The sequence below is a fragment of the Dipodomys spectabilis genome, unplaced genomic scaffold, assembly GCF_019054845.1.
Source record: "Dipodomys spectabilis isolate Male_0828 unplaced genomic scaffold, ASM1905484v1 ptg000294l, whole genome shotgun sequence".
Taxonomy (NCBI): domain Eukaryota; kingdom Metazoa; phylum Chordata; class Mammalia; order Rodentia; family Heteromyidae; genus Dipodomys; species Dipodomys spectabilis.
Window position 1 is genome coordinate 2234236 of NW_024870971.1, and position 72089 is coordinate 2306324.

The following is a 72089-nucleotide window of genomic DNA, read 5'->3' on the forward strand; positions in this document are numbered from 1 at the left end:
TGTCTACAACTCCCACCTTGAGCACACTTACCAATGCATTTTGCTACTGCCTCAGGGGAAGCTTTCTATTCAAATATCCTTGTAGATGTGGTAATAATAATGAATTTTGTTATATTTTTAAGAGAAGCAACTGGTTTTCCTATCATAATAATATTTATTCATGTGACATTCCCTAACAAGTAGATTCCCAATGAGTTCTCTTTTTATTCACTCTGAATTTCTTTATTCTTTTGTAGTCTGTTTTTTTTTTTTAATTACTATTCATTGCTTCACTCCTCATTTTTTCCCTTCTTGAGGCATTCTGGTCATCACTATATATTAGGAGTTCTGATGAGACAATTTCATAACACCAGTGCTTGCCACATTCTGGTATTTCAAATATATTTATGAAAGTTTGTGGATAACAGTGTAAAATAGCTATCTGAGATCTCAGCTCATGATTTTCATACTCGATTCTTCTCCCTTTTCTGTACTTAAAACTTTGCTGAATCATGTAACTGCAGAAAAATCCCTACTGGTACTCTGCCACTTACAGTAAACCCTGTTCCTTAAAGTCAATAAATGATATGACATTTATAGTCCTTAGCATGACAATCCATTATATATGATCTGCTCTGATACAGATTACAGTCCTTTTTAGACCAACCAGACTACTGATAATTTAAGTTGTAAAATCTTCCAATTTATTTTCTCAGGTGTGTCACAGAGTCATCTCCTCCAAAAGCCTTTCCAGGGCTTCGGTGGAAATGTCTTTTCCTAATGTTGTATAAATTTTCTTACATGTGTTTTATATACTTGACCAAGGCCACAGGTTTTTGTAGGTAAAATCTCTCTCCAACATTCAGAGCTCCTTTAATTCTCATATTTTTATGTGCAACTCTTAGGATTAGGTATAGAGTTGTGCAAGAAACAAATTCTCCATATATGTGTTAATATCAGTTAAAATGTGCTTCTTTCAGTCATTCGCTCATTTCTGATCACTGATTTATATTCTCAGAAAATGTCTTTGAAATCTGCAAAAAAAAAAAACTAACCACCTACTCAAACTTCACCTTTACATGAAACAGAAATATTTCATTTATTGCTATATAGGATTATACTTCAGGGACTAAACATAGTTTCAATAACCACTAGAGTCTGGAACAATAGAACTCACCCGACATACCAGCATTTGGGAAATAGAGGTGGGAAAATCATGGCTCCAGACCAGCATACTATGTAGCAACATACTGTCTCCAAAAAGGAAAAAAAGAACAATCTGTACCAATTAGAAGTAATAGTAGCAATGATAATTAGTAGTAGTAATAATAATGACTATAAAAATAACTTACAAAACTTAAATGAATAAATAAAATAAGCTTGAAATGAAAGATTGAGAAAAATATATTGTATTAGAAATGAAGATTTTACTTGTTACATTATTTAAAAGTAATAAAAGTGTAAAGTAAACTAGTTTATTAATACAGACCTATTGGAACTACAAAAATATTACTTGGATTTTAACATTCTCATGGCTTTTTTACTCCATGTATGTGTGTATATAATAATAAAATATATTATAATCATCATGATGATGTGTATATATATATATATGCATATATATATATATATGACTGCACGTGCAGTTTAATTTTACATGCTTACTTCATTGCTTTAACTGTTGGGGAAGAGGATTTTAATGGATTTTATTATACATACAATTGTATCTTTGGGTAGCCTCTTCAAGAATACATAACCATATTACAAAATTTCACAGGTTCTTCCAGACTTACTAAAATACAAGACGAATCTTTTGCTTCTAACACCTTTCTCCCCTTTATGTATGCCCTTTACAACACAATGTAATAATTGTATAGAATGCGGAACTGGACATAGCCTATTTTCAACGTAAATCTTTGCGAGCAATATTCTTCTTACCTGTTACAAAACATCATGTATGCAATTGAATTCTTCAAAGTTCCTAAAATAATATTAATCTCTTTCAATTGGTGATTATTTATAGCTACCAAATATAAGAGTAGATGGATATAGCTAACTGACCATTGGCTTTTGAGGTTGGCAATATGTAGCCAAGGTTCATCTTTCATTGGGGATTTAATTACTACTTTACTAAACACTCCCATTAGTAAATCACAACCTACACTGTTGACAATTATAGCAAGGATCATCAGAAAATTGCAGAAAATTAGGGTCACTCTGGTCTTGGACAGTATATGAAGTAAAGTGTCTTCTGTGAGTTCCATGCAATCAAACTTGCTACTTCAGGGAAAAATGATGGACAGTACATCATTTGTTCTAAATAGGAAACACTTTGACTTGAAAATGGAAGGACACACTGTACCTAGAGGACATAGAGATTTATTATTAATTCTAGCATGAAGAATTAGTTATAAGGAAAATTATTTTATCTCCCAGTTTATCCTTCGATGAGATGATTTTTGAAGTTTCAAACACACTGAACATGAACACAATTATAAATTAATGCATTGTATACAGTGATTAATGTTGGCAGACTTAACATTTTGCCATATTCCTTTAAGTTGTGTTAAAAATAAAATGCTTAGTAGAAACACTTTGTAATACTCTCAATTTTCAAAAATTAAATTATAACCCAACATTGTTATTAACTGTTTACATTCATTTTCTTAGTTTTACATGTAAAGATGTATCTATGAAAAAATATACAGTTGATATTTACTTGTTTATTTAACTATAGAATTGGTATTGAAGTTTCCTCTTTCCAATATTAATTGTATTATAATCATTATCAATAGTGACAAAATGCCTTTAGTTCATTCATTTTAAGGACTTTGCATTTACATTGCATGAGGAGATGGCTGATTTGTTCATCTGTGCTGATCAGATGTCTGATCTGTTTCCAATTCGTGTTATTACAAATGATAAGTTAAATGATTGCACTGGTAAACAGCTCTAACTGAATGTGCTATTGAGTAACTATTACATTATAAAAATGAAAACAGGCCAGGTGCTCATACTTGTAATTATAGCTACTCAGAAGACTAAATTCTAAAGTTCCAAATTTGAAGCCAGACCAGACAAACAAGGTGAAGAAATTGTTATCTCTGATTAATAAAGAAACTGGAAGTGAAGATGGGACTCAAAACATAGCTCACCAATATTGAGCAAAAAAGCCAATGAAGAGAAGGAAGAGCTAAATTTAAACCTCAGTGTCAGTACAAAAATGAAATATATAAAAGAAAACCAATCCCCTTCTTTACTAGATGTTTCCAATTTAACCTCAGAAGCTATTTACAATGTTTTTCTTAGCCTATCAATGTTACTTTCAAATGACAGAGTTTATTTCACTACTTTTTTTATTTAAATATTAAAACATACTAACTGAAAAAAATTGTGGATTTTCATAATGAGAATATCGTGAATTGTTCATGTCTATCCCTCTTCTAGCACTCTTTCCTCGATCTTTAATCTCTCTTTCCAGAACTTTCTTAGTAATCTGTTACCTACATTCAGGTTATATATTTTTTGTTTTTAACTTTCTTAAATTAGAGAAAACAGATTATGTTTCCTTTTCTTTTTCTTGTTTATTTTACCTAACAGGAAGATTTCTAATCACATTCACTTTAGTGTAAATGACAGATTTTCATCTTCTTTAAGGAAGAAAAATTCTCCATTGTCTGTATATACAAAATCTTCTTTATTTATTCATTTGTTGAAATATACCTATGCTGTTTCTGTACCTTAATTTGTGTTACTAATACTGAAGTAAACATAATCGTGAAGAAATCTTTGGTTGTAGGTTTACTTCATTGTTCTATTGCCTTAAACTTTATTTATTGTTCTTATAGTTATGATTGTTTTGGTATCAATGCTGAAGACTGATACTCAGGATATCACACTCTTGTTTGGCTTTTCACTTGGCTAATACTGTACCTTTTGAGCCAGATGTCCATTTGGACAGTTTGCTGGTTAACTGGAGATGAGAATTGACTAGGACCCATTTGAAACCATATCCTCATATCTTAGCCTCCTGAATAGCTAAAATTGCAAGCATAATCCATGGTCACCCAGCTGCCTTTAGCTCTTATTTTTAGTCTTTAAGAAATCTCCAGGAGTTCCAGGAAGATGGCAGAGAAGCTGGAGGCTAAACAAGCTCACTCATAGAAAGCAGTTTTAGTGCTCTAGTGAAAAGTCCTAAGCCAGAGAATTATACCAAGTGTGCAATCACAGTACAGAGAGTTAGGCCAGAGAAGGAAAATTCAGGAAAGGAGACAGATCTGAGCATTTGTCAGCAGGTGTGGCTGCGGCGGCAGCAGCGGCAGTGGCAGCTATAGCTGCCATACCTGCAACACAGAGAGTCCAGGACAAAGGCGCCAGACACAGCAGGCGAGCAGATTCTACTCAACACCATCAAGAACTGACAAGGAGCAGATATCCTTATCCTGCAGTTCACAGACCAGAGACGTCCCAGGAACCAAGACTCCGGTGTGAGTAGAAGCCTGACATCCTCACTCCTTCCCAGGGAGGAGAGGAGGGAAGGCCACTCCCCCCCCCACTACCGGAGATCTCCATCTTTGATACTGACAAAGGCCCAGCAGAGCAGCTAGCTCCAACTCAGGCCTTGGAAGAAAACAAGAGTCATTTAGCAGGTCACAGGAACCTAATCTGACCTGCTAGGCTCACCCAGGAAAAAGTCACCCAGCCCAGGCCGCCAGCCACAGGAGTGTCTTTCTTCACTGGGTAAACAGAGCCAGAGGTTGCACCTCCCTACAGCAGCCTAGACAATCAATTGAAATGCAGTAAACATAAACCCTGAGAATGGCTCCAGGCTGGGCTCTGTGAGTTTCTCACAAGCTAGCTCCTCAGGGAAAAGCTGCTGTTCGCTGAAAGGCCTCAATGCTACCCAGAACCTAGCCTCATCACAGCATCTCCAAACTAGAGGAAACAGCCATCTCCCTCTTTTGTGATACTCAAAACAGATCTCCCTCCCATTGAACTAACTTGGGAGGAGGATCACAAAATCTTGGGTAAAGCAGAGCATGTTTCTGCCTGCTCAAACAAACTGACTTAAGAAACCAACCAAGCCACAGGAAAATCAAACACCACAAGCAGACCAGAGACTACAACACGAGACTGGTTACTGACACAAGGGAGATACAGGATCTTCCTATCCCCCCGCCAAAAAAAAAAAAAAAAAAATCAAAGAACTTTTTTTTTGTACCTTTTATAAAAAAATTTTTTTCTAAAACTTTTTTAATTTTTAACTTTAAAAAACTTTTGTGTTCTATTAACTTTTTTTTCTTCCTCTCATAATTTTTATTTTAGGGGTGTATGTGTGGGTACTTTTTTTTCTTTTTTCTTTAAAATTTTTTTTTGTTTAGCACTACTGACCATCTCATTCTCTTTTTTCTTTCCTTCTCATTCTTTTCACTTTTTCTTCTCTTTCATTCTTTGTGTGACTTAATTACTGTTCTGCTCATCCTCAGATATACCCGTAGTTGATTATTAGACCTTAGGCCACATTTGTGTACACATTTAATCCAGAAATTTATTACTCAATTCAAAACCTCTTAGACTTAAATTCCTTAGTAGCAGTACTACCTCTTTATACCTATACAATATTTTAAGCATTTTTATTTTTAAGTTTTTCACATCTCCTTTCTATCCCTCCCCTTCTCTTATTCTATCCACGTTCTTCTCTGAAAATTACATTTTCAAATTTACATAATTGCACTTTTTAATTTTTAATTTTTCTTTTTCTATTTTATCTTGTCTTTTTTTTCTTTCTCTCTCTTCTTTTTTTGTTTCTACTACCATTCTATCCAACCCATTTCCTGTCTTGAGATTAGGATTTAGTTAACTCTCCCACTGCCTTTCCACATCCCTCTATGCCTATTTTTGCCCACATCTCTCCCTAAGCCTAATAATTTCTGTTTGCCAAATTCTTCTTTGCAGTTTGTAGCCGAATAATACATAGTTGTTTGATGTTGAGTAGATATATCTGTTGAACTAGAGTGTATATGCAGACTTTTGATGGTGCAACTACAGACTTTGGTTGGTGCATGCCTTAAAATAGTGTTCTAGCACAAAACTGTTGTTACTTTCATCCCAAATGGGCAAAGCAACCCAGAAAAACACAAGAAAAATGGCAAGTCCGGGTATCTCAACTCCCACTCATGATAATCAAGGGACAGAAAAGATAATGAATAATCCAGAGGAGAGTTCCCAAAAAGCTGTACAAATACTATTGGTAAACATGGTAAATGAAAAGATTGAAAACCTGCAAAGGACTCTGTATGAACGTGATAAGGAGAGAGAGGAGGCAAACCAAAGGTTAATACAGGAATATCATGAGCGTGAGGAAGCTACTCAAAGATTGATATAGGAATTGCATGAGCAGCTTGAGAACACTCAAAGAGAAATAAAGGAATGGCATGAGCAGGTTAAGATCAGTCAAAGAGAAAGTCAGGAATGGTGTGAGTAGAATGAGAACACTCAAAGAGAACTACAGGAATTGTGTGATCATGAAGAAGCTAATCAAAGAGTAATATAGGAATTGAGAGAGCGGGATGAGAATACAGAACACTAAGGGCATTCATGGAATCCATAAAAAGAGAGCTGAAAGAAGTCAGGGAGTCCACAAAGGGAATGCTGAATGGAGCCCAACAGAAGGAATGGGAGTCCAAGGAAACCATAACCAATCAACTAAGTAATTTGAGAATAAACACTGAACACCAAATTAAGGAAATAAAGAAGTTAATACAAGATCTAAAAAAAAAGTTCCAACAAAGAATTTGAAACCATCAAAGCCAACCAACTAGAAGGAAAATAAGTAAAAAACAAAGTAGAATGTCTTGATAGTAGGTAATACCATGCAGAAGATCGAATTTCGCAGATTGAAGACAGCCTAGATATTATAGAGAAAGAACATACAACAATCCAAGACAAATTCAAGAAATGTGATAGATCTATTCAACACTTGGACGACACCATCAGAAGGCCTAATCTGAGGATAATGGATGTAGAGGAGCACCTAGAGACAGGTCTAGGAAATTTGTTTAACAGGATCCTAGCAGAGAACTTCTCAAACATGCAAAAAGATAGGCCTATTCAGACACAAGAAGCTTTTAGAATGCCAAACAGACCAGACCAGAATAGGATATCCCACCATCACATTATAATCCATACAGGATCAATTCAGAACAAGGAAAAGATCCTTAAGCTGTCAAGGAGAAAAGCTCAATCACCTATAAAGGGAAAACAATTAGAATCACCTCAGATTTCTCAGCGGAGACAATCAAAGGTAGAAGAGCCTGGAATGAAGTATGCCATGTCCTAAAGACAAATAACTATCAACCAAGAATACTGTACCCAGCGAAACTCTCCTTCATAACTGAAGGTCAAACAAAAGCCTTCCATAGCAAAGAAAAACTGAAACAATATATCTCCACCAAACCAGCCCTACAAAAGATTCTTAAAGATGTCCTACACATAGAAAACCAACAAGACCACAATAAAGGCCAAGAAACCGCACCCAAACTGAGAACCATAGGAAAAACCCAGTTGACCCAGCCCCCAAGAAGGTGGATAAAATGGCAGGAACTCCCAAATACCTCTCAGTCCTATCTCTCAACATTAATGGAATTAACTCTCCAATTAAGCGACATAGACTGTCTAGTTGGATTAAAAAACAAGATCCTTCTATCTGCTGCCTTCAGGAGTCACATCTTGTACATAAAAACAAACACATTTTCAATGGGAAAGGCTGGAACAAAATCTACCAAGCAAATGACCCCCATAAACAAGCGGCAGTTGCCATCCTAATATCAGATAAAATACACTGCAAATAAAAATTAGTGAGAAGAGATAAAGAAGGTTGCTACATACTAATTAAGGGATCTCTCCTTTAGGAGGATATTACAATTCTATCTATTGGCCAAACAACGGAGCACCCAAATTTATCCAAGAAACACTACTTTCCCTCAAATCCCACATAGATCCAAAGGCATTAATTGTTGGGGACTTTAACACACCACTTTCCCCACTAGATAGATGAACTCGGCAAAAACTCAGCAGAGAAAATGCAATATTTTACTTCCTCTTTCCTATCTGGATCCCCTTTATGTTTGCATCTTATCTTATTGCTGTAGCTAGGCATTCTAATACTAGGTTGAAGAGAAGTGGAGAGAGTGGACACCCTTGTCTTGTTCATGAATTTAGAGGAAATGCCTTTAACTTTTCACCATTAAGTGTAATGCTGGCTGTAGGCTTGTCATACACTGCCCTGACAATATTGATGAATGTTCCATGGATTCCTAGTTTTTCCAGAGCCTTCATCATATAGGGATGTTAGATCTTTTCAAGTGCTTTTTCTGCATCTATTGAGATAACCATGTGGTTCTTGTCCTTGCTCTTGTTGATGTGATGAATTATATTAATTGATTTGCATATATTGAACCAGCTTTGCAACCCCGAAATTAATCTTGTTTGATTGTGGTATATGATTTTTTTATGAGTTATTGAAGTCGATTGGCCAGAATTTTGTAGAGGAGTTTTCGTCGATGTTCATCAAAGAAATGGTTCTCTTTCTTTCATGAGTCCTTGCCTAGTTTGGGATGAGGGTTATGCTGGATTCATAGAAAGTGTTTGGTGGTGAACTTTCACTTTCAATTTCATTGAAGAGTTGGAGGAGTATTGATGTGAACTCTGCTTTGAAGGCCCTGTAGAATTCAGCTGTAAATCCATCTGGTCCTGGGCTTTCCTTGCTTTGGAAGTCTCTTATTTCTGTTTCTATTTCGATGCTTGCTATTGGTCTGTTAAGTTGGTTTAAATCACCTTGGTTTAGTTTGGGTTTGTCAGTATTTGCTAGAAATTCATCCATATATATCAGATTCTCAAGCTTATTAGCATAAAGGTTTGAGAAGCATCCCTTTATTATATTCTGAATCTTGGCTGTTTCTGTAGTGATGTTTCCATCCTCATCTCTGAGTTTGTTTAATTGGGTGTGTTGTATTTTTTATAAGATTTACTAAGGGTCTGTCGATTTTATTAATTTTTTCGAAGAACCAACTCTTTGTTTTGTTGATTCTTTCAATACCTTTTTTGTACTATAATTCATTTAATTCTGTTTTAATTTTAATTATTTGTTTTTCTCCTTTCCTTCTTGCTGGTCTTTCTTAATGGTGGCCAGTTCTATATTAAGGTTATCTTTTAAGTCTTGAATAGATTTATAGATTTTCTTACCTCCTGGAGTTGGTTTTCAGACTTCTTTTTCCACTCCTTTATCTGGGTTTCTATCTTTTCATTAGATTCTTTCTCCCTCTGCTGGAATTCCTTTATCCATTTATTTGTAGAGGCCATGAAGTCATCTATTAGCTTCTGGTTAGGCTGGTCACATTCTCTTATAACTCTATGCAGGGTGTCCAATCAGCAGATTTAACAGCCATTCTTTTAAATTATCTTGAGTGTTATCTTTTAGTTCATTCTGGGACTGCTCTGCAGCTTGTTTATATGGAGATGGTATTGGGGTTAATTAATTGGCCATGTTTCTAGTGTTTCTGCAATTATTTCTACCCATTTGGAGACAAGAACCACATCAGTAAGACACTAGAACAGTCTTTTAGGACTGGAGCCCAACCTGATGTATAGATGTATAGATCTTAGTGTTTCAGAGTTATGGGTAGGTGTTTCCCTATTTAGCTCTCTTTTTCGTTGCTTGGAGAAAGATGTTGTTGTGGCTCTGGGGTCAAGATTACATATTGTTGTAATGTACAGTCTCAACACATAGTTGAGGCTATCTGGGTTTGGCTGATAAATAGTCTGCCCCTTAGAGTTAAAAAGACGGGCCCCTTGTATTCCAAATAGTCAATCAGAACCAATTTTGTTGTCAAAATAGAACCAACTGTAAGTTGAGTCAGATATAAACCGTTAGGGATTAATGAACTGGAGCAGATAGAGAAGAGAAGGGTTGGGATTGGAGAGATATAAGTTTAAGTTCAGAAGATAAATTGAGTGTAATGATAATAGAGGGATAAGAACAGCTTAGGGGAGGGGTTTATGTAGTAGAAGGGGAATAGAGACCTTGCATTTGTATTATGCTCACCTTTGGTCCTGCAGTTTGAAGCCAGCCTGGGAAGACAAAGGTCCCTGTGAGATTGTCATCTCTAGTCTGCCAGCAGTGTGTTCAAATGCAGAGTTGCTTTGGAACTCAAAGTGGCCAGTGCTGGCCCTGAACTGATGAACTGAGGGACAGCACTCAAACCCTGAGTTCAATTCCAGCAACTGACCGAGGAAAATGCCAAAGGTACATTTATCCCAACATATAAAAGCTATTCCAGGAACCCCAACAATGTTAAAACAACCAGAGGCAACAACAAGCAATTGCTTGGATGACAAAAAATGGTATCAGATCCTGAGTTACTTGAGCTTGGCCTTCCAAAAAAATTGATCAAAGCAGGTGGTCATCGAAAGATAGTTCATAAACATGCCTAACACCCATGTTGGTCTAACTGGGCAAAACTTGCTAATCATCTGTGATAGCAGTAAAAGCTAAGTTTGTAAAATGTAAATCCCCAACCCCTGTATCTGCTCAAAGTCCAAATTGACAGAACTTTTGAGCTGGTTAAATTCATCTGTTAAAAAGTTTGTAAAGCTGAGATTATGTCTATGTCCCTATTGAGATCTGTCTAAAAGCCTATGCATGTAAGCATTGTTGGGGCCACTAAAAATCATGTTCTTCTGCCAGCCAAAAGGTGCTTTCATAAACCAAGGTGTTAACCAAGCTATGCTGCTGTAGCCCAAGAAAAGGCCTGTACATTTGTTAAAAGTTGAATGTTTTTGATAAGCCACTTTAAACAGGCTGCCCAGAGGCAGTGGGTGGTATTTAGAGTGCCAATCAGGTTAAAAATATCTACTGGGTTTTATTTTTAAAAACTCTGACAAGTAATTGTTAGTCAATTATTAGTCAATTATAGGTAACCTCTATCTCGTTGATCTCTTTGTTGCTTTAATTGGAAATCAAAGGACTTTCGTAACAGAGACTCCTTTTGCCACAGTTAAAAAGCCATCCCAGGCACACAAAAAAATACTTCTAAAACTCCATCTCCCAGCTAATCAGCACAGAGCCAGGCTGGGGGCATGGCTCCAGACTCACCTCTAAGTAACCAGCTGAAGGCTGAAAGTGACATTATGACTCTAAAGGGTAGAACACTAGCCTCTAGCAGAAGTGCCCAGGGACAGTGCCCAGGCCTTGAGTCCAGACTGTAAATGCCAACTGGGACAAGCTATCCCAGCAATGGATGCTGAGACACCCTCAGGACAAAGTCAGTTCTCACAATGGAAAACCACGGAGAGGAGTAAGAGGAGATGACATCCTAAGTGGAGTCATTTTATGCTCGCCCTTTCTAAATTAATCAGAGCCTGGATATCAATAAAAATAGTTGCTTGCCTACCTAATGTCCATACCTGTGTACCTTCCAACTGGACAAAAAGTAAGCAGTTTTGCCTTTGTTGCCTGCTATTTGTATTTATAGTAGCTTCTAACATACTCCCAACCAGTCCATTATGTTCTCCTTACCCATTTACTCAAAAGACCATAGACACCCCCTTTCTGCCTTCTTGCCCTGAATCCAGTTATTCCACCTTCCCTGTAATGGGCTACAACTGGACTTTATACTCCAAATGAAACATTTCTGACTCATGGCAAATGTGTGTTCTCCTATGTAATTCATGTTAACTGACCTTGTCACTTTGTCAGCTTTTTGCTTGATCTTTTCTCAGCTTTTCACCTGATCTTTCCCAAAGTCTCTTTCAACAGGATAACCTCTCCTGCCCAGGATACCACTTGGGAACAAGTCAAGGCTATCCTGTTCCTACAGATACATCACTTACACTGTCCTGCCTTGCCCAGCACAGATTCGGACCCTGAAAACCCCAGCTCCAGGGATTCCTTGATGTTCCCAGGCCAGCAGGAAGTAGCCAAAAGAGCCCTTGTTACCCGTTGGCTCTGGTACCTTTAAATATCTCTGCCACCCCCTCCTCAGGTTACTGTGAACCTAAAGCAGAAAAAGTCTTACTCCCTCTCCTCCAGGATTCTGGGAGTCAGGTACCACTCTATGTCTCCAATCTGAGACAGAAAAGGCAATTTCAGGTCTTTGATAAATCCCTCCATGGCATATTCCTCTCTTAGGGTACTGACAACATTTTTTTTTGCCTTTTATTAACTGTGTCTTACATTTTAGATAGCTATTGCCATGGAAAAAGGAGGACCTTTACCAACCAAACTGTCAAACAGATGCTTCTTGGACGGTACCCGGTTGAGCAACAAAGCACAGACCCCTCTGTTACCTCATCCCTTGACTGCGGGAAGTAACTCCAGAAGAAACGACCTCTGCCCATAACCCGAGGCCTGGTACCCCCTATTTTTATTAAACAACAGAGTGGGAAATGTTAGTATTATGCTCATCTTTGGTCCTCAGCTCCACCAGACCTGGGCCCCCCTCCCATTCCTGGAGTTTCCTCCATACAGCTGGCCCCTCCCCTCTCCTCCCAGACCCACTTGAACTCCCATCTACCTCACTTCCTACCCCTCAGACCCTGCTGTTACCTAGATAGTGGAGGCTGTTATGTGCTCTCTCTGGGACAAATATGGCTCCTCTAATAAACCTTGTAATAATTTTTCTCCTGTGCCTGTCTGCCTCTGCACGTTCCCCTAGGATAGATGTGGCTGTGGTTGATCCTTTCACCTTGTGACTGAGTGTAAGAGGTAGAGAATTCAAAGAGAGATTCTGTAGCTTAGAGATCTAGATGAAGTTAAGAAAAGAAGTTGTATACAAGTGTATTTGGGAGACTTGCTGAGATTAGAAAAAGTTTTATTCAGAAATTGAAAAGTCTCTTACTCTAAGATAGCTCTTCTAATTATTGTTTACACACATAGAAGGAGACCTTACTTTGTGTATAGAACTAGACAGTGTAGCTCTGATGAGTAGTAGTATAATGCAGAGAGAAATGAGAAGGGGAGAGTGAGAAGAAAAGATAGAAAAAAAATTGCAAATTAGGAAATTGGAAAGTGGACGAAAAAAAACAAATAATGAAAAATAGAAGATTTAAGTGAGATAACAAATCCTAAGACACAATACACAAAAATAACACACAGAAATAAAAACAGCCAACAAATTATCAGATATAAAAACAAACAAAACAAGAACAAACAAAAAAGAGTGTGTTTTTCTGGTTGTTTAGGGGAGCTTGATTCTCCACGTAGTCCTCAAAGCCAATTCCTGATAGAATCTTGTATGGCTTGCAGTAGCCCACTTTCCTTGTGGCTTGGTTGGGAACAGATGGCCTTTTGACAAGGGAGGGTGCCTGCTATCTAGAGTCTCAGGCCTGGTGGCAGGGAGTTTTGGGGGTTTCAGGTTTGTAGAATGCTATCATACCTGGAGCTGTGTTCCCAGGCTTTCCCATGAAGCCACAAGTGCCTTAGGAACAGAGCTTATGTCTGTGTTCTGCTCTGATGTTTGGGTCAGAGGGCTTTTGGAAACCACAGAGTTGCCATCCCCAGAGAGTGTACTCATTTGGGTTACTCACAAGGTCTGTAGCTGGTGGTGCATTGGACCACAGAGCCTGTACTGTGGTGGCCAAGATGGAGTTAGCAGGTTCTCAGTCGGAGGGTTGGTGTGTTGGTAGGTCCAGGTGAGGAGGGTGGCTCTGCTGCAGTTGAAAAGTCTTCTCTGTGGTATGGGGAATGCTAGCGCTGGGAGGACCCCAGGTGGAACTTGGTTCAGCAGGCTGGTATGGGCAGTGGGGACCTTGCTGGTGCAGCAGAAGCGGTGGGAGGCAGCAGGAAGCCTTGGGGGTGGCTGCCTGTGGCTGTGAGCTCTGTGAGTGGAGGTGTCTGCAGCAGTGTGATGCTGCAGTGGCTGCGAGAGCCTGGGGTCTGTGTCCAGTAGCGGCAGGGAGGAAACAGGTTCCAGCAGAGCACCCGGTCAGCCTGTGAAGAGAGGGATTGGTTGTGGATGTGTTTCCTGGGGCCATTGTGGGGTTGGTTGAGGCCCACTGGGATCCCACGACCAGCGCTGCAGACATGGACTGGCTTTGGGGGCTTACCTGGTGGTGCCTCTTTCTTTCTTTCTTTCTTTTTTTTGATCATGGGGCCTGAACTCTGGGGCCTGGGTGCTGTCCCTCAGCTCTTTGGCTCAAGGCTAGCATTCTACCACTTGAGCCATAGCACCACTTCCAGCCTTTTCTGCTTATGTGGTGCTGAGGAATCGAACTCAGGGCCTCATACATGCAAGGCAAGCACTCTACCACTCAGCACCTTCCCAGCACCTAGTGCCTATTTCTAACTATTCTAATGGTGGGACTGCTGAATTTACTCCTTACCCTAAGCCACCCTGAGTGGGGGGCAGTGGGTTGGAGTAGGGGTCATTTGCTGACTTGGAGGTCTTTACTAGATTCCTTCCTAACTTTCTGCAGATCAGGTGGTGAGCTCTTTCTTCACTTTTTTGGTGTTCTTCTGCTTAAAGTCTGCAGAAAGTCCTGGACTGGTGCAAGCAGCTTGGCGCAGCTGCTCTGCAGGGGTCCTGGTCACAGTTTCTCTTTTCACTTTCCGTATTTGCCTGCTAGGATCATCCTCTTGTAGTAGGAAAAGTCTTTAGATGTTTAGAGTTTGATTGGAGTGTATCTCGAGATAGAGTGTGACCATGTCCCTAGATCTTTTGGTCAGAGACACATAGTGGGACTACACGTGAGAGTGCCGCCATCTTCCCAACTTCAAAAAGCATTTATTCCATAGCTACTGGATTAAGTGTTCTATAACTCTAGGTGAAATATCCACATCACAGTTTTGTTATGTCCTTCCTTGTTGATTGTTTTCTTTGGATGACTTAGCCATTGGTAAAAGTGAGACATTGAAATTTTCCTGTTACCATATTGAGGTCTGTCTTTTTAGTTTAATTTGATAAAAATCAAGTGAAATTTACAAAAATAAAATATATTACAGACAGACATAGAAATTTGTAAGGAAGAGCCAGGCGCCGGTGGCTCACACCTGTAACCCTAGCTACTCAGGGGCTGAGATCTGAGGATCACAGTTCAAAGCCAGCCCAGGCAGGAAAGTCCATGAAACTCTTATCTCCAATAAGCCACCAGGAAACTGGAAGTGGCACTGTAGCTCAAGTGGTAGAGTGCTCGCCTTGAGCTGAAGAGCTGAGGGACAGCACCCAAGCCCAGAGTTCAAGCCTCATGACCTGAAAAAAAGAAAAAAGAAAAAAAAGGAATTCATAAGGAAATAAGGGTAAACTACATTTTATTGTCAGCTATTGTTTATCATAAGCAACGATGGGTTAGTTAGGAATTCACTTGCCTCCTCCTTAGTTTTTTCATTGCTGATATCATCTCCTTATTTTTTTTGGTTGGTCGTGGGGCCTGAACTCTGGGCTTGGGCACTGTTCCTCAGCTCAAGGCTCAAGGCTACTGCTCTACCACATGAGCCACAGCACCACTTCCGGCTTTTTCTGTTTATGTGGTGCTGAGGAATCGAACCCAGGGCCTCATGCATGCAAGTCAAGCACTCTACCACTGAGCCACCTTCCCAGCCCATCTCCTTATTTCTTAAGGTGTAGATTAGTGAGCTTAAGAGAGGGATAAAATCAGTATAAAACATTGACAGAACTGTATCCACTGTTAAGTCACTAAATGGCCAACAATAAATGAAGATGCAAGGCCCAAAGAAGAGGATCACCACAGTGATGTGGGCAGTCAGGGTGACCTGTGCCAGCTGAGGAATGCTGTTGCAGTGACAAGCATGACTGTGTCTGAGATCAACAAAAGTACAAAAGGCTCCTACTATCTGAAAGCATCAATGTCTGGAGAACATAGGTGTCAGTGCAAGTAAGTTTTATTACCAGAGGAAGGTCACACAAAAAACTATCCACCACATTGGGGTCACAGAATCGAAGATACAGCTGACTTATTGAATGAAGAATCCCAATTATCCAGGAACCCAATATGAGGTCTATGCACTTGTGTATACTCATAATGGTTGCATAGTGTATGGGTTGACCTATAGCTACATAGCTATCATATGCCATGGCTACAAAAAGCATCATCTCACCACCAGCAAACACTTGCAGAAAGAATATCTCTGCCATGCAGCCCTCAAAAGAAATGGTTTATACTCCCTTAGTAAGTCAATAATCATTTTGGGGGTAGCGAAGGTAGATAAGCACATGTCAATGAAAGAGAGGTTACTGAGTAGGAAGTACATGGGTGTGTGAAGACTGGTTCAGAGATGACTATGAGTACAAGGAGGAGGTTATCTAACACTATGGAGAAATAAAAGAGAGAGAAAATGTGGAATAGAAAAGTTGTAGCTGTGGAGAGCCTGAAAGTCTGTGTAATACAAATTCAGTAACTCCAGAGTTACTTTTTCTGGTCCATAATTTCAAACTTCAGAGAAAGAGATCAGATCACAAACATTCCTGTAAAATGAATGGAAATGAAAATAATATTACTATAGGATTGCATGACAAAAGCCTGGCCTACTAACAAATTCTACTCAAAATTTACTTTAAATTCTTACACAAGATACATGTGGTATACCATCATTTATTTTGCAGTACTATCCTTGGCTTTTATCTCTGTATCTTGTCAGAACAGAGACTTGCCAAAATTTACAACTTATACTTCACAATATTTAAATATCTGAAAAATTGATTAGCTCTACATTCCTAGGGACCAATTGCAAATTCTGTAGATTGTGGTTCCTAGAGATGTGGCATTGGGAAATTTAATTGAAGCCCCTGTGATTCCATTTTTGTATGTGCAAATTGGGAAAAATAATGGTACATTCCATGTAGTACTGTCACGTGTATTACATGAAACAGGCAAAGCAGAGATTGACCACAAATAGGTACTCTATAAACATTAGTTACTGTATCCTGTTCCATCTGTGATGTTTGTTCATGTTAGCATGACAAATAAAATATCAGAGTATTCTCATCCTTTTAAAGAGAATAGCTATGTTGTATTCTTTCAATGACATCTATTTACATTAAAGAATGTTAATATATGAGTTTAAAAATATCACATTTTAAATTTTATTAGATTCTAATTTGGGCTTTCTGAAATGTAAGGGCTCTTCTCTCGTTGACTAAATGTGTATAGGTTTACTAATATGTCTTTAATTAAGTTTCAAGTATTAAACAAGATATCAAGTGTCCTATTATCAATCTATCTTATCCATTAGTTTATGTAAAACTATTCTATGATTCTACAAAGTAATTTTTAAAATTTTATTCTTTGAACATTGCTCAAAGATGATTATGTTCAATAATAGTCATTGACCTAAATGTACTTGTAGTCTTATATCAGCTAAAAGAGAATTGCTGAGCTGGGAAGCTGGCTAAGTGGTAGAGTGCTTGCCTTGCAAGCATGAGGACCTGGGTTTGATTCCTCAGCACCACAAAAAGAGAAAAAGCTGTAATGACTCTGTGGCTCAAGTGGTAGAGCATTTGCCTTGAGCTGAAGAGCTGAGGGACAGCTCCCAGGCCCAGAGTTCAAGCCTGACAGCCAACCAAAAATAAAATAACATAGAATTGCTTTTAATTTAATTTAATGTGATTTTGAGAAATTCCTTCTGAAAAGCGATTCTTTGATCCATTTGGAGTAATTCTGATGGAGAGTGATACAAGGATCTAGCCTCAGTTTTCTGCATGTTATTATTATGTTATGTTATTATTATGCCAACACCATTAGTTAAAGAGGCTATCTTTCTTCCATCCTGTGTTTTTGGCTCCTTTATCTTGTTCTTCTATTCTATCCATTGTTCCTAAGGCCTTTTCTTGTACCAGTATCAAGCTATTTTTATTCTTATGGTTTTGTAATAGAGTTCAAAGCTTGGAAATGGGAAGGGATTGGAAGGGGAAACAAATGAGGAGACAACAATGCTTGATAAGAAATGTACTTATTACATTGCCCATGTAATTGTAACCCCTCTGTATGGTATTTTCACAATAAAAAAAGCTTGGTATTGATATTCCTCTAGTACTGTTCTTCCTGCTAAGGATTGTTTTTTTTCTATTCAGGGTCTTCTACTATTCCATATGAATTTTTGCATTGTTTCTTTTATAAAAGACCTCAATGTAAGATCAGATATCTTGAAAATATTACAGAAAGGGATGTGAAAACACTAGGGCTCCTTGGCACAGGCCAAAACAACAAATCAAAGAAAGACTAGATAAATGGGTTGTATCAAACTGAAGATTGTCTGCATGGCAAAGGACATAGCTATCAAGATAAATACCCGACAGAATGTTATGCATCAACAAGGGCTTTTTTATCTAAACTATACTTAAAGCTCAAAAAATTAAATCTCTTCAATACAAATCATCAAAGAAACAATTAATAAGTGGGCTAAAGAATTAAAGAGAAACGTCTCTGAAGAAGAAATAAGAACTGCCAATAGACACATGAAGAGATGTTCAACATCTCTAGCCATAAAAGAAATGCAAATCAAAACAATATTGAGATTCTGCCTCATTCCAGTTAGAGTGTCTATTATAAAAAGAAAAACTAACAATAACAGATGCTGGTGAGGATATGGCCAAAAGGGAATGCTACTTCATTGTTGGTAGGGATGTAACCTTGTTCAACCACTCTGGAAAACAGTAAGGATGTTTCTCAAAAGACTAAAATTAGAGCTTTCCTATGATACAGCAATCCCACTTCTAGGCATCTATTCAATTGACCACAAACCAATCTACACTAAAGCCACCAGGACAACTGTGTTCAATGAAGCATTATTTACCATAGCTCAGACATGTATTAAACCCACAGGCCATTTAATAGCTGAATGGATCAAGAAAATGTGGTAAATATACACACTGGAATTTTTTGTTTCCATCAGAAAAAATAACATTGTGTGATTCGTAAAGAAATGGAAAGACTTGGAAAAATTATAGTAACATATATAAGACAAACACAAAGAAACGTAAGCTGCATGGATTCTCTAATATTTAATAACTAGAATGTGCCTACAAATCTACAAATAAATCCACTGGTCAGTAAAAGACAAATAATTATACCTGGAAATGATTAAACAGCAATATAAACATTCACACAGTGAAGAACAAATGATGATATTCTTAGGAGAGGATCCAAAGGCCCAATAGCTATGTTCATAGGATCATATAAAATGATGCTTTTCAAGATGAACTCCAATGCAATAACTAGTATATGTCTGAGACAAGCAGAAATGGTCAGATAAGTTGATGTTAGGCGAACTGAACCCTAAGATAAGGATTCAAATGTTTTTTTTTTCTTTCTTGCGATTGTTTCTTACATATTTATAGATGATTTCTTTGTTGTTTGTATGTCCCTCCCCCATGGTATAATCCCTGTTTTAACTGTATTTTAACTGTATTTGATGTTGGAATACTTTGTGGAGGGGAAGGGAAAAAACAAACCGGTTAAATAGAGATAGAGGTGGACCCATTGCAACAATGAGATGTACAAATCGTTATGTGGAAAAACGAACTTTACAACTTTGGCTGGGGTTGGGAGGTGGGAAGGGTGGAGCGTGGTGGGGGGTAGATAGGAAAGGAAGGGAAGGGGAAACAAAGGAGGAAGCAACAATGCTTGTTAAGAAATGTACTCGATACCTTGCCCATGTAATTGTAACTCCTCTGTATGGTATTTTCACAATAAAAAAGTATAAAAAAAAAAAAAAGATGAACTCCAAGAAATGGAAGTAAGAATTATTTTTTTGTAGGTTTCAGAGCTTGAACTTTGGGCCTGGATGCTGTCTCTCAGGTCTTCAGCTCAAGACTAGCACTCTACCACTTCAGCCAAAGTGCCACTTCCAGTTTTCTGGTGGTTTACTAGAGATAAGAGTTTCTCTGACTTTCCTGCCCAGCCTGGCGTTTAACTGCAATTCTCAGATCTCAGCCACCTGAGTAGCTAGGATTACAGTCATGAGTCACTGGCACTCGGCTAGAAAATTTTTATTATAGTTTTTGTGGTTCTTTTCTTTTTTCCTTTCCTCTTTGTTTGTTTCCCACCCTCCTTCTGTTGCTGTTTTTCATTTCTGTTACCTTTGTCTTGTATATTATTTCATCTGATTTGGGGAGGGGAAGGGGAAGCACAGAAACATTAGGACAAAGGGTGAACCATTTCAGCTGTGAAACATACTAGACACTATGTTGGAAATGAGGTATACAACTTTGGGGGTAGGAAAGTCAGGTGGGGAAAAACTGGGAGAAAATGAGGGATGGGGTGACACTGTTCAAAATGAAATGTACCCATCATCTGACACATGGAAGAGGTAACTCATTACCTATGTACATTACCTTTACAAAAATAATAAATAAATAAGTGCTTCTTAACAGACTCTCATTCTTTTCTGTGAGAAGCAGATTTTTTTGATGAATTGAAAATTTGCTTTGAAAATAAAAATTAAATTTACCTAAAATAATGTGGTAAAACTAAACAGGAAGCATAAAAACAAACAATTGTTTAGATCATTTATGCTGTTCAGGGACAATTAGACCAAGACAGGAAATTATTTTGTGGGGAAAAAAATAATTGTAAGAAAAAAAAAATAAATAAGAATTGTGTGTGGGAGGCTAAACAAGCTCTCATAGAAAGTAGTTTTAGTGTTCCAGTGGACAGTCCTAGCCTAGAGAATCATATCACGTGTGTCATCACAGTACAGAGAATTTGACCAGAGAGGGAAAATCCAGGCAAGGAGACAAATCAGAACACTTGCCAGTACCCATGGCTCTGGTGGCTGCGGTGGCTGTGGTGGCAGCAGCCGTGGCCCTAGCCACTGTAACCTACAACAGAAAGACTCCGGGACAAAGGCACCAAAAACAGCAGGTGAGCAGATTCTACTCAACACCAGCAAGAACTTACAAGGAACAGATATATTCATCCTGCAGATCACAGACCAGAGACAGCCTAGGAACCAAGACTCTGACGTGAGTACATCCCTGACATCCTCAGTCCTTCTCAGGGAGAACAGGAGGGAAGGCCACCCCTCCCTCACCACCAGAGATCTCCATCTTTGATACTGACACAGGCCCAGCTGAGCAGCTAGCTCCAATTCAGGCCTTGGAAGAAAACAAAAGAGTCATTTACCAGGTTACAGGAACCTGATCTGATCTGCTAGGCTCAGCTCCACCCAGGGAAAAGTCACCCAGCCCAGGCAGAGAAAGTTCTGCTCCCGGAGGAGTGACTTTCTTCACTGGGTAAACAGAGCCAGAGGCTGCCCTTCCCTACAGCAGCCTTGACAATCAATTAAAATTCAGTAAACATAAACCCTGAGAATGGCTCCAGACTGGGCTCTGTGAGTGTCTCAGGAGCTGGCCCCTCAGGGAAAATATACTGTCTGCAGAAAGGCCTCAACCTTACCCAGAACCTAGCCTCATCATAGCATATCCAAACTAGAGGAAACAGCCATCTCTCTCTTTTGTGATACTCAAAGCCGATCTCCCTAGCCTGGGAAGAGGATCACAAAATCTTGGGTAAGAGCATTTTTCTGCCTGGTCAAACAAACTGACTTAAGAAACCAATCAAGCCACAGGAAAATCAAAAACCAAAGGAAGACCTGAGTCTCCACCAAGAGACAGGTTACAGACACAGGGGAGATACAGGATCTTCCCATTCTGACCCCCCCCCCAAAAAGCTAAAGAACTTTTTTGTACCTCTTTATTAATTTTTAATTTTTAAAAATTATTTTCTATTAATCTTTTTTCCCTTATATTTTTTTTAATTTTAGGTGTATGTGTGTGGGGGGGGGGGGCTTTTTTTAAATCTCTTCTGATATTTTGGTCTTTTTTTTATTCTTTTCATTTTTTTCTTTCTTTTTTTTGTGTGATTTAATTACTGTTCTGCTCATCCCTGGTATATACCTGTTGTCGATTATTAGACCTTATCCCCCATTGTGTACATACTTAATCCAGAATTTTATTACTCAACTCACAACCAATTAGGCTTAACTTCTTTAATAGCAGTATTATCTCTTTATACCTATATGAATTTCAAGTAACTAATTTTAAGAATTTTTATTTTTTAGTTTTTCATGTCTCCATTCTATCCCTCCCCTCTGCTCATCCTATCTTTCTTCCCTAAATATCAATTTACATAATTTTGAAGTGTTTCACTTTTTAAACTTAAATTTTTGTTTTTCCATTTTTTCTTCTTCTTTTTAAATCTCTCTCCTATCATTCTGTCCAAACCATTTCCTTCTGTGAGATTAGGACTTGGTTAAATTCACTGTGTTTTTACCTCTTCATATCCTTCTAATTCTGTTTTTCCCCACATTTCTCCCTAAAGCTAATAATTTCTGGTTTGCCAAATTCTTCTTTGCTGATCTTAGCCTATTAATTCATAGTTGTTTGATGTTTTATAGACTGTATCTGTTGAACTAGATTGTATCTGCAGCCATTTTGACTGTGCAACTACAGGACTTTGGATGATGCTTGCCTTAAAATAGTGTTCTAGCACAAAAATGGTGTTACTTTCATACCAAATGGGCAGAACAAGCCGGAAAAAAAGGCAAGTCTAGGTATCTCAAATCCCACTCATGATAATCTGGTGACAGAACTGTTAATGAATAATCCAGATGAGAGTTCCCAAAAAGCTCTACAAACACTACTGGTAAACATGGTAAATGAAAAGATTGAAAACCTGCAAAGGACTCAGTGTGAGCATCATAGAGAGAGAGGAGGCAAACCAAAAATTAATACAGGAATCTTATGAGCGTGAGGAAGCTATTCAAAGATTAATAAAGGAATTGCGTGAGCAGCTTGAGGCTGAGAACAGGCAAAGAGAAGCACAGGAATGGAGTGAGCAGGCTGAGAACGGTCAAAGAGAATTATAGGAATTGCATGAACGTGAGGAAGCTAATCAAAGAGTAATACAGGAATTGTGAGAGCAAGATGAAAATACACAAAGATCAATAGAGGCATTCGTGGAATCCATAAACAGACAGCTGAAAGAATTCAGGGAGACAACAAAGTGAATGCTGAATGGAGCCTGACAGAAGGAATGGGTGTCTAAGGAAACCATAACCAATCAACTAAGTGATTTGAGAAAAAACACTGAATACCAAACTAAGGAAGTAAAGAAGTTCATACAAGATCTAAAACAAAGCTCCAACAAAGAATTTGAAGCCATGAAAGCTGACCAATTAGAAGAAAAGGAAATAAAAAACAAAGTAGAAAGTCTTCAGAGTAGGTTAGACCATGCAGAAGATTGAATCTCAGGGATTGAAGACAGCCTAGATATTATAGAGAAAGAACATACAACTATCCAAGACAAATCCAAGATATATGATAGATCTATTCAACATTTGGAAGACACTATCAGAAGGTCTAATCTGACAATTATGGGTATAGACGAGCACCTAGAAATAGAAGTTAATGGTCTAGCAAATTCGTTTAACAAGATCCTAACAGAGAACTTCCCAAACATGCAAAAAGATAGGCCTATTCAGATACAATAAGTGTTTAGAAACCCAAATAGATCAGACCAGAAAAGGACATCTAACCGTCACATTAGAATCTGCACAGGATCAATTCAGACGAAGGGAAAGATCCTTAAAGCTGTCAATAACCTATCAAGCGAAACCAATTAGAATCACCTCAGATTTCTCAGCAGAGACAATCAAAGCAAGAACAGCCTGGAATGATGTATGCCATGCCCTAAAGACAAACAACTATCAACCAAGAATACTTTACGTACCCAGCCTAACTCTCCTCCATAACTGAAGGTCAAATAAAAACCTTCCATAGCAAAGAAAAACTGAAACAGTATATCTCCACCAAACCGGCCCTACAAAAGATTCTTAAAGATATCCTACACATAGAAAACCAACAAGACCACAATAAAGGTAAAAAAAAAAAAAAAAAAAAGCCGCACCCAAACAGAGAATCCAAGAACCATAGGAAGAACCCAGTTGACCCAGCCCCCAAGAAGGTGGATAAAATGGCAGGAACTCCCAAGTACCTCTCAGTCCTATCTCTCAACATTAACGGAATTAACTCTCCAATTAAGCGACATAGACTGTCTAGTTGGATTAAAAAGCAAGATCTTTCTATCTGTTGTCTTCAGGAGTCACATCTTGTACATAAAAACAAACACATTTTCAATGGGAAAGGCTGGAACAAAATCTACCAAGCAAATGGCCCCCATAAACAAGTGGCAGTTGCCATCCTCATATCAGATAAAATAGACTTCAAATAAAAATTAGTGAGAAGAGATAAAGAAGGTCACTACATACTAATTAAGGGATCTCTCCTTCAGGAGGATATTACAATTTTAAATCTCTATTGGCCAAACAACGGAGCACCCAAATTTATCCAAGAAACTCTACTTTCCCTCAAATCCCACATAGATCCAAAGACATTAAGTGATGGGGACTTTAACACATCACTATCCCCACTAGATAGATCAACTCGGCAAAAACTCAACAGAGAAACCTCAGTTCTAAATAACTGCATAGATCAACTGCATAGATCTATCGAATATTTCACTCAGCAACATCAGAATACACGTTCTTCTCAGCAGCACATGGAACACTTTCCAAAATAGACCACATTTTAGGTCACAAAAACTTGTCCAAATTCAGAAACATTGAAGTTATACCTTGCATTCTCTCTGACCACAAGGGAATAAAATTAGAACTCAACACCAAAAGCCACCAAAGAAAGTCCTGTAACACATGGAGGCTGAACAACACACTGTTGAATCACCAGTGGGTCATAGAAGAGATTAGGAAGGAAATTCAAATGTTCATGATATTCAACAAAAATGCACACACAAATTACTGTGTCCTCTGAGACACAGCAAAGGCAGTACTCACAGGCAGGTTTATAGCTCTGAGTTCCTATATCAACAAATTGGAGAGATCTGAAGCCAACAATTTAATGAGACTTCTGAACCTCCTTGAAAAAGAGCAGCAAGATAACCCCAATCCATTAGACAGAAAAAAATAATTAAAGTTAAATCAGAATTAAATGAATTAGAATCCAAAAGAAACATAGAAAGAATCAACAAAACAAAGAGTTCATTTTTGGAAAAATGAACAAAATTGACAAACCCTTAGCAAATCTTGTCAGAAAAAGGAGAGAACATACCCAAATAAACTCAGAGATGAGAACGGAAACATCACCACGGAAACAACCAAGATCCAGAATATTATAAGGGAATACTTCTCAAACCTTCATGCTAACAAGCTTGAGAACTTGGCAGAAATGGACCTTTTCCTAGCAAATACTGACATGCCGAAACTAAACCAAGATTAGTTAAACCATCTCAACAGGCCCATATCAAATAGAAACAGTAATAAGAGACCTCCCATCTAAGAAAAGCCCAGGACCAGATGGTTTTACGGCTGAATTCTACAGCCAGCATTATACTTAATGGGGAAAAACTAAAGCCATTTCCTCTAAACTCAGGAATGAGACAAAGATGTCCACTCACTCTACTTGGGTATGGGCAGCTACATCAATCTCAGGTGGATCAAGGTGGATCCTATTTTGTGGATCAGAAAGATCCTTTCCTACTCTGCTCTTAATAGTCAAGATAACAAGAAAGCTGTATTTATCAATCCTTCCTTTATCTAAACTACTTTTTTCGTCACCAACTCAGGGAACTTACCTACTTTTAACTAGTTTATTTAAAAATATAAGATTACTACTTTCTTTTCTTGTTTATGTGCCAATTCTGGGGCTTTAACTCAAGGCCAGGGTGCTGTTCCTGAGTACCTTTGCTTGACACTGTGCTCTACCATTTAAGCCATAGTGATTCTCATATGTGTGAACCGTAGCTAGGATTAAAGGCAAGAGGCACTAGTGCCTGGCTATGATTTCCCTTTCATATGGCAGATAACAAAATCTTCAGTCAAAGTAAACAGTTTTTAACTGTTCTAAATTATGTATACTTATAATTAAGAAATATATATTATTTTATATAACTATGAAGAGGCACGTAGGCCTTACATCTTTGAGATTCTCTCTTAATAATATCTTCTTTTGGTCTTACTATGTGTGGGAACTTAGAATCTGTATAGTTTATCATATCCCAGTGTACTTTAGATCTAATTTCCACATAGTAGAAAGAACATGTGCTGTTTGTCTCTCTAAGCTTTGCCTATCTCATTTAGCATTATTTGTCCTAGTTCTATTCATTTCCATGTGAATGGAGCTATTTTATATTTTCTAATAGCTGTGTATGAAAATGAACTATACAACTCCTGGGTGGAGACAGGGAGGGGGTACTAGATTAGAAGACACTATAAAAAGGAAATATACTCACTACCTGACTCATGTAATTGAAATTCCTCTGTACATCACGTCTATAATAATAACAAACTAAATTACTTAATAAAAAGAAATAGAACTATATAAGCCTGAAACAAGCTAAGATTCTCTGTATAGGAATCTGATCTTATTGCTGCCAAAGTATACATTTGCACTAAAAAAAGCTTTACAGACTGATTTTAAACATAAAATGTGGTTGAATATCTCTGGGTGAAGGGATATGATAATTTAATTGCTTAAACATTTCTATATTCATTAAACTTTGTTGTTGGCATTGGGGATAGTGCTGCATGAGAATATATTATCTCTTTACTCAGAAAAAGTTATGCTATTTTAATTGATAAGGATCTAGTTAGCTTTAATTTAGGAAAATTAAATAATAAGATTGAAATTATAATAAAACAGATGTATGTATAACTATACTAACATATTTCCTTTTATTACATCAAAATTAATAGGTGTAGATAATTTATTTAGGATGCACCATCATAATTGGGAACTTTAGAAATGTTTTTTGTTCATTTTACATATAACACAAATATTTTATTTAGTCAATTATTTTAGTGTTATTTATATTTTAAATAAAAATTAAAATATTGCTTCTGTTTTTACTTTCTCACCTAAAAAGCTCTTTTTTATTTTATAATTATTAATTTTCCTAAAAATTACCATATGATTTATTATAGATGTTATTTTTAAAATGTAGAAAAGGCTTATAATTTAAAAAATCACTACTTAAATAAAATCCTTCAACATTAGTGATTGTGGAAAAAGTGTGCAAAGTAAGTTTCTAATATGAAGCTTTAAGAAGTAACAACTTCACATGGTACTTTTATTGGACAAAGTTAGAGTGCCATTGTTTGGTGAAGATGATTTTGAAGGAGAGTGTTCTTGTTGCAAATCCAAAACTTTAAAGAAAGAGAAATTACCTCGTAGAAATTACAAGTATTACATGTTATAAGACAAATAGAGTAATTAACTGGATTTTTCAACGTGAAGATAGAGATAATGTAAAAGCATAACACATATTCTATCACTTTGATTGAAAACTTTGCTGTATAAGGAAAGAAAGAATGAAAAGAGACAGACAAAAGGGAAAGAAGGAGGAAGGAAAGAGGAAAGAAGAAAAGAAGGGAAAAGGGAGGAAGGAAGTATGAAAGGGCAATATTTCACACTATTTTTTCAATATGTTTTTCTAATTTATATATATTTATGAAGTCCTTTTTTCCTTAAGAATTATAAGTACATTCTTCATATTTTATATTTGTAAAATAATGCAAAATGAATGTGAAAAGAGAGATAATGGAAAATTAAAGGCCTATAGCTTTTATATAAAAACTCACTGTATTGTTTGTTATTATTTGTTGTTTTAAAACTGAACTGCTAAATCGTATCTACGCTCTTCTTCCTTTCAATTTTCTTGGGGGAAATATATTCTTGCTAACTTTTGCCACTGCTGGCCTAGAACCTTGATATTCTTGTCTCTACTTATGAACCACAATTCCCATTCCTAGAACTCACTTTAAATGAAGAGATTTAAGTATCACAAAACATTTGCATGCTAAAATTTATTAATGTAAAAATGGAAACTATTGTAACATCAACAAAATTTCTGAACCAGTGCTACATTTCCTAAGAAAAATTGAAACAAGTGGGGGTAATAGGGAGCTGGGGGGCAAGGGGTGGGGGAGATGGGAAGGGATGCTAAGGGGAAACAAAGGAGAAGGCAACAATGCTTGATAAGAAATGTACTCATTACCTTGCTCATGTAATTGTAACCCCTCTGTATGGCATTTTCACAATAAAAACTTAAAAAAAATTAATAGAATGCTGACATGATTTTTCAAACAAATCCCACACTCACACACACAAACAACCAACTGTGCCTTTGTGTGGCACATTCACTGTGGCACCACACCACCATACCACAAAACCTAAGCCTACTCATTGGGTAATAGTGACTGAGTCGTCAGTAAAAAGCATGAATTCTATTGACATTCAGAAAAAAATGAGCTCATCTGAGAACATTTAGAGTTGAAATATAGAGACAAATTTAGTCTCATTCACACAACTGAAAGTAATAAACGTTACAGTAAAACAGCTGGTTTACAGAGCTATCTAAATGGGCCGAAATACTAAAACTCACATGAGTTGTTGATAGGTTGTCACAGAGACTCACTAACTAAGTTGAACTTTCCACCTCCTGTAATTCCAGAAGTTCCACCTGTAATGTTATGATGCCTGAAATGAGTCCTGGACAATTGCTAGAATGATGTCCTACTTAATTTATTTAAGAAAAGTAAAGTTGAAAACGTCTTTCTTAATGATGACTAATTTTATCCCAATGGGACTAAAGCTTATAAGACCTTTTTCTATCATAAGGATTCATTTTTAAAATCACATTCGCAATCTAAGAGCCAATTATAATAACTTATATAGCATTCATTTTCTGAGAAAACTTAAGATATGATTTTGTGTGTGTGTGTATGCATGTGTGTGTGTGCATGTACACGCAGCCATGGTATCAACTCAGAAGCTCTTACTCTTTTTTTTTTTTAATTTTATTTTATTTTATTTGAGAACATACTGTACAGAGGGGTTACAATTACATGGGCAGGATAATGCATACATTTCTTACCAAGCATTGCAGCCTCCTCCTTTGTTTACCTTTCACCTCCCTTCCCAGCCTCCCCCCGCCCCCCCACCCAATCATATCCCCCCTCCCCCCCACACACCGACACTGTAAAGCTGGTTTTGACATGACATTTTGTACTTCTCATTGTTGCAACAGGTCCACCTGAATCCTTAAACGACTTGTTTGTCCCCATCTCCTCCACATGTTATACTGACATCAAATATAGTGAAAGCGGGGGTTACACTGTGGGGGAGGGACATACAAAGCAACAAAGAAATAATCTTATGAATGCGTTAGAAACACATGCATGAAAGAAAAAAACATTCAAATACATATTTGAGGGTTCGTTTTCCTAACATCACATTCTCTGACTTTTTCCACTTGACTCATACCTATACTAGATATTGCAAATAAGGGAAACCATGGGACCTATGTTTCTTTGGGCCTGGCTTACTTCACTTAATATAATTTTTTCCAAGCCTTTCCATTTCCTAACAAATGGGGAAATGTCATTCTTTCTGATGGAGGCATAGAATTCCATTGTGTATATATACCACATTTTCTTGATCCATTCATCTACTGAGGGGCATCTGGGTTGGTTCCATATCTTAGCTATGGTAAATAAGGCTGCAATAAACATAGTTGTGCTGGTAGCTTTAGTGTGGTCTTTTTTGTAAACATTAGGGTAAATGCCCAAAAGTGGGATTGCTGGGTCATAGTGGAGCCCTGTGTGGGGTCTTTTGAGGAACCTCCATACTGCTTTGCAAAGTGGTTGAACAAGTTTACATTCCCACCAACAATGAAGTAAGGTTCCTTTCTGTCCACATCCCCTCCAGCATCTGTTGTTGTTAGAGTTCTTGATTTTTGCTGTTCTAACTGGAGTGAGGTGATATCTCAATGTTGTTTTGATTTGCATTTCTTTTATGGCTAGGGATGTTGAACATTTCTTCATGTGTCTATTGGCCATCCTTCTTTCTTCTTCAGAGAAGCTTCTCTTTAAGTCTTTCACCCACTTACTTATTGGGCAGTTGTTTCTTTGAGGATTTGTTGTTGGGGGGTTTAATTTTTTGAGTTCCAAGTATATTTTAGATATGAGCCCCTTGTCCGTTGTATGGCTAGTAAAGATCTTCTCCCAATCCGTGGGCTTTCTATTGATCTTGCTAGCTATGTCATTTGCCCTGCAGAAGCTCTGCAACCTTATGCAATCCCATTTGTCCAACCTTTCTTTGATTTGTTGTGTTTCCGAGTCTCTATTCAGAAAATTTCGGCCTGAGCCAAGGAGACCCAGGGTTTCTCCTATTCCATCCTGTAATGTTTTCAGAGTGTCTGCTTTGAGTTCAAGGTCTTTGATCCATTTGGAGTTGATTCTGGTGCAGGGTGATATATAAGGATCTAGCTTTAGTTTTCTACATGTAGTTAACCAGTTTTGCCAGCACCATTTACTGAAGAGGCTGTCTGTCTTCCATTCTATTGTTTTAGCTCCCTTATCGAAGATTAGATGGCTATAGGTCTGTCGGTTCATTTCTGGGTTTTCAATTCTATTCCATTGGTCCTGAGGTCTGTTCTTATGCCAATACCAAGCTGTTTTGATTACTATGGCTTTATAGTAGAGTTTGAAATTTGGTATTTTTTTTTATTTTATTTTTTGTAATTAAGTTTTTTATTGTGAAAATACTGTACAGAGGGGTTACAGTTACATGAGCAAGGTAATGAGTACATTTCTTATCCAGCATTGTTGCCTCCTCCTTTGTTTTTCCCCTACCATCCCTTCCCTCCCAACTACCCCCCCCCCCAGGTTCCCCCTCCCCCACTTAAATTGTAAAGTTCATTTTTCGACATAGTGTCTTGTACATCTCATTGTTGCAATGGGTCCACCTGTATCCCTATTTAAGCAATTTGTTTTTTCCCTTCCCCTCCTCAAATTATACCAACATCAAATACAGTGAAAACAGGGGTTATACCGTGGGAGAGGGACACACAAAGCAACAAAAACATCACATGGTTCCTTATAAATACGTTAGGAACAATAGCAAGGAAGGAAAAAAACTACTTGAGTTCTTATCTTGGGGTTCATTTTGCTTAACATCATCTTTTTTTTTTTTTGTTTTTTGTTTTTTTTTTTATTTTATTTGAGAACATACTGTACAGAGGGGTTACAATTACATGGGCAGGATAATGCATACATTTCTTACCAAGCATTGCAGCCTCCTCCTTTGTTTACCCTTCACCTCCCTTCCCAGCCTCCCCCCTCCCCCCCCACCCAATCATACCCCCCCCTCCCCCCCCCCCCCAGCGACATTGTAAAGCTGGTTTTGAGATGACATTTTGTACTTCTCATTGTTGCAACAGGTCCACCTGAATGTTCTTTCCGTTGAGGAGTGTTTTTGCTATTCGGGGTCTTTTATTGTTCCATATGAATTTTTGGATTGCCTCTTCTATTTCCTTGAAGAATGAGGGTGGAATTTTGATAGGTATTGCGTTGAATTTGTAGATAGCCTTGGGAAGTATTGCCATTTTCACGATGTTAATCTTTCCAATCCAGGAGCATGGGAAGTTTTGCCATTTTTTAAGTTCTGTGTTGATTTCCTTTTTCAAGATTTTAAAGTTTTCATCATAGAGGTCCTTCAAGAAGCTCTTACTCTTGCTCAGATTTTTTCATTCAAGGCTGTTATTCTGCCACAGGGACCACACCTCTACTTCCAGTTTTTTGATAATTAATTGGAGATAAAAGTTTCAGGTTTGCCTGTATGGGGTGGATTCAAATTGTAATCATCAGTTTCAGCCATCTGCGTAGCCAGGATTATAGGTACAAATCACCAGACTATGACAGGATTCTTATAAATGTAACTTTTATTCTCTAGGTAGATTTAGTTTTGTACCAATCACTACTGTTAAAGTTTTCTGAAGAACAATATCTCCTTTTTCTACACCACCCCATAAAATTTAATTTAGAAACATATGGTAATTATATATTTATTTCATGAAAATTGCAGCATAATAATTTAAAATGTAATAAGAAACAGTGCTTATCTGAAAATCTGCAATTTAAAAAGGTAATTTAAAAAATCAACCAATGTAACATATCATGTAACTGCTCACTATAAGAACCATGGGAGAGGGGTTGGGAAGGTTGGCTCAGCGGTAGAGCGCTTGCCTTGCAAGCATGAGGCCTTGGGTTCGATTCCTCAGCACCACATAAGCAGAAAAAAAAAGCTGGAAGTGGCACTGTTGCTCAAGTGGTAGAGTGCTAGCCTTGAGCCAAAGAGCTGAGGGACAGCTCCCAGGCCCAGAGTTCAGGCCCCACAACTGGACCCCAAAAAACCCCCCAAAACATAAAAAGAACCATGGGAGAGAGTACATTTCCTAGTAAGGATTATGAAATGGCAGAATGCAAAGACAAATGATGAGGGTAGAGGAAGACATGTTCTCAATATCAAGAGTCTTAAAGTCAAAACAAAGTTTTAAAAGAGATGATGAATGAAAGAGAATTACACAGCATATCCAGAAAAAAATAAATCAATATGTGAGTGAAAAAAGCTGCAACTACTCCAACTTGGGATGAGCACAATGTATGTCATAGAGTTTTTCTGAGACAAAAATTGGAGCATTTTAATACAAGCCTTAAGATTATATAATTATCTGGGTATTGGTATCTCATGTTTGTAAGCCTACCTACTCAGGAGGCTGAGAAGAAGCCATTCTGAGGCTTGGATCAGCCTACAAGTCATGAAAATCAGTCAGTATAATACGTTCTGAGAAATTTAAATACACCTATATGAAAAAGTATGCTGAATAATTCTGTGAAAGTTACATTCAGTTAGATGGGTTTCCCCATTAATCTGGGAGAACAGGTGTGTTGGGGTCATTGTTATTTCAATTTGAGGCAAATAAGATTTAGACAAATGATAGACTTCTATTTTTTGATAAGTTTTTTTAATTGTGAAAATATTGTAAAGAGGGGTTACAATTACATGAGCAAGGTAATGAGCACATTTCTTAACAAGCATTGTTGCCTCCTCCTTTGTTTTTCCCCTACCATCCCTGCCCTCCCATCTCCACAGCTACACTGCCCCCCCCCATGATAGACTTTTATATCATGATGGATACACAAGCCTGGACTTTAAAGAAGAGTCGTATTAAAAATACCAACATATATCTCATAATTAACTTTTTTAAACTTTCAGCCAAATGAGTTAACCAGTAAAATGACATAGATGGTAGAATGAAATGAAGAAATGGGTTAGTGGAAAATATACCATTAAGTAGTCAGATGACTTATATTCAAAAGGAGCCTCCAAAAATGAGAGGGAAGAAAAAGAGTGCAATGTTCTAAAAGCCAAATAAAGATTTTGAGGAAGAAGATGTGATTAGAGATATAAAATATTTTTACAATTTATCAATCAGATAGGACAGTTGAGGGATTATTTCTGTATTCAGCAAAACGAATGACATTATCTAGATAAAAATAGTATTAGTGGGATATTGAGTATACAGTGTGCCTGAAGTAGGTTGAAAAAAGAAAGGAAAGAGAGAAATTAAACACAGTAAGTATGAACAATTCCTCAGAGATTTGCTATAGCTAGTTTGTTCATGAATAAATTATTTTTAAGTAATTAGATAACATTAAACACCACAACTTTTTATAATTTGCTTTATTGTTATCATAGAGGTAATGTACAGAGGGATTACACTTATGTGAGTCAGCTAATGAATACATTTCCTTTTGTATAGTATCTTCTGTTCACGCATTCTCTCCCAATCCTTCCCTCCTGTCTCCACCCAAGACTTGTATAGTTCACTATCATCAGTGTCCAGTAGTTCCGCTGTTGCACTTTTTCACCCTGTTCCCTTGAGTTCTGTACCCTTCCCCCAACCCTGCCAAAGATGTACTCTTGAATAGACCATAATAAGGTAAGGAAGACAGAGTCATCAAAAATTAAAAACTAAGAGAAAAAGAAAAAAAGAGAAAAGAGTTTTCTTTTTCTGTATCTTGTAGCTTGTTTCAGTATGTATATTATTTTATACAAAATGAAGAGGCATTTAGGCATTGTACCTTTCTGTTTCTGTCCTAAGAGTCTCCTTTGAAACTATCACACAAAATCTGTGTGTGAGTGTCAAGAATCTTGTACAATTATCATACCCCTGCTTAGATCTACTTACTTTATATCAGAAAGAACATGCACCATTTGTGTCTCTGAGTTTGACTTATCTCATTTAACATGGTTTGTGTTCTAGTTCTATTTTTATTCATAGTCCTGAAAGCTGGAATGTTTAAGATATAGTTATTGGCAGATTTTGTGTCTGAGGACTGTCTTTTCACTCTAACACATGTGACAGAAGAGCCAACTGAGCTATTTGGAGTCTTTTAAAAAAAATCACTAATTAAAATATTGGAAATAACACTTTCATGAACTTTCAAACACAGCTTAATTTAATCCATTTATGAGTGAAGATTCCAATTTGTGAATAAGACATAAACTTTCAAACTATAGCACTGGAGTAATATCATTATGGGATCCAGATCCTAATGTTCACTTCTATTTTTATTGTGAAAATACCATACAGAGGGGATACAATTACATGGGCAAGGTAATGAGTGCATTTCTTATCAAGTATTGTTGCCTCCTCCTTTGTTTCCCCTTACCATCCCTTCCCATCTGCCCCCCTTTCACCCCCCGCAAAGTTGTAAAGTTCGTTTTTCAACATAACATCTTGTAAATCTCATTGTCGCAATAGGTCTACCTATATCCCTAGTTAAACAATTTGTTTTTTCCCTTCCCCTCCACAAATTATACCAACCTCAAATACAGTAAAAACAGGGGAGGGACATACAAAGCAACAAAATTCACGTGGTACCTGACTACCTAGAATAGCATAACTAATAATACAACAGGGCATTTTCTATAATTTCTTTCCTTTACTCCTAAAATAAATCTGTGGTTTTAGCACCATTATTATCTCCTTTATAGGTGCAGAAACTTGAGACTAAATTATCTTAAAATTTTTGTTCAATTTTATATTGTAATTTTATATCAGTAATAAGAGAACTGGAATTAAGTACTTGCAAAAAGACAACCAAGTCTTAGACTTAATCTCCACACTCAGGTCTTATAGACCCTAAAGCTTACATGAGTCTAGGGGATCTATTCAAGAAAATGATCAAAATTGTTATAAAATACAAATATAAAGTATAAAATTATAAAATATAATTGTAGAAAATAATCAAAATTATTAATAAGATGGTGTTGGACCTATTGCAGGATCTTAGAAGAAACCCATGTAAGAAAAAGGTGTAAAGCTTAAGCTTTCCTGGCCTCATGGAAAAGTCATCATCATTGAATTAGTCCTGGAATATTTTTAGAAGCAAACATAAATAATATTTTACTGGCCTACATATATTTAATTTCCTAAAAATTATAATTTATGTTGTCAGGTTTAATTGGTTTTTCTACCTGCATTCAGTTATGCTGTTTTATTTTACAAGTCTTCTTACAACTGGACTTTTGCACTGAAAAATGTACAGGTTTAGTGTTGTTAAGCTTCATTGCCCTTCAAATACATAGAAGATGAAACTAACCACATCCTGATATGTGTTCACATTCCATTATTGGTGGGGACAATTTCAAAATAGTACAAACCTTTAAAATTGTTCTTGGATTGACAAGTTTCTGTTACTTGATTTCTGCTCAGGTAGCATGTTTTGCAAAACATCATTTCTGCCTGTGGGCACACCTGTGATACATGGTGCCATTCTTATTACTGATAAAGGAGACGACCATGGTTATCTTACTTGCCTTATCACTGGAAAAAGAGTATCAACAGCTTCTCAAGGAAATATAATATTTAAAGATACCAAATATAAAGTTTGTTTTTGACATAACGACTTGTACATCTCATTGTTGCAGTAGGTCCACCTGTATCCCTATTTAAATGATCTGTTTTTCCCCTTCCCCTCCACAAATTATACTGACATCAAATACAGTGAAAGCAGGGATTATACTGTGGGGGAGGGACTATATTTAAAATTTTAAATGTTTGTATAACACATATCTGGAATTATGATCCTTGGGATGAGCCATGAGAGAAAGTATTAGTAATTCTCTGTATGTATGAGAATTTCCAGAGGCTGTCTATAGCACTTTTAATTCTCAGATAGAAAGTCTTACTGTCAATTCAACTACTCAGTTTCAATGTCAAGTTGCATTATAGAACTGTGTGCTCTTTGATGATTTTGGCCATTTTTCATGAGTTTAAGAATTCTCCATAAAAGTACAGATGATATCCTAGTGCTGGTGGTTCATACCTGTAATCTCAGTCATGCAGGAGGCTGAGAGCTAAGAATCATGATTTGAAGACAGCCTTGGCAGAAAAGTCCATATAAATTACTTTTTAAAAAGCCAGAAGTAGAACTGTGGCTCAAGAGGTAGAGATCTAACCTTGAGCATAAGAAACTCAGGGACAGAGCCCAGGTCCCAAGGTCAAGCCCCAGGACTTGGAAATAAATAACTAAATAAATATAGATGCTGCGAAGCATTTCACAGCTAATATTTAGCAAGAAAATCATTTCCTAAAATATTCCCTGAACAAGTAAATACTACATAAAAGAAATATATGAGGTCCTTAAGACATCAGCTGAACATCATTTGCACAAATGAAGTTCTTAACCCTAAAAATGTTCCTTCATGGAACTGCAACAATGAAAACATTCACTCATACTACCTAAATTGATCAATTTGTATTGTCATTTATATAAATTTATGTAATTTTCTATGATCTACATATGTTGTGTGCCCATATTAATACTGTAGATATTTTCATCCACTGATTTCAAAATTGTAGCTTAAACACAATATCACATACATGGAATTACACACAAACTAATTTTTTTCCTTGCAATACCATAATGAAAAACAGGAGATGAAAACAACCCCTTCATTTTATGATTTGACTTACAATTATAATTTATACTTTCCTTTTGCTTAATTTTTCTCTCGTAAATGGATATGTATCAATTTTTTTCCCGTCAGTCATGGGGACTGAACTCTGGATCTAGGCACTGTCCCTCAGCTCTTCAGCTCAAGGCTAGGGCTCTGCCACTTGAGCCACAGCACCACTTCTGACTTTTTCTGCTTATGTGGTGTAGAGGTATTGAACCCAGGGCCTCATCATGCAAGGCAAGCACTCTTACCACTGAGCCATCTTCCCAACTCTATTTATCAAATTTTTATGCCATTGTAACCTCTTTCCTTTTGTAAATACAATTTGGATATGTTTGAAAACATTTTCATAAATATTCTAAAACTTTTGTGTGCCAATCTGGGGATTGAACTAAGGGCGTGGGTGCTCTCTGTGAGCTTTTGTGCTCAAGGCTAGTGCTCTGCCACTTTCAGCCTTTTTGGTAGTTAACTGGACTTAAGTGTCCCTAGGACTTTTCCTACCAGGACTGACTTCTAAACACAGTCCTCATATTTCAGCCTCCTGAGTAACTAGGATTGCAAGAGTGAGCCAGTAGCACCTAGAAGACTTTAAATAAGTATGAATTGCTTAATCTTTATCACCATTTTGCAAAGATGATTTGTGAATTACAAAAATTACAGCATTTCTCATGATTTTAAATACTTGCAAGTTGTGTGATTACTAGCAGCTGGTAGTGATGCCTTATGGATTTTAAGGCTAATATTTAACAAAATTTATTGTATACAAAACCATGCACACAATGACAGTATATTAATAAACTTATTTTATCCAAACGTTAAAAAATCTTCTTTAAAATACAAAACAATGTAAATCTTTTAAAATAAAACATATACTAATTCCAAGTTTCATAATCTCATGAATTAAGTTTCTATGGCTCCTCTCTGAAACAAAGCATACTGCTTTGCCACTCATTTCATATTTTCTGCCTTGCAGAATTCTCCCACTTGTCTTGTACACTGTGCATTATTACCAGAATACAGATTAAAGCAATATGACCATTTTTGTTAGCTAAACTTTTACATCATTTTTATTTCATTTCATCAATATTTGCAATTAAATGTATTCAGATTTTTCCTTAATAATAGTGAGCACCAATTGATTTGAATGTTAAAGAAGAATGGTTCTCAGATATACATAGAAAATTATACATTCCTCTTTTGGCAAAAGCTGATTTTCTGAAGTAGTTTGGAATCCTAAGGATTATAGAAATCCTGCTATTTTGAAATGCTTAAAAGGGAAACCTCTGTATAACTTGCCAACTGTTTACTTGTAATTACAATTTTTCTCCCAGTTCTCCTTTAATGTGTACTTTGTCTTCTTTATTATTTCAGCTTCATTGCTAATAATCAATGCATACTCATCATTAATTCATTTTTAATGAGTTTATAATTGATACTGAATGTCCTAACTAGTTATTCCTGATATTTTATAAATTTTTTCTTGGAAACATTATTTCCATTACACTGCTTTCCTGAAATTTCAAACATATTTTGGACACATGTATGAAGAGAGTTTGTATGAAGAGTTTGTAAATACACTGACCTTATGGACATACAAGTTTTTGAAATTGCAATTTGATATGAAGTTTGAAAGCAAGAGCCTAGGACAGTATTGTAATCAAGATGGTTCTGGCATTGTACTTAAGGCTGTATGTCACAAAATAATAGTACTTTACACTTATGATGTTAGAACTGAGAAACTTGAGAAGATGTGGGCTTATTGGAATTTAGAAACTTATTTTTGAACTTCATCATGGCAGTTTTTACATCTTGATTTCGCAAAGTATAGATAACTGGGTTCATAATGGGTGTAAAGATGGTATAAAACACAGACAAGTTCTTCTCTGTCACAAAGCTGCTTTGTGGCCACATGTAGATGAGAATGCATGGCCCAAAGAATATGAAGACATCGATGAAATGAGCTGTACAGATCGAAAGGGCTTTAGATGAACCTCTGGAGGAATGATTCTTGATAGTAACCAGGACAATCACATATTAATTAAATAAAAGAATAAAACAGGACAAAGCAATAATGCTACTTGCTGAGATCATAAAGAAGCCTTGAATGTAAGTATCCACACAAGCCAGCTGTAACACCACAGGAAGGTCACAGAAAAAGCTGTCTACCTTGTTGGGGCCACAGAATAGTAATGTGAGAGCAAATATAACCTGGCTCATTGAATGGATGATTCCCACCACCCAGGAAGCTACCACACGGGCAATACATACCTGGGGACTAATGATTGAAGCATAATGCAAGGGCCTACAGATTACAATAGATCTATCAAAAGACATAACCATTAGTAAAATAATCTCAGTACCAGTGAAAAGATGCAAAAAATATCTGTGTAATACAGCCATTAAAAGAGATAGTTTTATGACTAGTTAGGTAGTCTGTAATCATCTTGGGAGTGGCAAAGGAAGCAAGGGACACATCAATAGTAAAAAGGTTGGTAAGCAAGAAATACATAGGAGAGTGCAGGTGAGAGTCAGCAGCAACTGTGAAGATTATGAGGCTATTACCCACCACTGTTGCCACATAAAACAGTGAAAACACCATAAAGAAAAACATCTGTAGCTCCCAGGAATTAGAGAGCCCCAGAAAAACAAAGTCAGACACAGAAGACACATTGGCCATGACCAAAGTCTTGGCTCATAGGTAGAAAGAAGTCTGTATTAACAAAGAAAATAATAAAAGGAAGCATTATTTAATTGAAGTAAAAGTTCTATTACTGACTGTCTACTTTCAAAGACTTTCTCCTCTTTGAAAATTTACAATTCTATTTTATGCTTCTATTGGCTTAAAAGGAAATTATGTAATAGTAGGGATAAATCATTCTGTAAAACATGTAATCATATGGATTGAAAAAAATTTTTGAGACAAAATCTTACTATGTATTCCAAGATGGACTTCCCCTTCAAACTCCCAAAAGTAGAGGTAAGTAATGCTCTAAAATTCCTTGCCTGGAAATATCCTTGTGATTCTCAATAACCAGCAAATGGAAATAATATTATACATATCTTTATAGTACTTTTATATTCATCCATGAACTCATTTTTATAATCGAAATGATAATGGCTAACATTTAATAAGCATTTATACTGATAATGTATTAAACACCTTCAGAGATGCCACACACACAAACACACATATAATCATTTGGAATTTATACATGAAGATACTCTTACTGAAAAAAAAAAAAAATATATATATATATAACTATATCACAACATCTTTTTAAGAACATTGTTTTGAGGCTTTAAATACACTCATAGGACAGTTATAAATTTCCAGAGAACTGTTAACACGTTTTCAGATAAAAATTTGAAACTCAGAAAGAATTCTTAAAACACACAAGATTGAATGTCAAGTTTACTACAAAGAATTTCATTTCTTTGGGTTGTCATTTTGCCTTTACTGAAATATCATACTCTTCCCTTTTATAATATTTGAAATTCTACAGTTTCAAAGTCTACCCTGTCTCCTAAAAGACTTCATGGAAAGAACTAGAAATATCAAACTCCTTTGTCTCATTTCTCTTTGACTTCTCCCACACAATATTCCAACATATGGCACTGTTATCTCAGCTTCATGGGATAAAAGTTAGAAATGAGAGTGGAATGGTCAAATGAGTGATGTCATCCACTAAATTATTTGTAATTCACCTTTGCTTACCAGGTCTATTGACAGAATCAGGACTTCAGATTATTTAGTATTAAGTAGCTTCTGACAAAGATCATAGACAGTATTCTTAAGCACATTTTAAATAACCTACCCAATTCATTACTTATTGAGCATCCATAGATGAAGTGGATGTTTAGGGATTTGGGAATTGAGCAAGAAATAATTTTGCAATGGGATTTATTAAACAAGAACAATGTAGTAGTAAGCTCACTAAGAGAAGATTTTTCAAGAATCTTAAGAGAATTTACATTAATTCTTTTTTTTAATCCGGACAAAAGTAATTGAGAAAATGGAAGTTGGAGAAGTCTTTATTTCAAAAGATGGTAGATAATACTAAGTACAACAAAATACAAAGTACAAAATAAAAAGAGTGGTCTTGGTCACTTGTTACTGTAAGTGAAAGCAATGCAGGATAAAATCCAAAGTTTTGGCTGTACTTCAATTAGAGTTCTTTGGAGATATTGAACATCCATAAATAAAGCATTGGTTAAAATAGAACCAATCAAAACTGTTGTAAAACAGCGATACTCACAAGAGAATATGTTGGAAATGATCTATACTACTTGGGGGAGTGCGGATTGGAGGAGGAGGGAAAATGTGAGAAAAAGGGAGGGGGTAACAAGTTTGACAAGAAATGTACTCACTACATTTGTAACTGTAACCCCTGTATATCACCTTGACAATAAAAATTTTAAAACAAAATTATTATAAAACTAGTTTTCAGGGATCATGGATAAAAGCAAACTCATTCTATGCTGTATATGCTTACTTGTGGTGAGATCAGATATTAGCTAGAGATGTAGAAAAGTAAAAATAATATTCTAAAATATTTTTGTCATAAAAGAAAACAAAATCTTATTGTAAAATTGTAGGCAGGATTATGATGTGTCAAAAGCTGTATTTTGTGTGGATTTATCTATGTAGTTATAGGAAAGGAGAACTTTAATGTGGGCTAGTATTAAGTGACATAGGTGTAAAGAATTAACTTTAGGGTATTAATAATATGAATGGAATTAGCCCTAATGGTAACTTTCATTATGAATAATAACTTTCATTATGAATAGATTCCTTTACTAGCTACTAACATATTACTATCCAGGATGTGTCTGTGTAGAGCCAATTTTTAGTAATAAATTTTGGCTACCTTTTAGTACATATCCTATCCCTCAAGGAATCTTCCCATGCTGTGTGAAAAGCATCATTCCTTGGTGAGATAGTTTTAAGTTTATGTGTAACTTTCATATTGTTTTTTTATCCCACCACTAGTTCCTAGGACAAAAAGAATAAATATAAGAAATATTTATTCTAGTGTAGTACTTATTGTAATGGAGTCCATTATGATTATAGACATAAGCAATATTGTTAAGATAAAAATCATCTCATAATTGCACATCATCTGAATGATTATACCAGCAGATTTTTTCCACTCTTGTGGTTTGAAATTAGTGTCTGGGCACTGACCCTGATCTTTTTTGTTCAAAGTTAGTGCTCTACCACTACAGTCATAGCTCCTTCTGGCTTCTTAGTGCTTAAAGATAAGAGTCTCACAGACTTTCCTGTCCAGATGGCTTTGAACTTGATTTTCAGATCTCAGTTTCATGAGTAACTGCGTTTACAGACATATGTCACTGATGCCCAGCTTCCTGCACAATTTTTGAAGAAAAAATTGAATTAAATGTACACAAAATTATAAAGATCCCAAAAGCAATTATTTAGGAGAACTAGTTTGCTGTTCATTTTATCTATCTTTATCATTTAATAGAAAGCTACAATAATAAATTTAGCCTAGTTTTTATCTAATACTAGACAAGTGGATAATAGAACAGACTTGATGGTCAGAGAAATTTACACATTTTTAGTAACTGATTTTCCAAAATAGTATACTGATAAAGAATATACTTTTCAACCTGGTGCCAGTGGCTTATGCTTGTAATATGAGCTCCTTAGGAAGACCTAAAATATCTATTCAAAGACAGCTGAAGTAATGAAATCTGTAGGCCACTATCTCCAATTAACCATTGAAGTTCCAGGCTGGAGGCATGGCATAGAGATGTGAGAAAGGAAGCCAAGCAAGTGTGAAGCCCTGAGTTGAAGTTGCAATGCCAGTATAATCATACACATATATACACCAATACTATAAATTATTATAATTATAATTGTAATTATAACTAAATAAATTCCTCACTTTCTCAGTATCTGAATACTCTGAGACAAGAATAATTTGAAGTTGACATGGCTCTAAATAGTGAGCTATTTTATAATAGAACATTGGAGAAATGATTTTTGGCTGTTAGGCAAAAAATCAAAGAAAATAAAATATTAAAAAATTTGATTGATAAACAGCTAAATCATGATTGAAACTTATACTACCTAAAAGATACATTAAGTGAAAATATATGCTATTAACTTGAAAAAACATACTAGTATCAACAATGCAATAGAAACATATATGTATAATAAAGGAGTAACACTGACACATTGCACACACAGATTGACATGGTGAATTGAAACCCCTTGATATACATATATTTAGTAAAACAAAAGAAACTAATGAATTTCTGGTGATAACGTAAAATATTCATACATTTTGGAAAACAGCTTGGCAATTTAGATTAAAAGAAATGTATAATAATCATATAACCCAGTGAAAATTCTTAGGCAGTTAACCAAAGGAAATAATACATGGACATTGTTTATATTAAAAGTAGAAGGGTAGGCATGATTAGAGATCCAGCCTGCCAAAAGTAAGTGAGATGCCATCTCAACAAAAAAGAGCATAGTGAGTTTCACTTGTAATCCAAGCTACTCCTGAGACATAAGTAAGATGATTACAGTCAAAAATCAGCTCTATTAAAAACTTGGATAAACGAACAGTACTCCAAGCATTAAAAGGTCCTGAGATTAAGCCCTAGTATTTTTTAAAATATAAGTAAGAGTGGTCAAAATGGTGGACTTTTTTCTCTCAAACATTTGGGGAGGAAAAAAAATCAGTAAATTCATAGCTCTGGGAGAGTTGAGTGTTGTGAAAAGGAGAACAAGAATAAACAATTATATAAAATAGATGAAAACAAAAATTATTGAAATTTAGATTTATAAACCAAAAAATGAACTTAGAGCACAAGAAGAAGGATGCAAAAGAAAAAGAAAAAAGATGAGCTTCAGAGAGGTCCACAACTATATACCCTCTCTAGCTCTAAAAAAACATCTTTTAAGATTTGAGATCTACATGCTGTCAGTTCTAAGTGTTTGGGCTGCAATCAAGTGGAAGTTACTAATGCATGGAAAGGAGACACTTATGAAAGGCCCACTGGCATTGACAATCCCGTCTGCTGGTGAAATGGAGGGAAGTCATTACAAAACTCACCTTCATCAAAACCTCTCGGTTCATTTATCTTTCCAGATTTCATGTCACCTTACTGCCAAAGTTTTGAACTGGTAAAAAAAAAAAAAAAAAAAGAGCCGTTTTTGCAAAATAACAACTCTAATTTGAATGATATCCCAAACAGGCTAGTTTTCAAAGGAGGATGATCAAGCAATGATGGAGGTGTTTCCTTTGGAATTCAGAAATCTTGGTTACAGATTTATTACTGACTACATCCAGAGCTCCAGGCAGGCAAATAAAAACAGTCCAGGAGTTTGAAATATTGACTGTTGATTCCAAAGACAGATAGTTATAATCTAAAGGAAAATCGCTAAGCTAGTTCTGCCTGTCTAGTGGAAGACCTGCTCATTAGCCAGTTCCTAGTTGAGGTCAATAGACTATGTCTTGTTTATTCCAGTGACCTACAAAGTAGACCTTTTTTGTTTCAAAAGAAACTATGGTGAACTTTTTGTTTGTTTGTTTTTCCTATTCCATGGCCCTCATGCTCCCGTTTCTCTCATCTCTGATTTTTCTATTTCTGTTTCTCCCTGATCTATACACCAGTCCTCAACTGGCAACTATTGTTAAATATCAAACCATATCTTCCTTGTACAAATTACATTGTAGTTTCTGTCAACCTCTTTACAAATTTTCATTTTGTAAGTACTTACAGGCAAAATTGCACCTGCCAGAGTAATAGATACTGAAACCCCTTAAAAGACAAAGATGATTCTGTTATGCTTCTGTTCTTCAAAGTTATTTATTCCATAATTTATGTAGAAGTCATGATGAAGTTAGTTGTCTGCCTAGTTATTTAATTCCCAGAGCCAGGCTCCTTAAAAGGAAATGAAAGAGATGCCATTGGTTGATTATGAGTAGTTGTGTCCCTTCATGTCTCCCCGTTTGAGGGGATTTAAATGTTGCTGTACTAAATGAATAAAAGGAAGTAAGCCGAACTTACCTGACAGGAAGTCATGTTCCGATTGTAGCCTCCATCAGCTATAGCACCAATCCTTGTTCCTTTGTTCAGAAGCAGAAACTATACAGAAGTAGGTACCATCAGGGTTTCCTTGGAGAGGGTTCACCCAATCCTGTGCTGCAGGAATAGTCTAATCATTGGCCAAAGACAGGACCAGATAGTTGCCCTTCTTCTGCCAACACCTGGTAGGGACAGCGAGGAAGATCCCAAGAGTTAGAAATCGAGTGGATAGCCTTTGGCCTGCTGGTCGTGTTTTGACCTGAACTTGCCACAGTGCCCACAACCACATGAGCACCTCCTCAGTGGCATGTGCCAGGTGATGTTACAAAGGGCCATGTTGGGCAGTGAATCCTTACCAGAGAAGGAAAGAGGGATAGCTCTGGCAGCTTCTCAATTTTGCCGATCATTAGCAGAGGATTAGATGTAATGCATAACATTCTCAGTAAATATATTCGTGGACTTCGCTACCCAACCTTATCTAGGAGGGGTTTATGGCACAGGACATGGGCTATCCCAGATCTCAGGCGGGTATCTTCTTCAGTTGGTCAACACGGGCCCTCTAAGAGGAGGTGCCCAACTAGAGGCCACAGACTCCACTCTGGGGAATATCTGTTTGGTATCTCGTGCAGACTCACCAAAAATAAAATATGTGCCTGTGCTGCAAACTGGCTACTCAAGGACATTGAAACCCCAGAAGCATGCGGATGTTTATTCTCTACATAGATCCTCACTTCTAATTTCAATACCTAAGCTCAGGTTGGGTAATAACTCACGCGGCCCCATGGCCTGGCCTGCTGGAGGGGGGTGGGGATAGCATCTAGAGGCTGCCCCACCAGGCTGGCCACTGGAGGGGCATGCCATGTCGCCAAAGGGGTGGTGAATGATACCTACCGAAAGGTGGGAGGGGTGTTACTGAAGTGTGTGTGGCATAGAGCCCCACATGGTGAGCTGTCAAGAGGTGATTGGACAGTGAACGGCTTAGAAGAGGAGCATGAATGGCAGTTGGAAAACTGTTAGGGAGGAAAACCGTTAGTCCTGAGGAGAGTAGAAGGGAGAGCAATTAAGAAGTAGAGAGACTGAGAGTGAAGTAGAGAACAGAGAGACAGCAGGAGGAGAAAGCCTGCAGGAGTAGAGCAGGGCAAGCCTCCTCGAGAGGCCATTTGGGACCTTCCTCAAGAGAGGACTGTTTAGAGGCACCTCCCAGAGCAGAGCAGGGCCTGTGGAGAGGGGAGAGGACTACAGAGAAGGAGGAAGGGAAGCAAAGGAAAAGCCTTCCCCTTTGGAGCTTTGGAGTTTTGGAGCTTTGGAGCTTTGGAGGTCTGAGGTTTGGAGGTTTGCAGACCACTGATTGGTGGTTTGCAGACCAACTAATAAACTGCCCATTGGAGACTTGGAGGTTTGGTGGTCGAGGCTGCTCTTGGTTCTGGGTGTTTAGCCCAGGACAAGGTAGTTGCAGGCCCCCTTTCTGTCGTAAATAGTGTAAATAAATTTTTTGTCACTTTTAACTATGCCTGAATGGATTACCTTGCTCTTTGGAAGTCATAATTGTTGTGTACCCAAAGACGTCTTGTGACCTAACTTTCCCGTCACCCCTCAAGGGAAATAGAAGCAATAGAAGCCAAATGCCAAGAAGAGTCCTATGGGATGTTAAAAATTCAGGAGAGGTTAAGAACCAGGCTAGAGAGGAGTGTAGTAGACTTATCAATGGAGAAAAGACGCCATGCAGTCTGGGGAACATCAGGAGAAATTTTCTTGCCAAGGGATGTTGTCCTCATCCTGAGTGACATACTGTTTTTTTGTCATCTAATTCTTCATTTGATCTTCAAATCTCACTTCCTTTCTATTGAAATGAGAATTCTGATGTGAAAATATTTTCCATGTATCCAGCACTCTTTCTTAAATTAGAAAACTAAGTCCTCTGATAGCAAGTATTTAATATTGCTTTACTTTCTTGCTGAGCCATAATTAAATTGGGTATTTCTGAGATTACTTTGTTTCCTGGGCTTTGTCAACTGCTTTCTTGGCATAATTTAAATTCCTTTCCTCTTTTTGACTTTTAAACTATCTTTATATTCTGCAGGATAATCATATTCATCACAATTTTTATGTAAATATTTTACGATGGAAATTGAAAGGTTGAAAAAGTTGGAAAAAATTAAGTGACAGATTGCTCAAATATCTGGTTCAACTTTTAGTAGTTGTTGCAAAACTGGTTTGAGTTTACCAATGACAGAATGAGTCAACACAAAGAGGATTAAGGTGAAGGGTCACTGAGTGTCCAGTGATCTAAATAAAAGTTTTTTTTTTTTCTTGCAATAGCTTACTCTCATACCGGATTTTAAAAATCTGCCCATAATTAAAAGGGATCCATTGCCAAAAAGCAATGAAAAATAAAATTGTCACTTTGTCTCGGTGTAAAGAAAAGAGAGAAGGGATTTTGCTATAAGAAACTTTTTTGAATATCTCATTGTTAAAATGGATCCACCTGTATCCCCATTTAAACAATTTGTTTTTTTTTCCCTTCCCCTGTAATATCCAAAATATACACAAAAATATATTATATACAACAATAAACAAATAGAGAAGGAAAATCAGAAAAAGTTCAATTCACAATACACTAAAAACAAACCTAGATATAATACCAAATTTCAAATTCTACTATAAAGCCATAGTAATCAAAACAGCTTGGTACTGACACAAGAACAGACCTCAGGATCAATGGAATAGAATTGAAAACCCAGAAATGAACCTAAAGACCTAAAGCCATCTAAACCTCGATAAGGGAGCTAAAAAAATAGAATGGAAGAAAGACAGCCTCTTCAGTAAATGGTGCTGGCAAAATTGGTTAACTACTTGTAGAAAACTAAAGCTAGATCCTCATATATATCACCTGCAACAGAATCAACTCCAAATGGATCAAAGACTTCGGAGTCAAAGCAGACAACCTGAAAACATTACAGGATGGAATAGGAGAAACCCTAGGTCGCCTTGGCACAGGCCGAAATTTTCTTAATAGAGACCCAGAAACATAAAAAATCAAAGAAAGGTTGCACAAATGGGATTGCATGAACTTCCAGAGTTTCTGCATGGCAAAGGACATAGCTAGCAAGATAAATAGAAAGCCTACGGATTGGGAGAAGATCTTCACTAGCCATACAACAGACAAGGATCTCACATCTAAAATATACTTGGAACTCAAAAAATTAAATAACTCATTAACAAATCCTCAAAGAAACAACTGCCCAATAAATAAGTGGGCTAAAGACTTAAAGAGAAAAACCTCTCTGAAGAGGAAAGGAGGATGGCCACTAGACACATGAAGAAATGCTCAACCTCCCTCGCCGTAAAAGAAATGCAAATCAAAACAACATTGAGATACCACCTCACCCCAGTTACAATGGCTATAATCAAGAACTCTAATAACAACAGATGCTGGAGGGGATGTGGACAGAAGGGAACCTTACTGCATTGTTGGTGGGAGTGTAAACTTGTTCAACCACTTTGGAAAACAGTATGGAGGTTCCTCAAAAGACCCCACACAGGGCTCCACTATGACCCAGAATCCCACTTTTGGGCATTTACCCAAATGTTCACAAACAAGACCACACCAAAGCTACCAGCACGACTATGTTTATTGCAGCACTATTTACTATAGCTAAGATATGGAACCAACCCAGATGCCCCACAGTAGATGAATGGATCAAGAAAATGTGTTATATATACACAATGGAATTCTATGCCTCCATCAGAAAGAATGACATTTCCCCATTTGTTAGGAAATGGAAAGACTTGGAAAAAATTATATTCAGTGAAGTAAGCCGGGCCCAAAGAAACATAGGTCCCATGGTTTCCCTTATTTGCAATATCTAGTATATGTCTGAGTCAAGCAGAAAAGGTCAGATAAGGTGATGTTAGGGAAATGAACCCTAAGATATGTATTCAAATATTTCTTTTTTCTTTCATCCGATTGTTTCTAACATATTTATAAGATTATTTTTTGTTGCTTTATATGTCCCTCCCCCACAATATAATCCCTGTTTCACTGTATTTGATGCCGGTATAATCTGTGGAGGGGAAGGGGAAAAACAAATAGTTTAAATAGGGATACAGGTGGACCCATTGAACAAGTTGTTATGTCGAAAACGAATTTTACAACTTTGGTGCGGGGGGGGGGGGGGGGGGGGAAGGAGCGGAGAGGATTGGGTGGGGGGCGGGGGAAAGATAGGAAGGGATGGGAAGGGGAAACAAAGGAGAAGGCTACAAGGCTTGATAAGAAATGTACTCATTGTCTTGCCCATGTAATTGTGACCCCTCTGTACAGTATTTTCACAATAAAAAAAACCTAGATATAGATTTAACTAAGGAGATAAAATACCTCTATAATAAAAGTTATAAAACCTTGAAGAAACTCAAGAAGACATCAGAAGATGGAAAGATCTCTGTCTCATGCTGGCTCATGAATTCATAGACATAATATTGTGAAAATGAATATATTGCTAAAAATTCAGGTTGAATGCAATATCAATCAAATACAAATGTGATTGTTCAGAGATATAGAAAAATTCATTTTTTAAATTTTTTTATTGTGAGAATAACATACAGAAAAGTTACAATTACATGGGAAAGATAATGAGTACATTTCTTATCAAGCATTGTTGCCTCTTTGTTTCCCCTTCCCATCCCTTCCCATACTCCGCCCCTCCCACCACCTATACCTTCCCCCACCCCCCACCAAAGTTGTTAAGTTCATTTTTCAACATAAGGACTTGTACATCTCATTGTTGCAATTGGTCCATGTTTATCCCAAGTTAAACTATGCGTTTTCTTTTCCTTCCCCTCCACAAATTATACCTACATCAAAAACAGTGAAAGTATAAGTTATACTGTGGGGGAGGGACATACAAAGCAACATAGAAATTATCTTATAAATATGATAGAAACAATTGCATGAAAGAAAAAAAACATTTGAATACTTATCTTGGGTTTCATTCCCTTAACATCAACTTATCTGGCCTTTTCAGCTTGATTCAGACATATACTACTTATTGCAAATAAGAGAAACCATGGGACCTATGTTTCTTTGGGCCTGGCTTACTTCACTGAATATAAGTTTTTCCAAGTCTTTCATTACCTAACAAATGTGGCAATGTCATTCTTTGTGAGGGAGGCATAGAATTCCCTTGTGAATATATACCACATTTCCTTGATCCATTCATCTACTGAGGGGCATCTGGGTTGGATCCATATCTTACCTATGGTAAATAATGCTGCAATAAACATAGTTGTGCTGGTAGCTTTAGTGTGGTCTTGTTTGTGAACATTTGGGTTAATGACCAAAAGTGGGATTGCTGGGTCATAGGGGAGCTCTATGTGGAGTCTTTTGAGGAACTTCCATATGCTTTCCAAAGTAGTTGAACAAGTTTACACACCCACCAACAATGCAGTAAGGTTCCCTTCTGTCCACATCCCCTCCAGCATCTGTTATTAGAGTACTTGATTGTAGCCATTCTAACTGGAGTGAGGTGGTATCTCAATGTTGTTTTGTTTTGTAATTCTTTTATGGCTAGAGAGGTTGAGCATTTCTTCATGTGTCTATTGGCCTACATTCTTTCCTCTTCAGAGAAGTTTCCTTTAAGTCTTTAGCCCACCTATTTATTGGGCAGTTGTTTCTTTGAAGATTTGTTGTTGGGGGACTTAATCTTTTGAGGTCCAGGTATATTTTAGATATGAGACCTTTGTCTGTTGTATGGCTATTAAAGATCTTCTACAATCAGTGGGCTTTCTACTGATCTTGCTAGCTATATCCTTTGCCATGGAGAAGCTTTGCAATTTCATGCAATCCCATTTTTTCAAACTTTCTTTGATTTCTTGTGTTTCTGAGTCTCCATTAAGAACATTTGGGCCTGTGTCAAGGCGACCTAGGGTTTCTCCTATTCCATCCTGTAATGTTTTCAGGTTGTCTGCTTTGACGCTGAGGTCTTTGATCCAATTGGAGTTGATCCTGGTGCAAGGTGATATATAAGGATCTAGCTTTAGTTTTCTACAAGTAGTTATCCAATTTTGCCAGCACCATTTACTGAAGAGGCTGTCTTTCTTCCATTCTATTTTTTAGCTCCCTTATCGAAGATTAGATGGCTATAGGTCTTTAGGTTCATTTCTGGGGTTTTCAAGTCTATTCCATTGATCCTGAGGTCTGTTCTTGTGCCAGTACCAAGCTGTTTTGATTACTATTGCTTTGTAGTAGAGTTTGAAATTTGTGATTGATATTCCTCCAGCACTGTTCTTTCTGTTTAGGATCGTTTTTACTATTCAGGGTCTTTTATTGTTCCATGTGAATTTTTTGATTGCTCTTCTATTTCCTTGAACTCCAATCCAGTAGACGGAAAGAAATAATTAAAATTATATCAGAATTAAATGAATTAGAATCCAAAAAAACTATAGAAAGAATCAACAAAACAAAGAGTTGGTTTTTCTAAAAAGTTAACAAAATTGACAGACCCTTAGCAAATCTCTTCAGAAAAAGAAAAGAACACACCCAAATAAAAAAAACTCAGAGATGAGAATGGAAACATCACCACAGAAACAACTTAGATTCAGAACATTATAAGGGAATACTTCTCAAACCGTTATGCCAATAATTTTGAGAACTTGGCAGAAATGGACCTTTTCCTAGCAAATATTGACATGCCGAAATTAAACCAAGATGAGTTAAACCATCTTAACAGGCCCATATCAAGCATTAAAATAGAAACAGCAGCAAGAGACCTCCCATCTAAAAAAAGCCCAGGACCAGGTGGTTTTACAGCAGAATTCTACAAGGCCTTCAAAGCAGAGCTCACACCAATACTCCTCCAAATCTTCAATGAAATCGAAAGTTCACTACAGAACTCATTCTATGAAGCCATAATAACACTCATCCAAAAACCAGTCAGGGACTCATCAAACAAAGAGAACTCTAGACCCATTTCTTTGATGAACATTGATGCAAAACTTCTCAACAAAATTCTGGCCAATCGACTTCAACAATTCATCCAAAAAATCATACACCACGATCAAATAGGATTCATTTCAGGGATGCAAAGCTGGTTCTATATATGCAAATCAATTAATATAATTCATCACAGCAACAGGAGCAAGGATAAGAACTATATGGTTATCTCAATAGATGCAGAAAAAGTATTTGATAAGATCCACCACCCCTTTATGATGAAGGTTCTGGAAAAATTAGGAATCCATGGTACATGCCTCAATACAATAAAGGCTGTATATGACAAACCTACAGCCAGCATTGTACTTCATGGTGAAAAACTAAAGCTAGTTCCCCTTAACTCAGGAATGAGAAAAGGATATTCATTCTCTCCACTTCTCTTCAATCTAGTATTAGAATGCCTAGCTACAGCAATAAGACAAGATGCAAACATAAAGTGGATTCAAATAGGGAAATAACACATAAAACTTGTCCTTTTTACAGATGACATGATCTTATATTTAAAGAATCCCACAGATTCCACTCCCAAATTACTCAAGCTGATTCAAAACTTTGGCAAAGTAGCAGGGTATTTAATTAACGCTCAAAAATCAATGGCTTTTCTGTATGCCACCAATCAAAAAAGTGTGGCTGAAATTAGGAAAGTAACTCCATTCGTAATAGCCCCACAAAAAATAAAATACCTAGGAATTAATTTAACCAAAGGAGTGAAGGAACTCTATGATGAAAACTTTAAAAACCTGAAAAAGGAAATCAAAACAGAAGTTAGAAAGTTGCAAATACTCTCATGCTCCTGGACTGGAAAGATCAACATCGTAAAAATGACAATATTTCCCAAGGCTATGTACAAATCCAGTAAATAATTGGGCTAAAGACTTAAAGAGAAACCTCTCTGAAGAGGAAAGAAGGACAGCCAATAGACACATGAAGAAATGCTCAACCTCCCTAGCCATAAAAGAAATGCAAATCAAAACAACATTGAGATACCACCTCCCCCCAGTTAGAATGGCACAAATTGAGGACTCTAATAACAACAGATGCTGGAGGGGATGTGGACAGAAGGGAACCTTACTGCATTATTGGTGGGAGTGCAAACTTGTTCAACCACTTTGGGAAAGGGTATGGAGGTTTCTCAAAAGACTCCACATAGAGCTCCCCTATTACCCAGAAATCCCACTTTGGGGCATTTACCCAAATGTTCACAAACAAGACCACACCAAAGCTACCTGCACGACTATGTTTATTGCAGCATTATTTACCATAGGTAAGATATAGAACCAACCCAGATGCCCCTTAGTAAATGAATGGATCAAGAGAATGTGGTATCTATACACAATGGAATTCTATGCCTCCATCAGAAAGAATGACATTGCCCCATTTGTTAGGAAATGGAAAGACTTGGAAAAACTTATATTAAGTGAAGTAAGCCAGGCCCAAAGAAACATAGGTCCAATGATTTCCCTTATTTGCAATAACTAGTATATGTCTGAGTCAAGCTGAAAAGGTCAGATAAGTTAATGTTAGGAAAATGAACCCTAAGATATGTATTGAAATGCTTTTTTGTCTTTCATGCGTTTGTTCCTAACACATTCATAAGATTATTTCTTTGTTGCTTTGTATGTCCTTACCTGATGGTATAACCCCTGCGTTCACTGTATTTGATGTCAGTATAATTTTTGGAGGGGAAGGGGAAAAACAAATCATTTAAATAGGGATACATCTGGACCCATTGCAACAATGAGATGTACAAGTCGTTATGTTGAAAACGAACTTTACAACTTTGGTGGGGGAGGAGGATTGGGTGGTAGGGTAGGGGGAGGCTGAGAAAGGATGGGAAGGGGAAACAAAGAGGAGGCTACAATGCTTGATAAGAAATGTACTCATTATCTTGCCCATGTAATTGTAACCCCTCTGTTCAGTATTTTCACAATAAAAAAAATTGGAAAAAAAAGTAAAAAAAAAAAAAAAAGAAATAGAAAATTTCTGAAACCCATATCAAAAGTACTCCTGATCAAAGAGGGCAATGCTAGATGTATCACAATACTAGACTTCAAATTATACTACAGAGCTATAGTAACAAACTAGTGTAGGACTGACACAAAAGACAGTCTCAAAGATCAACAGAGTAGAATTAAAAACACATTTTGACAGTTATACACATCTTATACTTTACAAAGGAACCAAAAATATACATTAGGGGAAAAAAACATTCTCTTCAACAAATGGATCTTGAAAAAGTAGTTATCTACTTGCAGAAAACTGAATCTGAAGCCTCTCGCTCATTTTGTAAAAAAAAAAACAAAAAATAATAATTCAGGAACAATTTGGGGATAAATGAAAATATAAGCATAAGCAAGTATTTTCTGAAGGGGAATCTAATATAGTAAATAAAAACAAGAATTCAAAAATGGGATAGCATCATATTGAAAAGTATATCCATATCAAAAGAGATAACAGAATGAGGAAACAACTCATGGAATGAAAATCACCACCAGCTGTGAGGAACTACTGGTTTCACTGCAGATGAGAGCAATGTCATGGCAAATATGTCTTGATTGCATGACACTAAGTGGTTACACTGGAAGAGTTAGGACAACAGCTGATATTGTTAGTGCTGTTGGGTGGCTCCCAAAGCAATTGTCATAGTATTGTCCATTGAATACCCCTAATGTGGGGTGAGGGATAGCTCTTCTACTAGGTAGTCAATATTGGGGCTTGTTCCCCTGAATGAGTTGGGCCTGTAAAAAACAATTGTTGGGGTCTTGCTTGATAGGTGGTCAGAAGCAGAAGGTGCCTGGTTCAATACAGTGATTTTCATTAAAACCAGACAGCATTATCATTGTCCATGTATGGTTTAGTTGGTGGAGAGGAACGGCCTCCAGGAATGGGGGCAATGATGGGCCTGTAATGGGAAGGACTGAAGGACCAGCACTGTGCTGCTGCGCAACAACATTTGAGGACCAAGACTCCTTTGAGGATCAAAGGGTTGGTTAAAAAGTAGAGAAGGACAGAACACCCTGAGTGAAGGAAGACTTATTGGGGGATGACTTCTTCACAAGCTGCCTCTGGTGCAGGCTACAGGGGACCTCAGCAAATAGATAGAGGTAGAGTATAGGGGACCTGGAGAAATACAGTGGGGTATGGGTGGGCTAGTGGTTACTGGCCAAGTCAGACAGTTTTCCTGCTGCAGGCTAGAAGAGATCTGGGGAAAGGGAGAGAGGTCAATGCCAGAGATTGAGGGAGGTCTGAAAATCATGCCCTCAGAAGACAGTATGATGTCCATATCAATAATATGATCTATAGCCAGCTGCCTGCTCACAGGAAAGGATACCCTGAGGATGCATGTACAAATACAGTGGTGTTGCCAGTGTTCACATTGTTCCTGGTCAATAGAATTACAGTGCAGTAGGGAAGAAAAGAAGAGGAAGTCTATACACATAAAGGTGGTGTATTTCCTCGTGCAGGAAGCAAATATTCAAGGGGAGGATGTTTGAGGAAAAGAGGAGTAGGTGGGGTTGCAGATCTTGATAAAATGACCATGGCCTTCATTCTCATCATTCAGAACCCCCAAATTAGAAGGAGGCATACAGGGAGTAAGACAGCCCACAGGGGAATCAAAGGGGAACTGGGGACTTTAAGTACCAGTTCCTCTTTAGTGTTTGATGAGAGTCCTGACAGGATCTAGGCCTGGCAACTTGCTCTTCCAAATTAGTGTTGTTAGGAAGAACTGGAATCTTTGAACTGCAAGTAGGCAGGGGCATGGAGCTATAAGTCTTTGCATCAGGTGGAGGGAAAGGAGAGACAGTTTTGGTGTTACATCCATTTGTCACAACCTCTGTTATATGCTAGAGAATTCTTACAGATTTTATTTACTCTTACCAAACTGAGTATTCTTACAAATGTCCAAATCTTTATGCACTTCCATTCAATGAAGTTTATTGGGTAGGAAAGCTCAGAGCCAGCCCATGATACTGGTACTGACAGTGTCAGCAATAACACAAGCACTCCTGGCAATGATGCTATCCTTTGGGGTGCAGCATGGCCTGCTGGTAGACTAGCTGTGAGCTTTTACCATCCACCCCCTTCCCTGACTCCTGGGAGACTGGGCAGCTATGGAAACTTTCCACAGTGGAGTTTTGTGACCTAGAGCTGTCATGGCCATGAGATAGGATATCCAAAGGAAGTACAGGTTCCTCTCCATCCTTTGCAGCATCCTTGGGAAAAATTCCTTGCTGCAGACAAGGACCACATCCTTTGAGAGTGAAATCTCTCCTGATATTCCACAGACTGCATGGTGCTTTTTCTCGATTGCTAGGTTGACATCTCTCCTCATTTACTTGGCCCTTAGGCTCTCCCTGAATTTTGAATTTGCCCTGAGGATTGTCTTGGCATTTCACTTCTATTCACTATTGAAGAGGTGAGAGCGGAAGACTGAGATCACTAGACGTCTTTGGGTCAACCACCTGAGCTAGTGGCTTAGGTACTGAAAGAAGTGAGGATCCACTCCTGAAAAGGGATCCTCATGCTTCTGGGTGTTTCCAACATCCTTAAGTAGCCAGTTTGTAGCATAAGCACACATTTTTTTCTTGAATCTTCTGGAGATGCAAAACTGGCATTCCTCAGAGAAGAATTGTAATAACCCGTGGGTCCCGATAGTCTGACTGGAGGCAGGGTGGGGCGGAGAGTCAGATGGCTGACTTCACTGCTCCACAGGGCATGCTGCTGGTGGGTGAGGAGTCAAACCCCACATGTCAAGAGGTGGTTGGTCATTGGACAGCTTGGGGAAGGGGCCTGAATAGCAGTTGAGACCTGTTGGGAGGGAGACCCATTGGAGTGAGGGAGGCGCACAGCCTATATATAGTCTGCAGCTTCGGAGCAATGGCAGTTCAGTTAGTTGACCAAGCTTGGCGAAAGGAGAGAGCAGTAGGGGAAGACCTGGGAAGTGAAGCAAGTTAAGCAAGAGCACCAGGGGAAGACCTGGGAAGTTAAACAAGTTAAGTTACTTAGTTGAGCAGGGAAAGACCTCCGAAGTTAATCTTGGAAGTTGAGGAAAGAGAGCAGGTGGAGAATGAAAGGAGAGATAAAGAACAAGTTGGCAAGTGGAGAGAGAGAGCAGGGGAGAGAAGAAGTTGCCTACCTGGAGGAAACTAATTTAAAAGTGAAACAAGATACTGGAAGGAAACTAATTAATAGAGAGGAGGAGGGGAAAGAAAAGAAAAGTCTTGCCATTTCGAGCCTTGGAGCTTTGAGGTCTAGGGTTGGTGGTTGGCAGACCAACAACTAGAGGGCAGGGCTGCCCACTGGAGGCTCGGAGCCTTGGAGGTCAAGGCTGCTCTTGCCCTTTCTACTGTTAATAAAACTCTTGTTATTCTAACCATGCCTCAATGGATTGTCTCGCTCTCCGGAGGTCATAATAGAGTCTGCGGCCTCTAGCAAGAGATAGGTACCTACCTCCTCTTAGGGGTCCAGTGGTGATGGGCTGAAGGAGGTGCCTGCCTGAGATCAGAATTGGCCATCATATAATCGTTTGTGGGCCCAGATCTGATGGCAACTCTCCTACCTAAGGTTGGACAGTGAGGCTCATACATATATTTAGTGAGAACGTTTCCCATTACAGGGAACCGTGTGCCAAATTAGCAGCAAAATCGAGAAGCCACCAGAGCTGTCCCTCTTCCCATTCTCCTCTGGTAGCTGAGAACATACTGCCCAGCCTGGCCCTTTGTGACATCACCTGGTTCATGGCACAGAAGAGGCACACATGTGGGCTGCAGGTGCGAGGCAGATTCAACTCAAAACATGAAAAGTTGTCCAAGGACCAGAAGGCCAAAGCCACCCTCTAGATTTTAGCTCTTGGGATTTTCCCACCTTCACTTTCAGGCGTTGGTAACAGAAAGGCAACTATCTGATGTTGTGTTTGACCAATATTTAGGGATATCTGATTTTTGTATTTGGCTTATCTCATTCTTCTGATGATTTCCCAATTCCATCCACTTTCCTGCAAAGAACATAATTATATTCTTCTTATAGGTGAATAATATTGCATAAAATATATGTCACATTTTCTAGATCCATTCATCAGTTGTTGGGTACTTAGCCTAATACCTATTGTGAATAGTGCAAAGATGAACGCACATGTAGAAGTATCGTGCAACTAATTTACACTTAATGATATGTGCCAGAGTATTATAGAGGGTAGTAAGTCTCTGTTTTTTAAGGAACCTGCATAGTAATTTCCACATTGGTTGCACTGGTTTGCAATCCCAACCACAGTGTATGTGAGTTATTTTGCCCTGCATCCTCAGAGGTATTTCTTTTGTATTGCTGTATGGCTATGTTGAATATTGCTTCATGTATTAGGCAATATTTCTTCTGAGATCTGTTTAGTTCATATATTCATTTAATAATTAGAGTTTTTTTTCTTTTGAAGATTTTTCTTTAGCCCTTTTTATATTCTGAATATTAACACCAAGCAGACCTCTTATAGGAACTCAATGTTTTTTTCTACACTGCCAACTTACAACTACTGGCATCAAAATCTCCAGATTGACAAGCCCTGGTGACATTGATTTGTTAGCTAACCAAGTCACTCCTGCAGCATTAGGCCATAATGGGAAATGGAGTTTGATCAAAAGGCAGCTCACTTGAAATTTGGAATGTCTACCTAATGCTCACATTCCCAATCTAGATCACCCAATGTCTGAAAAAGACAGAAATTTCAAACTTCCTCAAAGTCTCAGAGGGCCATTCAGCATGATTTCTTCTTTTCTTCTCACTTAGATAAATTAAATCTCATCTTCACACAGCATGGTTGTTTTGATGTCCAGGCGACAGTACAAAAATGCTCTGTGTGACAAACCAGTCATCCTCCCTGGCTTGAGGACCAACTTGGCTACGCCAAGGGGCTGGGCCTGTTTTCCGTAGCCCTAAAACTGGCAAGATGTCAAAATTCTTGCTTACAGATGGTGCCTGTTGTCCTACTATTTATTTCAATAGCTCTATCTTTCTTCAATTAAAAAAAAAACATAAAAACCTAGTCCGGGCTTTAAAAATGTTAAAATAAACTTAGTAAAATTATTTGATCTCTTCATTCAGGGATTATATCATTCACACATTGGAGTTTTCACAAGACCAAAAACTACAGATTTGAGTGTGATTCAGAAAGAATAATGAAAGGTCTGTGTAAATAAGCAGTTAGGAGAGAAGGAAATAGGCATAGAATCAGAGCTGGAGAGTGAATATCAAAGAGGATAGTCAACAAAACTGTGAGGATATGTGAGTCTTCTAAAACATAATTTTAAAGAAGTTGCAAGGAAATATGTTCCCTATATCAACATCCACACACATTCTCAGATGTTCCAGGGACTACTTTTTCTTTTGACAGTAATTCCAAAGATTTGAACTCAAGGAGCTTCATGCTTTCTTTTTATTTTTTTTTTTTTGTTACCCATTTTCAAAATTAATTTAATTACATGTTTAAAGTTTAATTACATTTAATTAAGCATTTAAGTTTAATATGAAATAAATGAATTATCAGTTAACTACTACAAAATGAAATACTGCCTTGATAATTAAAATCTATAAATTTTTCCATGCAAAACTGCTAGTTCTCAAAACATTCACATTCAGAAAATATATATTTTAAAGAAGGCTGGTCAATATCCTCACTGTCACAAGGGCAACTAAGCTAGCACCCCGCTTAGTAGGCTGCACATTTACTGTGTGAGTAAATAGGAGGTTTAGAAATTTGGGTTTGGGTATTACCTTAGTATCACTGCAATGGTGGGAAAGTTACTTAACATCCCCACTCTCAAGTTCCCTAAAAAATGGAAATAATATTACTTCTTTCAGAGGGTGGTTGGAAAAACTAAATAGGCCATGCTGAGCTCTGTGGTGGGCTCATGCCTGTAATCCTAGCTAGTCAGGAAGCTGAGATCTGAGGATTGTGGTTCAAAGCCAGCCCAGGCAGAAAAACCTGTGAGACTCTAATCTCCAATAAACCACTAGAAAACCAGAAGTGGTGCTGTGGCTCAAGTGGTAGAGTGCTTGCCTTGAGCTGAAGAATTTGAGGGACAGAGCCCAAGCCCAGATTTCAAGCCCCACTACTGACAAAAAAACCCATGAAAAACAAAAAACAAAAAAAACCCTAAATAAGCCAGAGTCAAATGCCTGGAATAAGTAGGTATTTTAGCAAAGTTAACTTCTCTCTCTTAGAGAGAACTTAGAATGAAAGAATAAAAAGTAGAATGAAAGAATAAAAACCTCATACTTTCTAATACCAAGTATTTTTTAATCCTTAAAATGATTTTTAAAATGCAAAAGTAATACTACATTATTTTTTTAATTACATCATACTTAATATTTTACTTTTGTAGTGCTGGGAACTCATGTATGTTAGGGCAAGTAGTCTACCACTAGCCCAAGTGTTCTATTTGTTTCCCTATGTACTCTAGAATGGAGGCAGTACTTTCCTATTGCTAGCACAGAATTCCAGGTCAAGGAGAATGAACTTGGAATGTTAAGTTCTACGACTTATTATTTGAGAAATGATGGGAAAGCTATTTTGATCTATTTTCCAAGATTATATGTATATGCATACATATAGGTATTTGTATACCTATATGTATATGTATGGCAAAAATTAGGACCAAGTATATCAATATTATATTATATCAATATAATGATTCAAAAAAATAAGTAATGTTCCCTCCCCCACAGTATATACCCTGCTTTCACTGTATTTGATGTCGTATAATTTGTGGAGGGGAAGGGGAAAAACAAGTCGTTTAAATAAGGATACAGGTGGACCCGTTGCAACAATGAGAAGTACAAGTTGTCATGTCGAAAACGAACTTTACAACTTTGATGGGGGCGGGGGGTGGGAAGGGATGTGAACGGTAAACAAAGGAGGAGGCTACAATGCTTGATAAGAAATGTACTCATTGTCTTGCCCATGTAATTGTAACCCCTCTGTACAGTATGTTCACAATAAAAAAAAAATAAGTAATGTATATAAAGTAGGTGGTATTTCACTTTTCCTTCACCCCAAGTTTTCACATGACGGTACTGATCTTCACAGAATTTAAGTTATTTGCCCAAGTTTAAAAGTAGGATAAACTCAATATCAGAGCAGAGTTATTTTTCCATCTTTTTTCAGTGTTCTTTAGCACAAAATAGTAAATGTGAAACACACCAAATTCTTCTACAGTAGTGAAGCAAAAAAAAAGAGATATCAGACATTAGTCCTCCTTCTATTTGTTAATAGGTGCAACTCAGATAAATAACTTCTGTAAATTTCAGTGTCCTTTGTTGTTGTTGTTGTTGTTGTTTTGGGTCAGGTCGTGGGGCCTGAACTCTGGGGCTAGGCACTGTCCCTCAGCTCTTCAGTTCAAGGCTAGTGCTCTACCACTTGAGCCACAGTGCCACTTCCAGCTTTTTTCTTTTTGCTTATGTGGTGCTGAGGAATCGAACCTAGGGCCTCATGCATGCAAGGCAAGTGCTCTATCACTGAGTCACCTTCCCAGCGCCCCTCAGTGTCCTTTGTTTCAGGGTTCTACTTTAAGGGTTGAAGATACTTTTTCCGGAAGAAAAAATCTATGCCATTTTGAAGCCTCAAGTAGTTTCTCAGATATCTTTTTTGATGCATCATAATAATGACCAAATCTTGAAGATGACACAGGTCCAACCTCCATCTTGGGTAATAATTGGTAACTCCAAGCTATCTTCATCTTTGTATTATTTTCTGCTGTTTTATGACATATGTCTTCATCAAGTTCCTTTTTTGAATTGTCATCACGTAACGGTGCAGGGAGTTCCTTTAAAATGTCAGTAGGGTCTTCTTTAGCAGATGCAACCAACAAAGTATGGCCACTGACAATTCCTTCAGCCAGGAAATACTTGAAGAGCATAGGTGAGTAAATATTATACTTATCTTCCTCAATCAGAAGAACTGTTCCAACAGCTAAACCTCCGCCTAGGAGCTGGTCCAGGGCGGGGAGCCCGGTGGACACCAGCAGCTGTCCATTCCGCACCGACGGTCGCGTGCCCGAAATGGACACCAGATGGGGGCCGCTGTTTTCGGCTCCACCGGCTTTGGGGACCCTCCTCCAGAAACTGGTGCTGCTGCTGTTGCCCGCAGCCGCTGCCAAAGCCTCAGCACACTGGGGACCCGAGGCACCGGTTCTAGCAGCTTCATGCTTTCTATGTAATTGCTTAGTTGGCACCCTGTCACTTGAGCCATACCTCAGTCCAGATTTTTGCTGGTTAATTGGAGTTAGAATATCTTGGACTTATCTGCCTAGGCTAACTAAGCATTTTTCTCTGGGTCTTTGCCCCTGGAATACACAAGATTACAAGTATGAGCCCCTCCCATTTCTAGTTATTCCTTAGGTGTTCCTTGTTCTTGCCTTCACTTTGGGATTTTTATGACAGTTTCAGAGCTTAACATTTGGATTTCCCAATACCAGCAAATGCTTTGTTGCTTGAAGTAAACCAGTGGAGAGAAAATATTTAGGAAAGAAATATTAGTAAATGGCATCAGCAAAACTATTCTGTAAACTTCTGTTTATTAAGCATCTGTTCTTCACTAGGCATAGTGGTAACAAAAAAATGATACAAGTTTTAAAGGAGAATAAAATAATGCCATCAAAATCATGAGAATTTTAAAGGGGAAGCTTGATGGATAAGGAAACATGGAAAGAGAGTTATTGAGCTTTGAATATCACCTTAGGGACACAAGTGTATGTATGGCTGTATAGTTGTCTTTGTGAGACTTTGTATGAAAATAAAAACATTTCTTAGCATTCAAACAGAAAAAAATGGAGTCAACATAAAAATGTAAATGCTTACAAAATCTTTGGGGATCTTGGACCCCTGAAGAGAAGACTGTTACTGGCTCTGAGTATTTTGCTTGCTTTTATGGAGTCAGGGAGTTGGAAACACAAGAAATCCCCAGTAGATCTAGTTCCTTTCCTCCAAATTCTGTGAAGTACTTCTTTGGTAAAATACAATAAGCATCCCCACTGGAAGGGAGCTATGAGCATCTGATGTACCTCAGGTTCCCAGTACCTGTGATGTGAGGCATAAAGCTGAGCTGCCTGTCACTCAGTGACAAAATGCAAGGAGTTACATGAAATCAGAGACTATGGAGTATCTGGAACCATGGACATAAAGTGAATTCATTGAAGGCCCAGTCTCCTGTAATATAAAATTATAATAATTAGGCAAACATAGAGGTCCATGTTATCAAATTTTGGAGTTTGAAGCTCAGAATGGGCTCAGGCAGCCAAACATCATGGCTCAAACCTTTAATACTAGCTATTTGGAAAGCAGAGATTGAAGGATTGTGGTTTAAGACAAGCCTCTGCTTGAAAGTATATGAGAATCCTCAACAATGGCTAAGTGTGATAGCACATACTTGTTATTCTAATATATGGGGAAGCACATGGCATTTGCTTGTCACCAGTGATAAAAGGAAGCACAAACAGGAGGATCAACATCCAGGCCAACATAAAGTGAGATCTCATCACAAAATTAACCAATCCAAGCTAACAAAATAATTACCAGGAAGAGGAAACATGCTGTGGGAATGGGAATGAGAAAGGGTGACATGAATGGAAGAGGAAAGGTGAGAAAATTTTAAAATTCTAATCAAAGAAGGTGCAGGAAGCATGGCTCAAGTGGTACTTCTCTACTAAGTATAAGGCCTGAGTTAAATCTCCTATAGTAGGAAAAAAGAAAGATACAAAGAGAGAATCTGAGATAGAGACAGAGAATCAGATAAAGACAAAGAGAGTAACTAGAAGCAGAAGAAACAGAAGGAAAGGGTGAAAGGGGAGGTAGAGGAGAGACAAGGAGGAGAAGAAAATGAAGAGGAAGAAAAGACATGGAAAGCAAAAAAAAAAAGATAAGAGATTAAAATGAGATTAAAATAAATTAGACTTAAAAATGTTTGGAGTGGAAGGGAAACATTTTTAAATGCCTGTGTTCTTGACAATTTTCTCCCAGAACCTCACTGTTTCTTTTTTGTTCTTCATTTTTCTAATGTATTTTCCTCATATTTGATATATAGTTATAGCAGCAATAAGCCTGTAAAATTGATATGTAGAATACTTTTGGAGATTATGAGGCCTAATTAAACCTTAGTGGATTCCACACCCTGTTCCTTGCTGGTCTAAAGTTGAAATCACACAACCTAGCCTAATGTGCCTACCCATATCAGTTACTCAGTTAACACTGTTGTGCCCATGTCAGGGATCCCCAAAGACCACAGAGGAGCCGATTCTGATGCAAGCATATGAGAGTCATTTATTGCAAGCTCAAGCCAGGACTCCCAATTATCCCTGACACAACGGTTCTGAATTGAGAGCCCCACCTTCTAGGGTGGCAGGGTTTTTAATCACAAGTAAAGTAGGGGAAAGAGGGGTGGGGGTGTTCCAACTTAGAAGTTACATGATTGGCTAATAATTAGGTAGCTAAGGGTTAGTAAGTTTTGTCACATTATTATTGGTAAGTACAATTGGTTATTCGTTACCAATTTTAGCATACATTTTCAGCGTTTTATAACAGTCTTATAATAGTCTCATTAGATAGGGCAGAAGGTAAACCACAAAAAAAATATGCTGGCAATGCAACACTTGGGGTCTCAGGACTCTGGGGACTTTCCACCTTCTTGCTCATTGGGTGTTGCTAGGGGAACTTATAGGGTAGGGTGCAAGTGAGACATCTGTGGTCATCCCAGGAACCTAAGCTAATATGCTGGAAACAAGCCTTGTCTGAAATTGGAGTTTTTATGCACAAAATGGTGATTGTCTTGCTACGGCTCTACATTCCCCCCTTTTCCTTAGACTAGATAGGGGATCCAATAATAATCCCCTAATATTAAGTTTTATGTTAACTTTATCAATGGGTCAATATTGGGATCTGAGAACCAGTACCCAGACCAGATTAACCCACTCTTTTACAAAGATTATTAGCCTGTTAATCACACAAGGACCAATTGTGAGTATCAGGGGCCAGCCAGAGGCATTATCTATTGAACCAAAGGGCTGTAAAGCCATACAATGACCAGGTTGGTAGTGGGACATTTGTGAAGCCCCGTGCAAGACCCTCAAGACCCTCATGTTTTCTTCCACCAGTCCTGACTCTGTATATCATAGCTAACTTAACTTTATACCAGCTGTACTCATAAGCTCCAATTTTCAGACACACTCATACCATTTGCTACATACTTAAACTTTCTGAGGTTTGTCTTCTCCTCTTTTTCACTCTAATACAAACACTTTAAGACAATCCTTAACACACACCCAAGAGGAAGCAGGTTATTACCATACCAAAGCCAAACTAGGCTGTGACTGTAGAGTGCATTTCCAGCCCTATGCCCTAACATGCCTAAGGCAAACCAGTGATGCCCTTGCCCACAATATCCACTGTGGGAGTGGAGAGGGTTACTGGATATCACCAAAAGAATGTCTCACAAAATCTTAGTTTTAGCAGACCCAAGGCAGCTTTCCACTGGGAAGCAGTCTCAGGTGATGGAATAAGGCAGGACTACAGTCTACTTTTTCCATGGTGGAGGTGATCAGGTGATGATGTAGATTTCCTCCAGGTAGCTGTCAAGCTGTAGCAGCAGCAGGGTCTTTCAGTGGCTCCAAGGGATGGTCACACCTCATGCTGGGCTGTAAATTCCTACACAGACTAGTTAAAGATACATTATACAGGCTTGGCAGGCTGTGGCCCCACTGGTTTTTAAGACCATTTAAACAATAGCTCAGGACAATTTACCAAGAGAACAACTTTTTACTCACCAGACACAGACACAGAAGGCCGGGTCTTGTAACCATTTACGGCAGATACAGTCTCCACACTTACATATCTGTTATCACTATTCTTTGTGTCTTTTTTAAAAAAAATTATATTTTATCTATATTGCCTCATCTTTCCAAAACTTACTCTGGACTATGGATCTTAAAAAGGGGGATCATGGGCAAAGATCCATCTTCTGTAGCTTCTTCAAGCTGACTTCAGAAGTTTTGATCCAGAACCTACGACCTCTTTACAAAGAGGTTACCAGGGTTAGATGTTATTAAGAACAATATTTTAACTTTTGACAAATACACAGACCTTTTCTCCAGCTACAGCAGTGTAGCTCATTTAGCACTCTGGTTTGCAAAAGCATCTTTCTAGATGAGTTTGGAATGTGATCTCTAGTGACCCAAACAATGCCTAAGTTACCTATGAAGACCTTCAGGCAGATACAAATAGGGACACACTCTCAGGTTTACAAACTTTTTCCTGAACAGATTAATTTCATGTAGCTGGTGTCAGCTCAAAAGTTATCACAAATTAGGGCTTTGGCACATACAGGGGTTGGGATTTAAAATATCTCCCACATTTTATAACTTCAGCTTTTTACTACTATCATAGATGACTGGAAAGTTTGTGTCCCTTACAAGGTAGATAGTAATGGACATCAGGCATGCTTACAAACTATCTTCCCATGACCTCCTCCTGGCTCTGACCAATTTTTGAAGGGCCATACACAAATGATTCAAAGATCTGACATTATTTATGCCATCTAAGCAGTGGCTTACTGCCTCTGGATGCTCCACCATTGCTTTCATCCCAGGAGTGTCTTCTCTACACTGGGATAAATGTTCATTGGCAATTTCATTAGTTGGTCACTGGACTTGAACTTGGGACCTGAGTGCTATCCCTCAGCTTTCCAGCTCAAGGCTAGCATTCTGCCACTTTGAGTCCCAAAGCAACTCTGCTTGCCCTTTCAGCACTCTGCTGGCTGATTAGAGGTGACAGTCTCACAGGGACTTTTTCCTGCCCGTGTTGGCTTTGAATGAGTTTGCAGATCAATGAGTCTTTTTTTTCATTTTTTTTTATTGTGAAAGTACTGTACAGAGATGTTACAATTACAAGGGCAAGATAACGAGTACATTTCTTATCAAGCATTGTAGCCTCCTCCTTTGTTTCCCCTTCACATCCCTTCCCATTCTCCCCCAGCCCCTCGTACCCAAACCTCCTCCCCCCACCAATAAAGTTGTAAAGTTTGTTTTCAACATAATAACTTGAATATCTCATTGTTGCGATGGGTCCACCTGTATCACTAGTTAAACGATTTGTTTTTGCCCTTCCCTTCCAAAAATTATAAAAACATCAAATACAGTGAAAGCACAGGTTATACTGTGGAAAAGGGACATACAAAGCAACAAAGAAATCATCTTATCAATATGTTAGAAACAATCACATGAAAGAAAAAAAAAACATTTGAATACATAGCTTAGGGTTCATTTCCCTAACATCAACTTATCTGACTTTTCCTGCTTGACTCAGACATATACTAGTTATTGCAAATAAGGGAAACCATGGGACCTATGTTTCTTTGGGCCCGGCTTACTTCACTGAATATAATTTTTTCCAAGTCTTTCCATTTCTTAACAAATGGGGCAATGTTATTCTTTCTGAGGGAGGCATAAAATTCCATTGTGTATATATACCACATTTCCTTGATCCATTCATCTACTAAAGGACATCTGTGTTGATTCCATATCTTAGCTATGGTAAATAATGCTGCAATAAATAAAGTCGTGCTGATAGCTTTAGTGTGGTCTTGTTTGCAAACATTTGGGTAAATGCCCAAAAGTGGGATTGCTGGGTCATAGGGGAGCCCTATGTGGAGTCTTTTGAGGAACCTCCACACTGCTTTCCAAAGTGGCTGAACAAGTTTACACTCCCACCAACAATGAAGTAAGGTTCCCTTCTGTCCATGTCCCCTCCAGCATCTGTTGTTATTAGAGTTCTTGATTATAGCCATTGTAACTGGGGTGAGGTGGTATCTCAATGTTGTTTTGATTTGCATTTCTTTTATGGCTAGGGACATTGAGCATTATTTCATGTGTCTATTGGCCATCCTAATTTCCTCTTCAGAGAAGTTTCTCTTTAAGTCTTTAGCCCACTTATTTATTGGACAGGTGTTTCTTTGAAGATTTGTTGTTGGGGGATTTAACTTCTTGAGTTCCAGGTATATTTTAGATATGAGACCCTTGTCCATTGTATGGCTAGTGAAGACCTTCTCCCAATCCATGGGCTTTCTACTGATCTTGCTAGCAATGTCCTTTGCCATGCAGAAGCTCTGCAACTACATGCAGCCCCATTTGTCCAACCTTTCTTTGATTTGGTCCTGTGCCAAGGAGACCTAGGGTTTCTACTATTCCATCCTTTAATATTTTCAGAGTGTCTACTTTGACTCCGAGGTCTTTGATCCATTTGGAGTTGATTCTGGTGCAAGGTGATATATGAGGATCTAGCTTTAGTTTTCTACAAGTAGTAATCCAATTTTGCCAGCACAATTTACTGAAGAGGCTATCTTTCTTCCATTCTATTTTTTGGCTCCCTTATCGAAAATTGGATGACTATAGTTGGTAGGTTAATTTCTGGGATTTCAATTCAATTCCATGGATCCTGAGGTCTGTTCTTCTGCCAGTACCAAGCTGTTTTGATTACTATGGTTTAGTAGTAGAGTCTGAAATTTGGTATTGATATTCCTCCAGCACTGTTCTTTCTGTTGAGGATCGTTTTTGCTATTCAGGGTCTTTTATTGATCCATATGAATTTTTGGATTGCTTCTTCTATTTCCTTGAAGAATAAGGTTGGAATATTGATAAGTACTACATTGAATTTGTAGATAGCCTTGGGAAGTATTGCTAGTTTCACGATGTTGATCTTTCCAATCCAGGAGCATGGGACCTATTGCCACTTTCTAACTTCTGTTTTGATTTCCTTTTTCAGGTTTTTAAAGTTTTCATCATAGAGGTCCTTCAATTCTTTACTTAAGTTAATTCCTATGTATTATATTTTTTGTGGGGCTATTACAAATGGAGTTGCTTTCCTAATTTCAGCCACATTTTTCTCATTGTTGGCATACAGAAAAGCCATAGCTTTTGGGGGGTTAATTTTATACCCTGCTACTTTGCAAAAGCTTTGAATTAGCTTGAGTAATTTGGTGTGTGTGTGATTTTTTTTTGTTTGTTTGTTTGTTTGGTTGGTTCTTTTGGGTCCGGTCGTGGGGCCTGAACTCTGGGCCTGGGCACTGTCCCTCAGCTCTTCACCTCAAGGCTAGCTCTCTACCATTTGAGCCACAGTGCCCCTTCTGGGTTTTTTTTTTTTTTTTTTGGCTTACGTGGTGCTGAGGAATCGAACCCAGGGAGCTTGAGTAATTTGGGAGTGGAGTCTGTGGGATTCTTTAAATAAAAGATCATGTCATCTGCAAAGAGGGAGAGTTGAGATCCTTGTCTCATTCCTGAGTTAAGATGAAATGGCTTCAAGACCACACTAAAGCTACCAGCACAACAATGTTTATTGCAGCATTATTTACCATAGCTAAGATATGGAACCAACCCAGATGCCCCTCAGTAGATGAATGGATCAAGAAAATGTGGTATATATACACAATGGAATTCTATGCCTCCATCAGAAAGAATGACATTGCCCCATTTGTTAGGAAATGGAAAGGCTTGGAAAAAATTATATTAAGTGAAGTAAGCCAGGCCCAAAGAAACATAGGTCCCATGGTTTCCCTTATTTGCAATATCTAGTATATGTATGAGTCAAGCGGAAAAGGTCAGATAATGTGATGTCAGGAAAATGAACCCTTAGATATGTATTTTAATGTTTTTTTTCTTTCATGCATGTGTTTCTAACGCATTTATAAGATTATCTCTTTGTTGCTTTGTATGTCCCTCCCCCACAGTATAACCCCTGCTTTCACTATATTTGATGTCAGTATAAGTTGTGGAGGAGATGGGGAAAAACCAGTTGTTTAAGAATACAGGTGGACCTGTTGCAACAATGAGAAGTACAAGTTGTCATGTCCAAAACGAGCTTTACAACGTTGGTGCGGGGGAGGGGGGGATGGGGAAGGAGAAGGATTGGGATTGGGAGGGAGGGGGGAGGCTGGGAAGGGATGTGAAGGGTAAACCAAAGGAGGAGGTTGCAATGCTTGGTAAGAAATGTATGCATTATCCTGCCCATGTAATTGTAACCCCTCTGTACAGTATGTTCACAAATAAAATACAATAAAATTAAAAAAAAAAAAAGATGAAATGGCTTTAGTTTTTCACCATTAAGTATAATGCTGGCTGTAGGTTTGTCATATACAGCCTTTATTGTATTGAGGAATGTTCCATGGATTCCTAATTTTTCCAGAGCCTTCATCATAAAGGGGAGTTGGATTTTGTCAAATGCTTTTTCTGCATCTATTGAGATAACCATGTGGTTCTTATCCTTGCTCCTGTTGATGTGATGAATTATATTAATTGATTTGCTTATTGAACCAACTTTGCATGCCTGAAATGAATCTTGTTTGATCGTGGTGTATGATTTTTTGGATGAATTGTTGAAGTCGATTGGCTAAAATTTTGTTGAGTTTTGAAACAATGTTCATCAAAGAAATGGGTCTATAGTTCTCTTTCTTTGATGAGTTCCTGCCTGGTTTTGGAATGAGGGTTATGTTGGCTTCATAAAATGAGTTCGGTAGTGAACTTTCTTTTTCAATTTCATGGAAGAGTTGGAGGAGTATTGGTGTGAGCTCTGCTTTGAAGGACTTGTAGAATTCCACCGTAAAACCATCTGGTCGTGGGCTTTTCTTAGATGGCTTTTCTTCAATGCTTGATATGGGCCTGTTAAGATGGTTTAACATTTTGGTTTAGTTTTGGCATGTCGATATTTGCTAGGAAAAGGTCCATTTCTGCCACGTTGTCCAACTTACTAGCATAAAGTTTTGAGAAGTATTCCCTTAAATGGTTCTGAATCTTGCTTGTTTCTGTGGTGATGTTTCCATTCTCATCTCTGAGTTTATTTATTTGGGTGTGTTCTCTTCTTTTTCTGATAAGATTTGCTAAGGGTCTGTCAATTTTGTTAATTTTTTTGAAAAACCAACTCTGTTTTGTTGATTCTTTCTATAGTTTTTTTGGATTCTAATTCGTTTAATTCTGATTTAATTTTAATGATTTCTTTCCATCTACTGGATTGGGGTTTACCTTGATGCTCTTTTTCAAGGAGGTTCAGATGTCTCATTAAATTGTTGGTTTCAAATCTCTCCTATTTGTTGATATAAGAACTCAGAGCTATAAACTTGCCCCTGAGTGCTGCCTTTGCTGTGTCCCAGAGGAGCTGGTAATTTGTGTGTTCATTTTTGTTGAATAGCATGAACATTTGAATTTCCTTTCTAATCTCTTCCATGACCCACTCGTGATTCAGCAGTGTGCTGTTCAGCCTCCATGTGTTACAGGACTTTCTTTGGTGGTTTTTGGTGTTGAGTTCTAATTTTATTCCCTTGTGGTCAGAGAGAATGCAAGGTATAACATCAATGTTTCTGAATTTGGACAAGTTTTTTGTGACCTAAAATGTGGTCTATTTTGGAAAATGTTCCATGTGCTGCTGAGAAAAACGTGTATTCTGATGCTGCTAGGTGAAATATTCGGTAGATGTCTGTTAAATCTAGTTGATCTATGCAGTTGTTTAGATCTGCATTTTCTCTGTCGAGGTTTTGCCGAGTTAATCTATCTCGTTGGGGGAGTTTTGTGTTAAAGTCCCCAACGATTAATGTCTTTAGATCTATGTGGGATTTGAGGGAAAGTGTCGCAACCACCTCAACCAGCAAGGAAGACACGACCCGGGATTTTTCTCAAAGCAGTTTATTCAGGAACCTTGTTTGCTAGCTTCTCCCCTCCCCGCACCCGTGCTCCGGTTATAAGCCTCCTGGATGGCCAATCTCGAGGTGCCACGTGGCATATACTAATAGTGTCGCAAACACGGAAGCAAGCCAGTAGCCAAGTCATAGCCACATAAGGAGTTGTTTTTCACAGAGAGCACTTGCCATCGGGAAGGCGGAAGGTGGAAGCCAGCGCCATCTTTGGTCGTGGCTGCGCCATGCGGCCGCGCCATCTTTCGTCGGCTCCAGCAGCTCTCCACAGCTCCCCTTTTTTGTTTTATTAAGAGACAGGTAAGAGTAGAGGTTGGGCCTCTGTCTAAAACATTAATGAGAGGACCTTGCACTGGTCTTCGCCTGAGGGGCACGCCTTCCCCAGTGACAATCAGGCCCGTCCGATGCCTTTTTTGCAGAGGTGGGATCTTGGGCATCAACCCACTTGCAACCCAAC

At 37.8% G+C, this 72089-nt stretch overlaps 1 protein-coding gene and 1 pseudogene across 1 annotated transcript; both read right to left on the reverse strand.

The window, feature by feature from the left end:
- Positions 1-14452: 14452 nt before the first annotated feature.
- On the reverse strand, positions 14453-35714 carry LOC122126955 (annotated as a pseudogene).
- A 2883-nt stretch (positions 35715-38597) lies between these two features.
- LOC122126956 (olfactory receptor 4K2-like) lies at positions 38598-44933 on the reverse strand. The gene is given in 3 exon segments (XM_042701500.1): positions 38598-39246; positions 39248-39558; positions 44919-44933. Coding segments are annotated over 3 exon segments (975 nt in total).
- Positions 44934-72089: the final 27156 nt, after the last annotated feature.